Raw genomic sequence first — 72,089 nt, forward strand, 5'->3', positions numbered from 1 at the left:
AAGCTTGACTTTTGACCATACATCATGCCATTTCCGTCAGTGACCTATTTTTCCTCTCAGCAACACCATTTTGCTGAGGTGTATAAGGCACTGTACATTGGTGTTTTATCCCACGACTAGCCAAAAATGCATTAAATTCATGAGACATATAAGCACCCCCTCGATCGGAACGGAGGGTGCCCATAGTACATTTCGAGACATTTTCAGCCATAGCCAAAAATTGTTTGAAGCACATAAAAAACTTCGGACTTCTCTTTAAGCGGAAATACCCATGCATGCCTGGAGTAATCATCAATGAAAGTCACGAAGTACAGGTAATTGCCCAAGCACGGAGTTTGCATGGGCCCACAAACATCACTATGCACAAGCTACAACCTGCACGTGACCCGAACTGAACCATCCTTTGGAAATTTAGAACGCTGCATCTTACCCAAAATACAGCCTTCACAAACATGTTTGACAGGTGCTTCAAGAGGCGGCAAAGAAGCAACCATATCAGATTTCTGCAAATGAAGTAAACTGGAAAAATTCAGATGACCAAAACGTGCATGCCAAAGTTTTGCATCTGAAATAGCCCTTGAATCTGTAACAACATTTGCAAAATTTTGTCCACACTTGTCATACAAAGTGAGCTTATACAGCCCATGGCACAAAAGGCCAGATGCAACAATTTCATCACCAGAACTGAGATCATGAACTGTACATCTGTCATCCACAAATTTTACTACAAGTCCAAGTCTAGTAAGTGCGGATACAGACAAGAGATTTTTTTTGATCCCAGGTACATAAAGTGCATCAACAAGTGTGAAGGAGCTGCCATTAGCAGTAGTGAGCACAATCTTTCCAACTCCCTAAACTGGATAAGAGGCGTTGTTGGCACAAGTGACTGAATTTCCATGAGGGACAGACCCAAGAGAGGTAAACAATTCACGATGTGAGGTAATGTGCTTTGTAGCACCACTGTCAAAATACCACACATGTGAATCTGCAGCAACTCACAAGCATGCATCATGGACATCGGGATTGTAAGTGCACTCTGTGCTAAAAGCCCATTCTGCATCAACATCAGCAACACAGTCTCCTTTCACAGAAGACTCAACAATGGCTGCATTTGTAGTGGAACCAGCATTTGCAGTGGAACCACCCTCTTTCTTCTTAGCCTCTTTGGCCTTCAACTTAGGACACGACTTGATCAAGTGATCATTTGATTTACAATAATGGCAACGCATCTTCTTTTTGCCCTTATCACCAGAATTTCCAGACGAATTGCTACCAGCAGAAGAATTAGGAATATAATTTTTGCCACTCGCAGCAGAACCATAAGAAGTGGCTGAATTGCTGTTACCACCCTTTCTTTGAGAAGCAATAAAAGCCTGTTCACCTGCACGTTGCCTAGTCCTGTTTTTTTTGGAAAGTGACTTTTGCAACAGCAATGTGCATAATGCATCAAACTTGACAACTTCTGGATTTCCTTGGGTCATAAGTCTCCAAGTACTAGCAAAAGTCTGGTAAGAATATGGTAAGGCATCAAGAACAGTCTGCAGAAGGGAAATGTCTGAAATGACTTCACATGCAGAAATAAGCTGCTCATTGATATCCTTGACACTAGCAAGGAAAGTGTCCATATCATCTTCCTCATGCATAATCTTCGACTCCAGCTCTTTATGCAGCAAAGAAATTTTAGCCTCACTGCGACTTGCATAAAGAGCAGCCAATATATCCCAAGCCTGTTTTGCAGATTTTGTTGAACGGATGTGAGGAACAATGGTGCGCTTCACAGACAACACAATCAATGCATGAGCCTGCGCATTCTTTACGTCCCAACGAGCTTGTTCTGCCGTATGCAAAACAACTCTAACAACAACAATCCTTGCAGCAAGACCTGCACCATCGCCTACATCCTCAGAACCAGGACGTACATCAATGCCCTGCACAATGTTCCAGACACCCTTTGACACAAGAACATGTTGCATCATATAAGCCGACATAGGGTAGTTGTCCCCATCCAACCTGTCCTCAGCAGCAAACATCTTGAACACATCTGTGTTGTTGTTGTCAACCATGGTAAATGCTGCACCTGATGTGAAAACTGCCCGAAAATAGGAGAAACGGAGCAGGAACAACCTGTGCTATATAGCACAAACCGTAGAAGACTATAAGACACCTGTTATGCAGAAAACGGCATTGACAGAAATTTTGCACAAAATGACGAAATAGTCTGTGCAGTACTGCCTGTAGTGGAAACGGAGGCCGAAATGAGCCCAAATCAAAATTTTGAGCAGACGGAGCTCTACAAGATCTCACAAAATATTTGTCGACATGCGAACGCTCGCCAAAGCTCATTGAAATCGGAGAAAGTGAGCAGGCGTGTGCTGGAGTAGGTGGCGACTAAGCCTGGGAGGACGTGACCTGCTCTGATACCAATTGTTGGAATTAGGGTTGCAGAGAAACGCACACAGCTTGGAGAAGATGAAGGAAGCTCAAGGCACACAATAGAGAGTGTGTTACTTAGTATGCAATGGAAAGATAGATAGCCCTAGAGTGATGGACGTATATCCAATGCTCGGGGGAAAAAACCTCCTAAAGAGGGAAAAAATGCCCCGATGGTCCTAGTGTGTTCACACACATCACTACCACATGTATATGGTAACAATATAAATAATCGTGATTATTTACAACTGACAACTTTTTGCATCTTTTTGGTCAACTGAGCATGTACACATGTTTATCATCAATATAAGTCTATGAATCAATTTTCAACAAGTTTGGACAATTTTTTCCCAAATTTACACTCAAGATTCAAGAATTCAGTATAAACTTGAGTTTTTACCCAGTTTTTTGTCAGTTTGGTTATCCAAATCTTTTGGGCCTTTACAAAACTTGTTTGTACACATGCTGTGAGCCAATGGTATGAACCTTGGTCAAATCTGAGTTAAAAGTTAATAATCACGATTATTAACTTCAGGCTTGAAATTAACACTTTTTTGTAATTTTTTCAAAGACAATCTTTACATGAACTATTTTAAGCCTATGAATCAAGTCAAAACTTAATTTGGCCTAAAATATCAAGAAAAAGTAAATAATTTGAGTTTTGGCCAACTGTTGAAATTTTTACCTCGAAGTGTCCTTGAGCTTATCAATTGGTTCAGACAACTTTTAAGCTTACTCTCCAGTCAGATTGAGTGGTTTCGAGTTTTTTCGTGCTATTTCTAGACCTGAAATTTTGCAACTTCCAATAACAACTCACACTTGATTCTTTCAGAGAGAGCCATGTTCTGAAATCCACCTCGAATCCTACTTACCCTACTCCTAGATTCTCATGCAATGGGGTTGTGGAAAGTGTCCACAAACACTCGTTTTCTTGTCTTTTATTTTTTTCTAAGCATTGATCTTAAGACTTGTCTCGTCTACCAATCATCCTCAAAATACTAATCTATTTCTACAATCCCACAATCCTAAAGGCACTCAGCAAGTATGATTACTTCCAAGCTACCTCTACACAGTGAGGACGGTCCGGGGCGGGCAACAAGAAGAGTGGCCTCTAAGCACCCTTCTAGGCTCCCGTGCTGCTCAATTGGATTGGGGTTAGAAAAAACAACAAACACACACACAAACCCGCAACCTAACCCTACACAAATTTGGGGCACCGCCTAGTTTTGGATGCGAACTAGGACAGATAGAGAGAGAGAGAGAGAGAGAGAGAGAGAGAGAGAGAGAGAGAGAGAGAGAGCTTCTTTGAAATGTATCGGCCGTGATCAAGCAAACACAATTATATATGTAAAAAAGAGAGAGAAGGGGGAGGGGATGCTTGTTGCATTAATACCTTCTTACAAATCTGTCACGACCAATCAAAGTGAGATTAGTATTTGTTCAACATAGCTTGAGTAAATTACACCACAACACATCACAAGAAAAGCCACCCCAATCACTGTCTTAAGGCTAGGGGAGTCCTCTCCACCCTCTTGCCTTCTTACAGTATGTGGAATTTATGGCTGACTTGATGACAACACCCAGAGACAACCTATCAAGAACTTAAAAAACACCAAGACACTTACACATCATTATTGTCCATTACTTTACGTTGGAAGAGAAACAAAGTATCCAAGCTTAGTCCAAATCCACCCTCCTTGATTCAGCAAATGTTGGGCTTACACTAGTAGGAGAAATGATAGATTTCCTACTCTCAATTGAATGATCACTCTCTCTTACAATGGCATAGAGTTCCCTTGCTAATCACCCATAATACAACACATGCATATGCATAAGAGAATGAGCTTCCACTCAAGAGCTCCTTCTAGAGAGGTTGAGCTTGGCTTCTCAAGCTATAGCATAGTGCTCTTGCTTATGGCTCCCCCATTTTTGTGCTAGCTACACCCTCCTTTTATAGAAATTTTGAGGGCTAGGGTTACTCCTCTAACCATGGTTGGGTTAGATTTTCAGCACTTATCTAATTTCTTTTGCTTGGAATTATCAATAAGTTGGTGGGGATAGACGAAGAAGAGAGAGAGGAGAGAAGTGGAGGTGATAGGACTTTTCGTAGTAGGTTAGTGTTAGTAAACTAGTAGAGTTAGTATTTTTATTGATTTACAAATGGAATTGGATATTTACAATGGGAGTATCGAAGGAGGATACAAATAAGGAAGAAAAAACTCTTAATAGGTAAGAAATTATGGATTTCTTACAATGTTGATGCTCCAAGTGTCTTGAGTAGGGTCAATTTTGACGCTTGTTGACGGTCCACTAGCTTTGACGGTACGTTCTTTCTCCACTCTTGATCTTACTTGGGAGCCAAGGTGATTGAATATGAGTAATCAATCAACATGGTGCTGTCTTTCAAGAGAAGAGGCTGAATTTTGTGGTTTTCTTGATAGATATGGGTAATATGGATGAGGAAAATTGAGACTAAGTGGTCAATTTTGGAATGGAAGTGTGTGTAGGAGACATGAGTTCACCATGGTTTCTCTTATTCTTCAAGGTTGAGAAGAAGGTGAGTAGGGTGCACAGAGGAGTGGTGAGAGAGGTAGGGATGAGTAGTGGAGAAGTGTGTGTGAAAGAGGAAAATGATAAAGTGGAATAGGGAGTGTGGCTGCATAGCATGGGCAAACTGGGGTCCACCAATAAAATCATAGCTCAGAGCTCGTAGCTCAAAAAAATATGAAAAAATTTGAGGTAAAAGTTCAGCCCACGAGCTACAACTTTTGTTTGTATTACCTTTTCAAATTCGGGGAGCATGTGATGTTTAAAAATTCAGCAAAACCGACTATTTTTTCCACTGCACAAAGTCCTTGTGAGGTCCTTCTTTGGATGATTCTTTTGAGTACCTCCAAGAGTGAGCTCCCCATGGTGCATGCATGCATTCCACATACCATTGACCTTATTTGGTAGGTCTATCATTGAAGATATTGTTGAGATCATGATATAAGTGAATAGTACAACTAAGAAAATCAAATATTGAGGGGTCTAAAAAAATATGTATATGTCAAATATAAATGATATAGGTGGAAAAAATATAAAAGGGTCAAAATAAATCTCTCTCATTATAAGTCTACCATAAAAAGATGAATATTTTTGGTGGTCTAATTTATGAGAGTAATAGAGAATAGATGTAGGAAGGAAAAAATCACAATAGTGAAAAAATATACACATAAATAGAACTAGTTTTTTTGGATTTTTGTTGGGATGGAGTTACGCCAAAAATAAGAGAAGCTTGCATGAAATTATTTTTATATGGAATAAAGAGTATGCAAAATGGTAAGAAAAAATATGGTAATGGTGAGTCAATGTACATAGCATAAATAACACACCATAGGTAGAAATATTTAAATAAATACCAATATAATTATGAAAAATCCTTTTATTTAGGCCCTATATACAATGAAATATTTATACACAAATGGGCCATAATATTTTTTATTTTTTTAATTAATTTATTTTTTTGGCTCAACTAGCCCAGTGACTAGCTAGCTGAGGGTTTTAAGAAAATATGGACAAAGTTCCTAACTCACACACGCCTATGTACAATGAAATGGTAGGGATAACCAAAATGTTTGAGTGATTTGATAGGGTGACGTAGCCTACTATGGAAATTATGGAAAGCTAAAAAATGGCTATCATTAGCCCTCCCCCAGGATGATGGTATATTCATGTACCATCATAGAGCATTTTTTCCAAAGAGAGTGCTTCAGAGTCCTTGACGATATCTTCATTGTTTGGCCCCTCAGAATTTGGGCTGGAGTTACACTCATGCTTCATGTAACAATACTTACATGAGACAGCTGCCCTTTGACAGATCTTTGGTAGAAGGCGACTCAAATAGGGGTTCAAGCGATAACCATTTACCTTCCTAGAGTGCTCTTTTCCATTCAAGTCCACAAGTTGATAGTAACTTGAATTGAAAGACTTCTTAACTATGTATGGCCCCTGCCGTCTAGTTTCAAATTTGGCATCAAAACGATTATCGAGTAGATTGTCATACCTTAGCACAAGATCTTCTTCATTGATGCCTTTGTCCTTTAGTTTCTTGTCAAGCTTCTCCTTCGCCTGCGTAGCTTTCCTCTTGTAGCACTCGTATGCTGCTTCTCTTTTCCACTCAAGCTCAGCTAAGGTAAGAAGTCGATCCATCCATGCTTCTTGATCATCTTGTGCTGCTTTGCCATGAAGTCGCATTGTGGGAATGTTGAGCTCAATTGGTTGTAAAGCCTCTTGACCATAGACCAAGTGAAATGGTGTGAACTCCGTGGCTTCCCTATATGTGGTTCTATATGCCCACAAGGCACCATCCAAGAAGTCATCCCACAACTTTGTCTTATTTCTCACCATGTTTCTAATGATGCCTGCAATGACACCATTAGCTTTTTCTACCAAACCATTGGATTGGGGATAGTAGGGTGTACTATGACGATGTAGAATGTGAAGTTCTTCACAGACTTCTGTAAGCAAGCCCTTTCTAAACCCTGGACCATTATCAGAAACAATCTCCAAAGGTGTGATAAATCTACAACAAATGTGAGTGTAGACAAATTTGCTCACTGTCCTCTCATTTACCTTTGCCACACTTTGTGCTTCTACCCATCTTGTCATGTAGTCTATGGCCACCAAGATATACGATTTCCCATTTTTAGTCCTAGGCAATGGACCCATAGCATCAATGCCCCATTTTTCAAAGGGTCCATTTGCAAGCACGATTTGCCTTGGACCATAAACCAATCTTCTATTCCCATTTACCTGACAATTGTGACAACTTTTACACCAATGTTGGACATCCACATGCAGACTTGGCCAAACATACCCCGCAAGCAAAATCTTCTTCACAGTTAACTCTTGGGCAAAATGACCACCACATGCCTCTTCATGAAAACCTTTTAGAATGGCTGGAATTTCCTTGATAGTTGGTACTCTTCTGCACACTTGATCCTTCCCTCTTTGATAGTGGGATCCTTCTAGAAAGAGATACGCGCTTGCCTTTTTCATGAGTCTCCTCTTTTGAGCCTTCATGAAGTCTTGTGGAAACTCACCCTCCAAAATGTAGCTAATAATGGGAGTCAATGACTCCAATTCCTGGTATCTCGGTTGGTTGACAGTTGCTACCACCATGATGACCTGCACTTCTTTCTCAACACATGTAACTGCTTGTTGTGCAAGTAAATCGGCATCTTCATTCTGTTTCCTAGGAATATGATATAGTTGCACTTCTTCAAATTGATTAAACAACCTACGAATGGCATGAACTTTTGTCCTTAAGCTTTCATTCTTGCATGCCCAAATGCCTAAAATTTGCTTCACAATGAGAAGTGCATCCCCTTTTACCATGAGACATTGTATACCTTGGCCAATGCATATCTTTAAACCATGAAGTAGTGTGTCATATTCTGCTTCATTGTTGCTAGTTGAACCTGGTAGATTGACCTTCTCTTTCATGACCACCTCCCCACTTGGGTTGAGCAACACTATCCCTCCCCCTGCTTTTCCTGTGGCTCGTCGAAAAGCTCCATCAAAGAAAAAGGTAAAAGCATTAGGAATATTTTTTGGTGGTGGCAATGGTAGGGTCTTTACTTCAGGCACCTTAATCTCCTTCTCATGTACCCTATAAGTAAGGATTCCTGCCAATTGTGCACGCACACTATCTTCTACCTTGAAAGAGTATTGAAACTCTTACAACTCTATAATCCACTTCGAGATCCTAGTACTAAGATTCATTTGAGATGACACCCAAGGGAACAAATTTTCTGCAGTGAGAATTACAAAAGGTTTTGGTAGAAAGTAGGATCAAAACTTTCTCACTGCAAACATGAGAGAAAGAATCATGAGTTATGCCTCTGTGTAGCCTCTCTCCAAAGAATTCATGACCCTACTAGAAAAGTAGATGGGTCACATCCTGGTACTGTGGGGATCTTGTTGTAGTAAAACTGCACCAATTGTTTCCTTCCCAACACTAGAGCTAACAAAGAATGTGTACTCCCAACAAGGAGTCATGAGTATTGGTAGCTTTGACAAAATGACTTTAATGTTACAAAATTACTCTTCAAGCTCATAAGACCATGCAAATTCTACTTGTTGTGTCAACTTTTGCAAAGGATGAGGCAACTCCGAAGCTAAGTGAATAAAGCGTGACATATACTTCACCTTTTGAATGAATGAGATGACCTTTTTGAGATTCTTGGGCGATGGGAGCTCAATAAGAGCCATTGCCTTTGAAGGATCCACCTCAATGCCTTTATAGGAAACCTTGTGACCAAGCAAGATCACTTCATCCTCACCTATGTGACACTTGTCGGGGTTGAGTTGACCTCCCATGTCGTAGAGCTTCTTTAAACCTTCTTCTACCCTTTGTAGATGCAATGATTTTGAGCTATAAATGCAAAAATCATCAATAAAAACCCTAATGGACTTTCCAAACAATGCTTGAAACACCATGTTCATGAAGCGTTGGAAAGTTGCAGGAGCATTTTTCAGTCCAAATTGCATGACTCTAATAAAAGCATAACAACCCCAAGGAGTGATGAAGGTTGTTTTTAACTGATCTTCCAATGCGATACCTATTTGAAAGTAACCTGAGTAGCCATCACACACAGTGTACTTCTCATGACCAGCTACCTCATTTAGTATCTCATCCTGAAATGGGAGGGGAAAGTGATCTCTTTTTGTTGCCTCATTGAGTGGACGGTAATCCACACACACCCTCCACTTACCGTTTTTCTTAGGAGTGACAACAACGGGAGAGACCCACTCTGAATTCTCCACTGGATAAATGAAACCTGCTACTAGAAGCTTTCTTACCTCCTTGAGTAAAGATTGCTCCTTGATGACTCCTAGCCTTTGTAGCTTCCGAGCCTTAGGTGTGGTCTCTGGCTTCAACTCAATTTTGTGTTGAACAGCATCTACTCCACGCACATCGGTGTAGTCTTTAGCAAAAAGCCTAGGAAATTTCCTTAGCGCACACATTTGAACTCCTCTCTTTTGTCCTTTGTAAGTGTTGTAGACAACATACCTTCTAACATTCCTTCATCTTGCATATTTTGGTTCTCTTGGGAACCTACCTCTTCCAAACCTGGGCAAGAGGTCTCTTGGTTGTTTGGATTAAACCTTATCCCCATGACTTCGATGGAAGACTCCTCTTCAGTAATGATGCCGCTACTTTCTCGTTCTGAAGTGCTATCGGTCCAGCCTTCCTCCGTCTCACTTTGAGATGATTCTTCATGGGGCTCCTCTTGGCGTTGCTCCTTCATGTCAAAGACAACCTTCTTATGATTGTCATTCCTGCAAATTAGCTTTCCACTCTCCCAATTCTGCAAAGCTCACATTTTCATTAGCCATGGTCTTCCTAGGATAAATGGGTAACCATTTCCTTTGGTAGACATGACATAGAAATCCACTGCCTCCTTAATGCCAAAGGCCTCCACAAAGACATTTTTACAAATGCCTACACAGCTAGCCTTGCTATCGTTTGCCATTTTGACTTTAATTTCAGGTGTCTCATGGATGTGCATGCCTAGTATTTGCATGAGTCCTTGTGTCATGATGCAAATTTGTGCACCCCCATCCACTAGACCTTTCCTAACCAATCTTCCTTTGATGTAAAAATCTAGCACAGGTGTAATATCCTCATTCATTTCAGCATGTGCAATTTTTACAACAGGAACACTCTCTTTTATCTTTCTCCTAGTGCTAACTGCCTTCGTTAAATCCCTCCTAACTTGTGGGCACAATGCAAGAAACTGAGGCCATGAGATATCAGGACCCTTACCTCTCATGTCTTCCAATAGTTTGTATGGAGCCATACCATGTCCAAGAGGGAAGTCTTGGAGATTGATACGACGTCGAGTCCTCTTAGCTTCCTTGGTCTCCTTTGCCTTCTTGCCTCGTCCATGGTCACTCTATGATGTGACACCTTCTTTCTCTTTACCTTTTTCTCGGCCACGCTTAATTCCATTTGCTTCCATGTCAACCTCACTTGAGTTTGTCACCTCTACCACATGCACATTTGGATCTGGCAAAGGTGGAACTCCTTCTACCCCTTGTGGAGGTGGTCTTGGTACATTTGGTCTTTGTAGAAGCCTTGGTTGTTGACCAGTTCCTTCACCTGTATTCATCACTGTGTAATTCAAGTTAGGTCTCCCTGGCTCCCCACGGGGCCAAGGACAATTATACATCCCATGTCCAGACTCTCCGCAATTCCAACATTGCAAGACTCTCCTAGGTCGTGGATCTCGCTCTTCAAACTTCTTTGCTTGTCCCTTTGGACCTACAGCTTGTGCAAGGTGAATTGACAGGCTACTTAAAGATTCATTCAACTTCTCGATTACTTCAGCTGTTACCTCAGGAAGCTCCCTAGATGTCGATGCTTGTGACTTACCTTTGGGTCTAAAACCTTCTATTGGAACCTCTCCCCTTAGGCACTTGAGTTTCCTATACTTCTTGGAAGCTCTCATTTCAGCTGCATCATAGGTGGCAGGTGCATCCGCCTCCACCTTTACCTTAAGATCAGGAAAGAGTCCAGCTATGAATCACTCCTTCTTTCGAAATTCTGCACCATCACCAGGGTTAGCAACATTTCATATCCATAGAGCCCAAAGACGTAGAAACTCTTGCTTGTACAAGTAGTAGTCATCTAAATCTTTTTGCTTATGAGAAACAACGTCTTGCCATAGTTTTTGAGTGTTTTGGGGATCAAAGAAGTATATCTTCAAATGATTCAAAACTTCTGTGTAATTCCCCTTAACTTCCTCAGGCAAAGAGTCAAACCAAGTGCTAGAATCTTTCCTAAGGACCACCTCAAACATTTCTACGTGCTCTTGATCAGTTACTATCCTCTTGATACGACAAGACATCTTGAAATTTGCTAAAAATAATTCTGCATCCTCTCCAGGCTCTCCAAAGAAAAGAGGATATCCAGACATTTGGCGTTGGGTCTCCATTGAATCAGTTTTAAGGTGACAACACGTTTTTGTTTGTTAAAAAAAAAAAAAAGATTTACACAGTAATATTTTCTAAATTGCAATCTATTCTACAACAAAATAAAAATATTCACATCAAATGACCTATGATAATCAATAAGAGGCAGGATTACAGGGTTTGGTGATGCCAGAATTTCTCCTACTCTTTGGGCACCAAACATGAACACCATACGTTGTTGAAAGTGGATCTTCCTACTAATTGCAACGTTTATTCTAATGTGTGGAGTGAAATGGAAGGGGAAAACCTCTATTCCTAAGCCATTATCCATGGTCTATGCATGACCTAATGCTTCAAACAAAACAAAAATATAGACGTCCAAACTAAGGTCATACCTAATGAGAGGCAAAATAAAGAGATTTACTTATGCGTTTATCTCTGCCAACCTAAGGGGACCTAAAATTCTATGAATTACACGTTGAAATTGCAACTTAGTACTAACAATTATGTGTAACTTTTGCCTTGCAATCGGAATGAAAGAATCATACAAATTCTCGTGATTCATGCAAACTACTTGACTATTCTAAAGATTGATCCTACAAAAACATACACAAGTTGGTTCCTCCGTAGGGGCACCAATTTGAGGGCGGTCCGGGGCGGACAACAAGAAGAGTGGCCTCTAAGCACCCTTCTAGGCTCCCGTGCTGCTCAATTGGGTTGGGGTTGGAAAAAAAAACAAACACACACACAAACCCGCAACCTCACCCTACACAAATTTGGGGCACCACCTAGTTTTGGATGCGAACTAGGACGCAGAGAGAGAGAGAGAGAGAGAGAGAGAGAGAGAGAGAGAGAGAGAGAGAGAGAGAGAGAGAGAGAGAGAGAGAGAGCTTCTTTGAAATGTATCGGCCGTGATCAAGCAAACACAATTATATATGTAAAAAAGAGAGAGAAGGGGGAGGGGATGCTTGTTGCATTAATACCTTCTTACAAATCTGTCACGACCAATCAAAGTGAGATTAGTATTTGTTCAACATAGCTTGAGTAAATTACACCACAACACATCACAAGAAAAGCCACCCCAATCACTGTCTTAAGGCTAGGGGAGTCCTCTCCACCCTCTTGCCTTCTTACAGTATGTGGAATTTATGGCTGACTTGATGACAACACCCAGAGACAACCTATCAAGAACTTAAAAAACACCAAGACACTTACACATCATTGTTGTCCATTACTTTACGTTGGAAGAGAGACAAAGTATCCAAGCTTAGTCCAAATCCACCCTCCTTGATTCAGCAAATGTTGGGCTTACACTAGTAGGAGAAATGATAGATTTTCTACTCTCAATTGAATGATCACTCTCTCTTACAATGGCATAGAGTTCCCTTGCTAATCACCCATAATACAACATATGAATATGCATAAGACAATGAGCTTCCACTCAAGAGCTCCTTCTAGAGAGGTTGAGCTTTGCTTCTCAAACTATAGCATAGTGCTCTTGCTTATGGCTCCCCCATTTTTGTGCTAGCTACACCCTCCTTTTATAGCAATTTTGAGGGCTAGGGTTACTACTCTAACCATGGTTGGGTTAGATTTTCAGAACTTATCTAATTTCTTTTGCTTGGAATTATCAAGAAGTTGGTGGGGATAGAGGAAGAAGAGAGAGAGGAGAGAAGTGGAGGTGATAGGACTTTTCGTAGTAGGTTAGTGTTAGTAAACTAGTAGAGTTAGTATTTTTATTGATTTACAAATGGAATTGGATATTTACAATGGGAGTATCCAAGTAGGATACAAATAAGGAAGAAAAAACTCTTAATAGGTAAGGAATTATGGATATCTTACAATTTTGATGCTCCAAGTGTTTTGAGTAGGGTCAATTTTGACGCTTGTTGACGGTCCACTAGCTTTGATGGTACGTTTTTCTCCACTCTTGACCTTACTTGGGAGCCAAGGTGATTGAATATGAGTAATCAATCAACATGGTGCTGTCTTTCAAGAGAAGAGGCTGAATTTTGTGGTTTTCTTGATAGATATGGGTAATATGGATGAGGAAAATTGAGACTAAGTGGTCAATTTTGGAATGGAAGTGTGTGTAGGAGACATGAGTTCACCATGGTTTCTCTTATTCTTCAAGGTTGAGAAGAAGGTGAGTAGGGTGCAGAGAGGAGTGGTGAGAGAGGTAGGGATGATGAGTGGAGAAGTGTGTGTGAAAGAGGAAAATGATAAAGTGGAAGAGAGAGTGTGGCTGCATGGCATGGGCAAACTGGGGTCCACCAATAAAATCATAGCTCACAGCTCGTAGCTCAAAAAAATATGAAAAAAGTTGAGGTAAAAGTTCAGCCCACGAGCTACAACTTTTTTTTGTATTACCTTTTCAAATTCGGGGAGCATGTGATGTTGAAAAATTCAGCAAAACCGACTATTTTTTCCACTGCACAAAGTCCTTGTGAGGTCCTTCTTTGGATGATTCTTTTGAATACCTCCAAGAGTGAGCTCCCCATGGTGCATGCATGCATTCCACATACCATTGACCTTATTTGGTAGGTCTATCATTGAAGATATTGTTGAGATCATGATATAAGTGAATAGTACAACTAAGAAAATCAAATATTGAGGGGTCTAAAAAAATATGTATATGTCAAATATAAATGATATAGGTGGAAAAAATATAAAGGAGTCAAAATAAATCTCTCTCATTATAAGTCTTCCATAAAAAGATGAATATTTTTGGTGGTCTAATTTATGAGAGTAATAGAGAATAGATGTAGGAAGGAAAAAATCACAATAGTGAAAAAATATACACATAAATAGAACTAGTTTTTTTGGATTTTTGTTGGGATGGAGTTACACCAAAAATAAGAGAAGCTTGCATGAAATTATTTTTATATGGAATAAAGAGTATGCAAAATGGTAAGAGAAAATATGGTAATGGTGAGTCAATGTACATAACATAAATAACACACCGTAGGTAGAAATATTTAAATAAATACCAAAATAATTATGAAAAATCTTTTTATTTAGGCCCTAGATTTTTTATTTTTTTATTTTATTTATGTTTTTGGCTCAACTAGCCCTGCGACTAGCTAGCTGAGGGTTTTAAGAAAATATGGATAAAGTCCCTAACTCACACACGCCTATGTACAGTGAAATGGTAGGGATAACCAAAATGTTTGAGTGATTTGATAGGGTGAGGTAGCTTACTATGGCAATTATGGAAAGTCGAAAAACGGCTATCAACAGCAAAAGACGACAATCTTAAGCTATGTGATTTCTAAAAGAAAGTTTTGAGCTCTATGTGAACCTAGAGGAAGTTAAAGGACAACTTCACAAGACGCTTGTGTTTTTCCCGAGTTTAGGTCTCTTTGATCCCCGACAGCGATGCCAAATGTGGGACGCATGTCTAACCTCACCATCCTATCTTATTGCAGTATTAGCGAGAACCACGATTAAATTGTCAATCCATGGGACGAAGCTGACTCGACTAGTGCATAGAGGCTAGAAGAGGTTGTCAATCTCTCAGAAAACAACTAACAACTTGCATCTAACTCAAGCTACAGTTAAGTGAGTGAAATTACCAAAATCCAATCGCTCACATCGGCAAACAAATCACATCCGTTAGAGCATCAAATGACATCCAAACGTAACGAGACTTCTAGGACATGCTAAAAAGAACTAAGCACACATGCTTATGGTCTCAAACCCCACTTTAGGTCAAGTTCCAAAGTTGTGGATTTTTGACCTAGTCGTTTTGACCCAGAATGCATCTAAATGCTTAGCAATGATGCCCCAATACCCCGCCTATGCTTAGTTTTTGATTTGAAAGTGTAAATTCTTGATTATGATGAAATTAGGCCGCAGGTCGACGATAGCAAAAGCTACGAATTACTGTGAACTGCTTACGTTAATGCGTAGAGCTCTTACATGCGATTGCAATGCAACAAATGCGACTGCAATGTGACAATCGAGGAGGGAGTAGGAAGCACGAGAGGGAGAGGAGTGAGTGCCGTTAGCTCATGCTGTGTATTTCATTATCCAAAACTTGAGAATAACTTACAAAAAATGGCTTTTATACCTTAGTCAAGGTTTTTGGTGGTCAAAACTAACAATTGGGGAGTTCTACCAAAGATGGGTAATGACAGGTTGATACAATCTGAAAGCTTGTAGCCCTGGCTCATTAATTACAGAGTTTATATGAGAAAATAGGAGTTACAATATTCCCGATTTATCAAAATAATAAGTGTTTTACAATGAGAACTCCAAAAAATGGTATCTGTGGTATCCGTGTTAGCTTGCTGCTAACAGTACGTTTGGGCTTGAGAGGATCTTCTAAAATGTACAAACAAGAAATGAACTTTAAGTTGTGAGTTTTGACTTATATAGTACTTAAACTTGTAAAAAATTTTAAAAACTCAATAAAATTACTCAAAATTAAAAAAGACTCCAAAATAAATGAAACTTGATCCATGGGACTAATAATTGTCGCCTTTACAAATCACTATGCATGTTTATAATAGAAATGGTTAGTGTCAAAAGAAAATTAAATTTCCACCCAACGCCTGCCATCACACCGCCTTGTTTCCAACCAGCGTCAAAATCAATCTTTTGCACTCGAAGCATGATATGATTGTGATCGTCTCAAGCTAACCAACTTTTCTATTCTACATTTCAAACTTCTTTGTTCTCTTGTCTTCTTTCTCTCTTTCCTTGCTAAAACTCTGTAGAACCAATTGAACATCTCGTGAAGGGCATTGCTCTTTTTTGTTCCACCTCCATGTTGTGAAGGGCATTTCTCTTTTTTCTTCCACCTCCATGTCATGTACTTTTAAAATACACTACTTTTGCTTGATAGTGTGAGCACTCCATTCCTTGGCTACTCCAAATGCGTAATGAACCATAAGTGTTGAGAAAAAATGCACTATTTGCAAAAAGAATGTGTTGAAAAAAAACAAACTTTAGTTTTGCATACAAATGTATTTCGATTGAAAATATCAAATGTTCAACCCCGGGGGATTCACTGTGTTTTTCTGTACGGTACCACATGAGTGTACAATAGGGGGGTTTTTAGATTTTGTACATAAGCGTATACTATAGGGGTAGCCCCCCATTATTTCATATTCATACCGTACACATAAGGGAGGGGGGTGGGGGGGGGGGTGGAGGGTGGTTACATTGGGGCTACATTCAACTACCCTGAGCCACCTTAAATACATTAGTAAGCCTCTCTCTCTCTCTCTCTCTCTCTCTTAGCTATTGTCTACTGTCTTTTATCTTTGATATAATTTAATCAAGTGTCAATATATGGTTCTCTAAGAGGGGATAACAAATTTAATCTCTCTCTCTCTCTCTCTCTCTCTCTCTCTCTCTCTCTTATCGATGAATACTTTCATGGCGTGGTGAAAGTAAGGGCAAACTTGAAATTCTCTCGTTTTCTTGGTCAAAATTAGAAGCGTTTGTCGGTAATTACACTAAAACTTATGTAAATTTCCTCGTAGCCAAGCTCAAACCCCTCTAATTTGTCAAAATTCCCAAAATAGCCTTCAAATTTTTAAAATTCCCAAAGTACCCATGTATCTATTTTGATCAGATTGATCAAACTTTTCTAATTTTTATTTCTTTTTGACAATTGAGATGCATTTTGAGTGGTTAGCATGTAACTTGTCACATATTACCTCACAAAACAAGCGATTATGTCCACAAAGATAACACATAAGTGTAGTTATCAACAAAATGTCAATCATTGAAGAACAAGAATACATCCTAATTCCTCTCTGTCTTGCCACACATTGGCTAGAGAGAGAGAGAGAGAGAGAGAGAGAGAGAGAGAGAGAGAGAGAGAGAGGTATGGATAATGTTAAAGCTGGTATTTATTATGCTAGTTGAAATGTAGAAATGACAAAGTCTCGATGAGAGAGAGAGAGAGAGAGAGAGAGAGAGAGAGAGAGAGAGAGAGAGAGAGAGAGAGAAGAAGAAGAAGAAGAAGAAGAAGAAGAAGAAGAGTATTTTAACGTCGTAGGAAACTATCCCTAGAGATCTCAAAGTTCTATTTGACGAGGAGAGTTGAACTCAAGACCTTTTATTCAAGAGGAAAATGGTGTGAGAGAGAGGGAGAAATGCTTGCAGGTATGTTGCACACATTTTAAAAAAGAGTTATTTTGCCGAATCACGAAAGATGCAGTTGAATAGCAGGATGGACGCAGGTGGTTGCAAGAGCCAGGATGCGGCAGCAAAGGAGTGCACAGGCATGCGCAGGTGGCGAATGCAAGGCCAAGAGGAGAGGCGTGACAGTTGAGGAGTGCACATGCCTCTGTTGCGGACATGCCCTGCTCATTGTTTTTTTTAGTATTGATATGGTGTTCATTTCCGGAGGACAAGGCATTTTGGTGATTGTTGTGTGCCAATTCCTTCTTATGGTAGGACCTGAATATACAAGGTAGTGTGGTATCGAGACACTAGAGCCATTAGGAATCTTATTTCAGGGTGGCATAAACTATCCGGGGAGTTTCCTGTTTGATCCTTTGGGGTTAATTGAGGATCCACTTACCCTTGAATAATTTAAGGTGAAGAAGATAAAAAATGGGCGCTCTTGCCATGGTACCATGGTTGGGTTTCTATGTGCAAGCAACAGTTACAAAGAAGGGGCCTCAAGAGAACCTACTTGAACACATTTGAGTTCCTTTTCGCAAAACATTAGCGGCCAATATTTTCTCTACATTTTGAGAAACCCGTTTTTTTAATGGTTATTATGTTGCACACATGCCTAGCGGCGTAAAAGCTGCAACATATTGGGAAATAAGGTGACTTGGTCTCTGGTCTTTTCTATGCACTATGTGTACATATATTGGTTTCTTAGTACCAAAGAGAGAGAGAGAGAGAGAGAGTTCTCGTTCCATCGCCACATAGCTGGCTAGGATCCTCTACACATTTCCGGAGGGCCTGACTTGATGGTTAGAGCACGCATGTCCTCCCCCCACCCGGCCACCAGGGTTCAAACCCGCTTTTACTAACTTGAAGTGATTGAGTGGTAAATTTGTAAAGCTAGGTTTTTTTACGAGCAATCTGCATTTGGGCAATTCCGACTTCAACAGCTCAAGCATCTCCAGCTCCTCGCGTAAGTTCACGCTTCCTTGTGTGTGTGTTTTCCTTCCAAAGCCGATCATTGATTACCCTCTCAAAGCTTTACTCCCATTTTAAGCAGACTCGATACATTAGTTCCAGCGAGGCAGGGCTTTCGACATCTGCACGAGAAGAGCTCCCAACTGCAGTGCCATCTCAGCGGGGCAGTGTATCAAGCGGCATCTCTCCCCTCACAGCAGGTATTATCCACTGTGGTCTTTTCACTCATTATCGGCTGTAGATCTGCGCTTTTTTTAAAATTTATTTATGCACTATTGCAAAGGTTGTTCTTTGTCATTATGCATTATGAAAACACCCATACCAGAATACGAAGGGAAAACTAGAGTGCTTCATTGCCCATATTGGGATCTTGCGTATAGTCACAGGCCTTCAAGATGCATGCATATGTGATTGTAGCTGGAGAGAGGCCGTCGCTTGGAGTCCGCTGAAAACAGTCGAGAGCTTTCTGGCCCTGCTTCTGTTGTGTGTGAGGCACTCGCTTCGCATTTGCTGAAAACACCCTAGAGCTTTCAAGCCCAGCTTTCATTCCAAACACAAAGCTCCTGAAGCAATTTTTTTGCTTTCTCAAGTGCACAACATTAGGCATACATATCGACCAAGACAGTATCAAGCACGGCATATTTTTTGACAATGTAATTTTTGTGCCCATATCAGCATCTTGCGTAGAGCGACATGCCTTCAAGATGCTTGTGTAGGTAATTGGACATTGAGCCTTCTCTTGTTGCGCAATCCCGCAATTAGTGTAGTCCTTGGAGGAGGTGACATTCCAGATAGGAAGCTCCTTCTGCACTTTTTGTGCTTTCTCAAGCACACCACATTTGGCATACATATCAACCAAGACACTGCCAATCACAAAATATTTTTTCAACAGCCTCTGACTAACAATATATTCCCACAATTAGTGCCTTACAAGAGCCGACGTTCCGGACAGCAAGCTCCTCAGGCACTTTTTATGCTTTCTCAAGCGCACCATATTTGCCATGCATATCGAGCAAGATAGTGTTTCCTTGCCACACCATACCACTAAAACTGATGTGAATTTTTGTGTTTTTCCAAGCGCACCATATTTGGCATGCATATCGAGCAAGATATAAGTGCCAAGCACGACCACTTTTTTCAACAGTCTCTGACTTACTGTGAAGTTTTGTGCCCATATCAGCGTCTGTGTGCAGCCACATGCCTTCAAGATGCACGCATAGGTGATTGTATCTAGACAGAGGTCCTCGCTTTGCATCCGTTGAAAACAGACTAGAGCTTTCTTTCCCTGCTATTGTTGTGTGTGTCCCGCAATCAGTTTTCACGCGGTTCCAAGTAGTAAGCTCCTTGAGCACCTGTCGAAAACAGCCCAGAGCTTCCTTGCTGGGCATATCCTACAATTCATGCATTCCAAAAGATGACATCCCGCACCACATTTGGCATACATATCAACCTAAGCATTGCCAAACACGGAATTTTTTGCAACATCCCCTTACTAACAATATCAAAGTGAAATTTTAAGCCCATATTAGAATCTTGCATAGAGACACATGCCTTCAAGATGCACGTGTAGGTGATTGCATCTGGACAGAGGCTCTCGCTTTGCATCCGCTGAAAATAGCCTAGAGGTTTCTATCCCTACTCCTATTGTGCATATCCCACAATCAGATAATGTCGTTTCGAATAGTAAGCTCCTCAAGCACCTGTTGAAAACAGCCCAAAGCTTCGTGGCCTGGCCCTTGTCGGGCATATCGTGCAATCAGTGCGTTCCAAAAGATGACATCCTGCAGCACATTTGTCATACATATCGACCAAGGCATTGCGAATTTTTTTTGCAACAGTCCCTGACTAACAATTTCATAGTTAATTTTTAAGCCCATATCAGCATCTTGCGTGTAGCAACATGCATTAAAGATGCACGCTTATGTGATTGCATCTTGAGAGAGGCCCTCGCTTTGCATCTAGTGAAGACAGCCAAGAGCTTTCTGTCCCTGCTCTTCTTGCGCACATCCCGCAATCAATGCTGACATTCCAGATAGGAAGCGCCTGAAGCAATTTTTGTGCTCTCTCGAGCGCACCACATTTGGCATACATATCGACCAAGAGAGTGCGCACATAGCTGACAAACGTTAAAAAAGAGGACAGTCACATGGACGCTCGCCCATCTCTTGTTGTGCACATTCCGGAATCATTGCATTCATTGGAAGTGGTGGCATTCCGGACAGGGAGCTCCTCAAGCACTGTTTGTGCTTTCTCAAGCGCATCACATTTGACATACATATTGACCAAGGTAGTAGGTGATTGAATCTGGAGAGAGCCCTTCGCTTTGCTATGTGCCGCTGCTCTAAAATCACTGCGTGAAAGCGAGGCGTTGATAAAAAAGATGAGAAAAGTAACCATCATGTGTCACATGACATGCGTAGAGCCACATGCCTTCAACATCGTGCATAGGTGATTGCATTTGGAGAGAGACCCTCGCTTTGCATCTGCTGAGTGGTACACATATCGACAAAGACAAAGCCAAGCACTTTCAATAGCCTTTGAGTAACAATATAATTGTGAGTTTCTGTGTCAATATCAGCACCTTGCGTAGAACCATATGCCTTCAAGATGCATGTGTAGAGCCACATGCCTTCACCATGCTGCATAGGTGATTGTAGTTGGAGTACAGCTTTCTGCCTTGCTGCAATCAGTGCATTCCAAGAGTCCACGCTGCTCTGAACTCACTGTGTGAAAAGCAAGGCGTCGATAAAAAAAGATGCATGTGTAGGTGATTGCATCTGGAGAGAGCCCTTCGCTTCGCTATGTGCTGCTGCTCTAAACTTACTGCGTGAAAGGGAGGCGTCGATAAAAAAGATGAGCAAATGAACGGTCATGTGCCACATGGGAGGACGAGAAGCCAGATTTTTGAATGGGACTGCTACGCTTTCCCCCCTTGAAGCTATCGCCAACAACTTGAAGATTCAGCGTTTTTCCATCAAGTTACTAACGCCAGACAGTTCCTCAGTAGACTCAGCGTTTTGGCTATCCCTTGGCAGCAGTACCCAACAACTACTAACGCTAGCAATCAGTGGCAGATCTGCAGCAATTCAGCATTACAAACGCAAGGAAAACCCTTAGTAGTAGTAGCGCTTTCACCATCACTTGCAGCAGACGATCCACAGCCGGTAAGGGTAAATTGATACTTGCAAAATAGTTCAATTTCAGCAAGAAAGGCTCTGTTGTGGCAGCGTTTTCTCAGCCAAGATTCTCCCCCAAAAACGCACCCTAAGGATACAGGGAACCTAGCGTTTCTTCAACAGTCATTTGCAGCCATTACACCTGCAAGAAACAACCCATTTCCAGCCCCGAAATAGTCCAATTTCAGCCCGAAACAGTCCAAGAAATTCAGCGTATCGAAGACCCACAGTTTCAGCCCAAGTCGTCGCCGTCATCATCGTCATCGTCATCGGCATAGTCCCATTGCATCAATCCATTGTATATGCATTGTACAACCTTTGTGCAATCAAGTAGACCACTCTCGCCGACGAGAGTGGGGCCTTCGGAGGAGGGTTTTACAACCTCTCGGTGTCGTATCTCTTCTCTCTCCTTCTCTCAGTCTCATTCACTTGCACGCACAAGATCCACTCACTTTGTTTGTGATCACAACACTCTCTATAAGACGGAAAGCTCTCTCTTTCCCTAAGAACTAAAAGGAACCTTGAGCAGTAAAGATCACTAATCTTGAGAAATACAACATTCTTTCCGCTGCACCTTACAAGCCGCTACATGTTGATCCTGATGCACACTCCTTAGACTTGGACTCCGAGAGAAATTTGGATGGTGATATCGATGTCGATATTTTGTGTGATCACATTGAGATTTTGGACGAGATAATGGCCCTATCTAATGAGATTTTGCAAACATTGATTGATCATCCAGATACACTGTTGCCGAGCCTAGTTGTGTCCCTATATGATGAGCTTTCGGGCATGTTGATGGATCAGCCGCCGTCACCATTGATGATATTTATGCTACACTTATGGTTCAGTCGAATGCACCTTCTTGGGGCTTTAGGCCCTTTTGCACCACACGATGACTTAGTAGAGCCCACTTTGACATTGGAACACGGGCTTGAGCAGAGCCCTAAGGGTCATTTTCCCAGTCAGCCAAGGTATGCTTCTTTAGAGAATATTTCAGATCACCTACGGGGGCTTTGTGTGTCTCTTGACTGCGGCCCGGATTATTGGATGCCTTTACTAGACACTTGTGACAATGGAGCCATTCACACATGTGGCACATGACTGTTCAAACTTCGATGATTCAGACTTTTGATGCTAGTGAGATGTACATTTGGGGGTTGTTTTACCCTTATTTAGAGCTTTCAAGACTTTGAGCGATCATGCATGAACTTTGAGGACTTTGAGACAACCATTGTGCCCTTGCTTATGGGCTGATTTGCACTCGGTTTATGCCTTCATTGTGGGCTGCTTTGCTCTTGTTTATGGCCAGCCTTTTACGCTCAGTTATGGGACCTTCTACACTCAAGTTATGTGCTTTGTGCATATGCATTAATGCTCACTTTATCGCTGATTTTGCATTTAGTTTTTGCCACACTTGGGGGTTGATTTGATGATGCACATTTGATTGGTTGTAGGAGCTTCATGCTCTCATATGGTTGATGTTTTCTCATAGAATTGAGCCTCTGATGCTTATGCTTATGGTCATTTCGGATATGTTAGAGTTCACCAATCTGCTGCATCAATTGTATATTAATTAATGTATTTTTTAACTATTCGCAAGAAGCAGGCGACAAACGGGGAGGCAAGGCGAGGCACCCTCACGCGAGGTGGGGCATGAGGAGGCGCAAGCTTCAGACAATTGTCAAGGAGGGACGCCATGCACACAATTCTATAGTCTCAATTTGTCACATGGTCATATGGCTTGACCGGGTGTGCCATCTTGAGCTATCGATTTTTACCTTCAGTTCTTCTAGCTATCCATATGTCTTGACCGGGTCTCTTGAGCTATCCATTCTTACCAAATGTGTAGTTGTACCTGTTTTTACTATAAAGAGTGTTAAAGATTTTAAAATTGTTAGTTTCCTTTTACATGTAGTTACAAATTCTATAGTCTCAATTTCCCACATGGTCATATGGCTTGACCGGGTGTATTATCTTGAGCTATAGTTTCATGCCAAGACACGTTTAGCATACCTTGGGTCTATGTGTCACACATACACAATGTCTTCATTTTGTATATAGTTAGAAATATAGTCTGAATTTGTCACATGGTCATATGGCTTGACCGGGTGTGCCATCTTGAGCTATCGATTTTTACCTTCAGTTCTTCTAGCTATCTATATGTCTTGACCGGGTCTCTTGAGCTATCCATTCTTACCAAATGTGTAGTTGTACCTATTTTTACTATAAAGAGCATTAAAGATTTTAAAATCGTTAGTTTCCTTTTACATGTAGTTACAAATTCTATAGTCTCAATTTCCCACATGGTCATATGGCTTGACCGGGTGTGTTATCTTGAGCTATAGTTTCTTGCCAAGACACGTTTAGCATACCTTGGGTCTATGTGTCACACATACACAATGTATTCATTTTGTATATAGTTAGAAATATAGTCTGAATTTGTCACTTGGTCATATGGCTTGACCGGGTGTGCCATCTTGAGCTATCGATTTTTACCTTCAGTTCTTCTAGTTATCCATATGTCTTGACCGGGTCTCTTGAGCTATCCATTCTTACCAAATGTGTATTTGTTCCTGTTTTTACTATAAAGAGCGTTAAAGATTTTAAAATCGTTAGTTTCCTTTTACATAGTTACAAATTCTATAGTCTCAATTTCCCACATGGTCATATGGCTTGACCGGGTGTGTTATCTTGAGCTATAGTTTTTTGCCAAGACACGTTTAGCATACCTTGGGTCTATGCGTTACACATACACAATGTCTTCATTTTGTATATAGTTAGAAATATAGTCTGAATTTGTCACATGGTCATATGGCTTGATCGGGTGTGCCATCTTGAGCTATCGATTTTTACCTTCAGTTCTTCTAGCTATCCATATGTCTTGACCGGGTCTCTTGAGCTATCTATTCTTACCAAATGTGTAGTTGTACCTGTTTTTACTATAAAGAGCATTAAAGATTTTAAAATCGTTAGTTTCCTTTTACATGTAGTTACAAATTCTATAGTCTCAATTTCCCACATGGTCATATGGCTTGACCGGGTGTGTTATCTTGAGCTATAGTTTCTTGCTAAGACACGTTTAGCATACCTTGGGTCTATGTGTCACACATACTCAATGTCTTCATTTTGTATATAGTTAGAAATATAGTCTCAATTTGTCACATGGTCATATGGCTTGACCGGGTGTGCCATCTTGAGCTATCGATTTTTACCTTCAGTTCTTCTAGCTATCCATATGTCTTGACCGGGTCTCTTGAGCTATCCATTCTTACCAAATGTGTAGTTGTACCTGTTTTTACTATAAAGAGCGTTACAGATTTTAAAATAGTTAGTTTCCTTTTACATGTAGTTACAAATTATAGTCTCAATTTCTCACATGGTCATATGGCTTGACCGGGTGTGTTATCTTGAGCTATAGTTTCTTGCCAAGACACGTTTAGCATACCTTGAGTCTATGTGTCACTCATACACAATGTCTTCATTTTGTATATAGTTAGAAATCTAGTCTCAATTTGTCACATGGTCGTATGGCTTGACCGGGTGTGCCATCTTGAGCTTTCAATTTTTACCTTCAGTTCTTCTAGCTTTCAAAGTGAAATATGGTATATCAATGTGTCACATTCGGATAATGCAGAAGCCTTGATGTAATAGTTTGAAATAGAATCGAAAATATATATATATATATGTAGGTTGACTTGAATGCTTTTTTTTTTAATAGGATATCATTATAGTCATTATGGCAGAGGGTAAGAAGAAGACATTTCTTCAGTCTCTAAGGTCAACTCTCTACAAGGTGATTAGTGAATTACCAGAGAAGCAGGTGCAAAGTATTGTGCAAAATGAGACACTCATAGACAAAATGCTTGAAAAAGCAATCGTAAGTGCGGTCTCCAAGGAAACCTTTTTTATAAGCAAAGACAAAGCTCACCAGTCTGCTTATAGTATCATTGGTAACATGGAAAAGTGCGCTCATGATTTATATGAAGCTCTTCCTGAAGGTGTTCAATTGATAAAGCTCAAGGCTTGGGATTTGTCTTAGCGTGCAGAAAGAGAGAAGAGTAAGTGTGCCAAAGACATAGATACACAATTTGTGTTATCTAAAAAGCAACGAAAGGAGCAAGTCGACCATGCCCAAGAGAAGACGGTGTCAGAGATAGAATTCCATGGACATCCAATTGTAAACTCTCTGCAGAGGTCTACGAGAAACTCGGAGTGTACTTTGACACTTGGCATACCACATGATACTATCACTTACTTACAGAACTTGGGTGTCGGATCCTTTGGTACATGCTTCCAAGTAAGAATTGATGGTATTTCGTATCTTCCAAGCGAAAATACGTATGCAGCGAAGCAGTATCGAGGAATGCCTGGATAAAAATTAAAGTCTTTCAAGGATGAGGTCAGCTTTGATCTTCGACACAGGGGGATTGTGCGTAGTATTGCACATACATGCAATGAGCCTTTGATAGCCATTTTTCCTTACTTCAATGGAGGAAGCATTGGAAAAATGATGCACAGTTTACCTTTTGAGAAAGGTACCTTTAGCCGAATTGTGAAGAAGGAAGAGAAAGCTGGCACAAGTTCAAGTAAAGGTAAGATGACTAAGCTAAATCAAGGAGAATTAACTCGAGTCATGGCCTTTGCGAACAATCTACCAAATATCATAGCTGCCTTGACACACACAATGGCCTATACCCACCAATTGGGCGTTGTTCATTGTGACCTGCATCCTTTCAATGTTATGCTGGATTTTACTAGGGATTCAGATCCTCGAGTTGGCATCATTGATTGGGGATCAGCAATGAGGCCTGCATTAGAGAGACTACAATCACTCAATTGTTGTCAAAGCAAAGCCCATAAGCATAAACTTTGGATTGCTCCAGAGCTATTGAAGGACACACATAATGACCATGTGTATACCAAAGAGGTTGATGTCTATGCATTAGCATGGCTTATTGATCAAATGATCAAGTTTTGTAGAGAGTTGTCTATGAATACAATACCGATTGGCTAGCATCTCGTTCAGCAAGTGACGCATATCATATTCAAGAGATTGTAAAAGCTGGGTATCTTCTACAAGAAAAGAATAGAAAATCATTTGAAGAATTGTGTGCAGACTTAACCCACATGCACTTGGATGGGAATAAATGTCTGCGGCCATTGGTAGAGATGATGCCAGCCTTTTATTGAGTTAAACTCTTTTGCCTTGTAGCAAGATGTTAGCCATCAAAAGTGTACCTTTCTTTTGGTTGGTCATAAAAAATGTACTTCTTTTGTCGGTAATTACAATAATCTTTGTTGATTCTTTTTCAAGGCAAGCTTGAAATCTAGCTAAGATTCTGTAGAAAGTTGGAAAACGCCCTCTATTGGAGCTTGTAAACCCTTTGTTTTATATGCTTAAAGTGTTTTATATGCTCGAGTATCAAAGAGTTTTATATGCTTCAATCCTTTTTTTTGGGTTATACTCAAAATTTTGAGTGGTAGTGTTGTATCAACTCAATAACGAATCTACATTAAGTCTTAAGCCGTAGGTTGTCTTTGAACGACTCAAAGATTCCTTTCTTTTCAAGTTTGTTTGAAGTAGCAAAGATGGACATTGTGAGTGCAGATGTAGTTACAAATTATGTAGTTGTTTGCAAGTATTCTTGTTTATGAATGGGGCTTGTCTTTACTGATAAGCAAACTTGGGTATGGCCATCAAAGAGATTGTGATTAACCTCAATGAAGGGACATGCCAAACAAACACACTTGGTTTTGTTATGGGGAGAGAGGGAGCTACATATAGGGAGATTAGAGAAGAGATTGACTCTGGTGGTTTAGCTTCAAATGACTATAGATTTCTGGGAGGCTCACGTATGTTACCAATAAGTGAAAAACAAGAGGAGATATGGAAGGTGACCAGTGATGAGGTGACAATAGAGTACAAAATTGGTGTTGCATCACGTGCAAAGCGTCCTAGGGTAGATTCTAGTGGTGCATCCAATGAGGTGGATGGGAGATCCTCAACGTATCAGGAAGCAACAAGTGAGACATGTCCCTTTAGTTCCTCGCTCAATGCTTCTGTGGAAGAGAGAGAAGGAGAAGTTCGTATGAAGAGAATTCTTGCTACATGCTCCCAAGTCAAGAAGTGGGAACGAGATGTGAAGGCTGCCAAAGAGAAGTTGCGATTCAAAGGGCACTCTGATAGGTTTACTCTAATGTCAAAGGATAAAGATGGGAGGGATTTGTTTCAAATCTGGTGCAAAGAATGCGAGATCGCATATGGACTGGGAGGTCCAGATACCATATACAATTTAATGAATTCACACTTAAAGACCATAAGTCACATGCGATCCATGGGTCTCCATGAAGCAAAAAGGTCGGACTCCCACACTACAAGCCTAGAGGATCAGATTATTACTAGAAACAAAGAGAAGGTGGTTGAGGCAATGGAAGAGGTCAATGCATTTGCAGAAGAGAGGAAATCAGAATTTGAATTGGTGCTTGAGACAATTGATGACTATAAGTCTACCTCTAAAGTCTTTATAAAGTGCAATGTTGATGGAAAATGGATCCCCCTATTTCCAAAGACAGGGTCTATCAAACAATGCATGATAGATCACACAAAGTCAAAGGTGCATATTCAGGCTAGTGCTCCAAGTTCGCACGAAGGGACAAAGAAGGTTGGTCATCCAAGTAAGTTCCCGGTACCTGATGACCATCAGAAGGAGTTGACTGGATTTTTCAAACCAATCTCAGGTAAATTGCATTATTGACATTTTTATTAGTATCGTAGATCTTTTGTTGACAAGCTTGATGAATGTGTGTTGTCCTTGCTAGTATGTTCCGGGAAGTCATCGAGTGCACCAGAAAGAAATGAAGGTGAAGGTATGCCATTCTAAGTACCTCTCTGTCTTTTTCTTGTACCACTTTTGAAGCAGTTTCTGATAAAAAAGACTTTTGTTGTTCTTTGTTTTCCTTTTTTTCAAAATAGAAGAAAATATATATTCAACACTATGTTGGGGATTTTGGCAAAAATCATTCACATTTGGAGGAAACACAATTGACCTAAAACCATTTTTAGATGATAGTAGAGGGGGGGCAAATTGGTTTTGTGAACCAAACACCATAGTAACGTTTTATAAGGATCAATGCGTCATTGACATATCTGGAACTTTTCGTCACAAAAATTGCAGTAGAGTAAGCATACTGGGAATGCCATTTGATGGGCTAATGTGTTCAAACTGTGCCTCCATTCCCAAGGAACGATATTTTCGGATGAGAGTCTATCGCCAATCCCAGGCAACACATAGTCGAGGGCTTAGAGATACAGGTTTCGGCAGAAGACTCGATTACATGACTAACTCAGAGATTCTTGGCATAGCACGATCTAGGTGTATCCTAGTTCGAAGACTTAAGAAGCAACTTTGGTTCACAAAAACCAAAGTTGCAGCATTAAGTGTAAGAGTCAGGAACCTTCATGATACTGTCTCTAAAGCTTTGGGAAGAGAAGATGTGAAAAAGTTTTGCATGGATATAATCAATGCGCACAACCTTGGTTTGTTTGAGGGAAAGCAAGCATTGTGGAGATTTCTCATGGATATCTCGCAAACATTGGAAGAGATCCTCGAGGCAAGAGATACTCTGACACAACAAAGAGTCTCTTTGAAGCTGTTAAATTGTGGGGAGGTACAAGAATGCACAACTTTCTCTCTTTGAACCTTGGGGGACCTCATATTTCAACCACTATGAGGGCAACAAGGAAGTCCATATGTTATAAAACAACGGTAAGGGAGGATATATTTCAACATGTGGCTGAGGTTTATAAGCATCAAATGGGTAGAAACAACATCCCGATGGGTATCGTTCCTGTTATTATTGCCGAAGATGAGACTGTTATAAAGAGGATGGTCAGGTGGAATGCAAGGGATGACGAACTTGTCGGCTTTTGTGGAAGGAAACAAGAACACAATTGTGTACCAGATTTTGTGGTGGTCGTTGGTTCTGGTGAAGCCGGGTACAACAACGTTGTTGAGGCGTTCCACGCTAATATTATTGCTCACTATACATGGGTTCTTATTGCAAATCCACTTATTCATTGTTTACCAAAGCTTGTCATGGTGGTCCAGCTGACATGTAATTGATTTAATTTGAATTTCATCAAAGCGCAGTGGGATGCAGTAGCATTGCTTTGGAATCGTCATCTTAAAAACATTTTAGGTCCTTTGATTGGTCATGCTTCTGATGGGGATGCTCGAAGAAGGAAACTCATGAGAGATGACTACACTTCTCAAGTGGGTATTCGATTTTCTATTCCTTGGAAGGGGTGGCCATTAACAGCGAGCATAGATTATGATGGAAGTATCTTGGGATTGGATGACTCGGACTTCATTCATAATGGGAAAAAGTTGGTTAACCCTTTAGATAATTCTTCTAGAAGACTTGTCCTTGGCAAGGATATCGCTACATTGAATCATGTTGCTCTTGTATATCAACATTTTAAGGTTGATGAGCATCGATTGCAAGAGGGTGATGTGGAGAGAAAGGATAGGCAAAACTGGAGATCAACCCAAAGATTGGTAGGACGTAAGGTGCAAGTGCGTCTGAAGGATTTGCGCATTGGAAGTCAATTTCAACAGGAAATAACACTTGGAACAGAAATGTACCTTTCAATAGTAGCTTCATATATTGATATTTTTCTGTCTCCAACTCTCTCATTATTTGAGAGAGTGAAAGCTTCCGGCAAGGTTTCCTTCTTTTTCATGTACTCAGTGTTTAGACAAAGTGTCATTCTTTATGTTTGCCATTAAAATAAGACAATAGTTATTCATTTTGTAAGAAATATCTAACGTTGTTTTTTCAGGATGTGGCGCACTTGGATCATGAAACAAGCGATATACACTCTCAAGGAGAATTTCATTAGCAAAGAAACATTCCTTGATATTCAGCTCTCTTGCCACTTTATAGTTCTTCTAATCAAGCTATTCAGAGAACAGTATACACATCTAGAAGTTCCTTTGTCTGCAACAGGGTCAGACACTTGTGAAAATTTCTATAGCAAAGTTGGCGGTATGGTTAGAAATGAGAGGAGTTATGATGGAGTTGATTTGTTAAGTAGTGCTGGTGTGCTAAACAGGATCGCCGAGATTCAATCAAGCTCCATGCTTGTTTTTCCAGCAGCACACTCTAAGCAAGAAAGCATATGGACTGTAATGAATCATGTACCTGGCGTTCCATTTGCCAATCTCGATGACTACATGTCCGTATCTTGTGATGGGGACATAGTACGAGCTTTAAGAGAGGGCTTTTGTGAAGCGAAGGATGTGTGCAAATTACTAGGGATTCACGATATCGCTTGGTGCCATGACACATGTCAAGAGAGAGATCTTGAAGATATAATGGTTGCCAATGCAGATGACCAAATTTTGGATTATGGAGTTGTTGATGACCTTCCTCTTGAGATAGACGAAGGTTCAAATGAGTTGAGCACATGTGCCAAAGATGACGTGATAGTCGCAGAATGTGAGTTACTCCATGTGTTTGATGAGATAGTTGATGAAGAGGAGAAAGTTCAGAGCCAGTTCTGTTCTTTTGTAGAGATAGATGGCAAGAAAATATGTAAGAGTACTCTTGTGAGTCAGCTAAATGGAAATCCAACTCTGTCTAAGGACAGTCTAACAAGGGTGAAAAGTGGGATTTATTCTTCAATGGATAAGAAGATCAGGTTTCAAATAGGAACTTCTCTTGTAGTAGGCTCAAATTGTGCTATTGTATTTGAGGGTTTGTCTTCCAAAGATGACACAAGGTGCAAGAGGAAAGGAAAGATCTGTAGCACTAGCAAAGGTGCAGATAAAGGTGTATGGTATCTTGGAAGAGTTGTGTGTATGAGAAGAAAAGTGGGAGCTGCTATGAAAGAGACCAGAGGTCCTTTTGATCTTCTGGACCGACCGACAAATGTAGAGATACATCTTGCATGGTATCAAAAAGCTAAGGGTGCAAGGAGCTATACATACGATCTTTTGGACAATCAATGTGTATCCTTGGAGTCTATAATTTCACTTGCAAACTTGACGTATGATTTGGAGACTAAGAAATACCTGCTTGATGCTAAGGACTACAAGGTCTTCAATGAGTATGTGAAAGGTAAATTGACTTCATTTGTAAATTAGGTTCAAGAATGTGCAAGAGAAAAGTTCATAGAATTGGTTTGTACAATAAAGAGCTATGTTTATTTGCTAATTCTAAGTGTAACTATTTTGAATCTTACAGGTTGATACTTATGCTAGATGCAAGTGGCAAAGATGAGGGATGACTATGCTTTGAAAATATCGACTTAGATTTGTGCTCAGTACTTAGATAGGAGTATTTTCATAAAAAGACGATGTACCGTATGAAAGATGTTTGTCCAACATGGCAGTAGACTAGTGAAATGTTGATTAAGGGGTGCGCATTTGGTTTAGGAAACTCTCTTCAAATATTTCATTTTGATGTTTTGATTTATGTATTTTATGTAAACGGCCACCATATGACATGGACATGCCATTTTGTTGATTGTGTAGTATGAGAAGCATGACATACTAGCACTTGGAATGTACTTTAGTTTTGAGGGTTCTTAAGTAGATTTGGTAAGCTACTTTTATGTTTTCATTTTGTGTTTGTTTTGTACATGATCGCGTATTGATGTGGACATGGCTTTTTGGTAATCGTGTGATTAAACTATGTGATTGGAGGTTCCTATGTACTATTATATGCAGGTCATATAACCACTTTGAAGTTAGATTACTTTGACTCTATTGAAAATGTGTTTGATTTTAATATGTAAGATAATCCTTAAATCCCACGTGGGAGCCCAAGATGAGGTGGACAGTTTTTTTGGAAAAAATAAATTATGTGATGAAAATCCCATGTGGGAGCCCAAGAAAAGGGTATACTGGTTTTTTTTATAGAAAGAGGTCTCCGTACAAAGGAGACTCTGGCGAAATTTTTAAGATTTCTATTTTATGTACAAACTCAAAATTAAATACAGATGGTTCTTTTTTAAAAGTTGCATTTGCTTAAGCATAAACGTGCATTCATATCACATATAATTGTTTTTGTTCAAAAAGATTAATCTTTCAATGGGTTATTTTGTAATGTGTTTTGATTTGATGAGTGAAGTTTTTCATAGTTGTTTAAGAGTATGCATTATTTGTTATTTAGAGAACAATCCATTTTATATGTGTGTCTTAAATCCCATGTGGGAAGCTTACTAAGTAGGTGGGTAGTATCATATGTTTTGAAATTGAGATTTGAATCAGTTTACAAGGTAAATGCTATTTGTTTTTTGACAAATTATATTGAAACGATTGGTTTATTTTAATTTAGTTTTCATTATATTTGTTGCTTTTCATGGTTTGTTCTTTTAACATCTATTGCAAATGAAAACACACTACAATGTACACTTTTGTTCATTTGCAGTTCAATATGTATTTTTTGCAAAAGCATGTGCTTCTAAAATTGTTATGTTATTAGTATACATAAAATAGTGGGTCATTACATTCCGTATAAAATCTGTATGAGGGGGGATGGCTCATTACGAGAACGTCCGTATCTTGTCCGTATGTAGGGGGATAGGTTAGCAAGTAAGATATCATAGATAGGGGGGTTTCTCTAATTTTGATGCACGCAGGTGACATCCCCCCATTACTAATAGTGAATCCCCCGGGTGTTCAACACACCATGTAATGTGTTATGTGTGTCTCCCTCCAAGCATCCACCATTTTTGCTGTAAAACTATTGATTAAAAACTTTGGGGTGGATATCTCATCATCGGTTAGCTTTGCCTTTTTGAGAAGACAAAAAATATCATCAGTAGACTGCCACACATGAGCACGCTTAATTCCTAGGGCTGCTTCATTACCTTTGTAGGTGGTAATGTCACACACCTTTTTTCACAACTAAAACTCATTGGGACTTTAGGAGTCTGAATAGTTTGAAAGCAAATGTCTAGCTTTAGCTTTACTACCACCCATACATACTTTATTAAAGTGATCTTGTGTCTAGACGCCTTCTTGTCCTTTGATAGCTCAAATGCACCCCCATGTAGACCAACACTCGTTAGAATAGATTCAAGCTCTCGTATACACTCTTCTCTTCTCTTTGCAGGCTCCATATTCCAAGCGTAATTAATATGGAGCATAAGCAACTTGTCAAGAATTCATAGACGGGCATGAAGGGTGCATACATGCACATTTATCAGTGGTAATGGAAGAATAGGATCCCAATTTGGATCATCCATGTTTCGATTAGGGGTTACTTGTTGGTCACAACTGAGGATACCTTGAAACCATTGTTGTAGTGCTTTACCCACTGCTTGTGTAGTGGGAACACCTTTTGCAGAGTTGACTATAACTTTGCCTCCCTTACCCTTACCACCTTTCGACTCGCTGGCCCTTGCACCCTTGCCCTCAGTTCCCATTGAGACTTTACTGTGGCAGCAATAAATGCATGGAAAGAGGTTCATTGCACCTTGCTTGCACCCTAACATACACTTGAGTGTTTTCAAGTCTCCTGCCAAATGCTACTTAACTTGGAAGGTTCCAAGACCTGAAACATGTAATCGCTGTCCTTCTTGTTGTTGTCGAATGACATCAACAATTGCTCTGTGATTGAAATACCATTTTAGAGTTGCATGTGTCTCATGTGGGAGATAAAAATCTACCAGCCACTAAATATTTTTCTCTGATTGAACACCTAAACAAGTGTTTCCCTTCTCATTGGCATTTAGCTCCACATCGCCGCCCACCAAGGCCTTGCTCATCAATGTAACACTTACCCTTTTGAGCCGTTGACCTTTAACAACTTGGCACTCATCAAGATTCATAACAAATATCACTTTCCCATCACACTCTTCTGTGTTAACCCATAAAATTTTATCATTGACTCTTGGAGCTTCAACAAGTCAACATACACATTGTTGAACTCGATGTAGCGGAAGAATTTTTTGTCTTCTAAAGGCATGTCATCCTCCACATACTGAAATCCACCCAACAAGCTTGCAACATCATTATTGGTGCACTTTTTTGCAACATTGACACTGTAAGGCATTGGCAAAAACCAAAACAAACCTTTTGTTTGATGACTGAGTGTGACACTTCTATACAAAGATTCATAGGCCTTGAAACTTATTCCTGCGCTGTCACATACCTCCATCATCTCTTGAGGCGACACAATGCTCTTTAGCTCACTGAAATACTTTTGCCGCAAAACATTAGCAATGCTAGCATTGCATGGATCATCTAGTAGCTCAACCAACTCCTTTAGCTTGATGATATGTTGCAGCAGAGCACGTTTGATTGTTTGAGCATCAGGATCAATTCCCATCATCATTCAAGCCAAGTTTTTGCATATTGAATTACCGTTACACCAACCTGCAGAACATATAGGAAATCAGAATCTTGCATCAAAATTCTTACCGAGTTTGACGGCCACATTTCTTTTGAGCTCCACCACTTCAGGATAGCAAGGACATCGCTTGTCTCTTGCGCTTACGAATGTGGTAGCTGAGGGGAATGTGTGTAAGATGATCAATTCACCGACGCATATTTTGTGAAGTGTGTTGTAGTTGAACATAATTGTCTTGTCAACGCTCCTACTCTTTTTTTTGTTGCTGTACTTTTTCATCGAGATTCGCCATCTCATCATTCAATTGCTTCATCTTCTTGTTGGCTTCCTCTCTAACTTGTTGTAGATCTTTCACAGACTTCTCTTGCACTGATGGATAGGCAGCCAAGAGAGGTTTACTTGCTTCCCTTTCATTGATAAAAGCTGAATACAATCTCCAGTAGTAGCCAAACAGTCCGTCTCTTCTATCTCCAATAAAATGCAGAACCTCAGTGACATTACGAAAGGGTAGTGGTGCATTAGTCATTGGATCACCTGGGTAAATGTGGCCATCAACCCATAAGTTGATTGCCTTGCACCCAATGCTTCATAGCTGATCTGTATCATTGGGATTCAATGTGCCAAGTCGCACAGTAGCGTACTCCTGCTCCAAATCAATGTTTAATCGATACCGTTTTGGCCTATTAGTAATGTCTTGCAATGGAGGGCGATTGAATGACATGTTTGATAGCTAATCAAGCAAAATAGAGAGAGAATGTGTAATGGTGACTAGCAGGGAAAGCTGGCTATGGACGAAAAAAGTAGAAAGTACTCTGAGATAGTAGAAAACGACTATGTTGTGGAGGGAAGAAAGAGAGGGAGTGTAGCTCAATCTCCTTTGGATTCAAAATGTTGATCATGAGAGCTTTAGAGAGAGAAATGCAGCTGCACATAGAGGTAATGGAGTTCTCCATTGCTCTCACCTAAAGCTGGAGTGGGAGAAGCATGAGTGAGTGAGTGAGAGAGAGAGAGAGAGAGAGAGAGAGAGAGAGAGAGGGAGGGAGAGGGAGGGAGGGAGTGGGAGAGAGAGAGAGAAAGACATAAAGAAAGATATTGGGAGAGTGAGTACATCTGAAGCCTTGGAGGATCTACACTTTCTATCAGATGTAGGCAGCATAGAATTTCCTCTTGATGATTGGGAGGTGGAAATGACAAGAGAGAAAAGGGGGGGGGGAAAGAGAAAGAGTTAGCTAATGTTTTAGAGAGAAAATGCAGTGAGAGAATATGCAAAATCTACTTTTTTGGCAGGGGGATGAAAAGTGCTTCTTTTAATGAGAACTAAGTGAGAGAGAGTGTTTTATATGCTAGAGAGAGAGGAGAGAGATGGGGAAAAGACATTTTAAAATTCAGTTACCCACCTCTCTTTTGTGTTAAAATAGCCTATTTTCAAAAGACAAAATATACAAATGATATTTTTAAAAATCTCAGCACAGGCCTTTTGCCCTCTCTTTTATGCTTGGTCAAACTTGGCTTTAAGCATTTCCTTAAACTGCCAAATAAACAGGCCCTCCTATACCCCATTCCCTTCCTAATGCAGGGCAGGGAAGAGGAAGAAGCAGTATTCCATTGGACAAAGAAATAGTTCCTCACTTATCATCACTCTTCTTGCTTAGCATACATAAAAGCATAGTAATGAAGATGGAAAGCTTAATCATTGAAGCATAGCTCTTAGTTGGATTTGCATTCCATAGCCAAGAGTATTGGTGACGGCTCTCAACTTCTCAAGGAGCTTGGAGAAGGAGATGGAGCTCTTGCACTTTGCATAACACACAATGAGTGTGTGTATGAGTGTGTATAGGTGAGTATACCCTGCAAGCAAGGCCTCTTCTTGCTTTGGATCACCCCCTCTTCTAGCTCATGCTTGAAGCTCATTGGCTCATGTCAAGCCTAGCCAATCACAAGGTTGGGCCATTTCTAGCAATAGGGGTAGTCTTGGGACAAGTGTCCCCCTTTACCCTTTGAGAGAGAGGACTTGATAAATGCAAAAACAATTAGTTAATTCAAGTAATTTATCATTGGACCCCTTATAAGCCCGGCCAATAGGATTCAAGCACCTCATGAAGGTAACATGGGTAGGAGCTTGACATGTGTCCTTGCTACCTCTTAAGGCTTGGGGTTACCTTGAGTGTGTGTGTGTGTGTATTCTCTCACTAGCCCCTACAATATGGCTCGTGCCCTCTTATGTAGGGATCACGTTGACTTTTGGTGCTCAAGCACCTTACTCATCAAGCATGACAAAGCACTTCTAGCTTGGGGGTGTTCCCACAAGCATCTCAAGCAAGCACAAAAAAGAACTTCAAGCACCTTAGTCATCCAGTAGGACAAGCACCTCAAGCACCTCTCTCTCTCTCTCTCTCTCTCTCTCTCTCTCTCTCTCTCTCTCTCTCTCTCTCTCTCTCTCTCTCCAATAAAAATAGGTGCCTTCGATGCAAATTTCGATGCGAGCCATCGAAAACTGCGTGAAAATCTTCATCCCTCTGATATCGTTGAAATATGCATCGATATCTGCGTCGAAAGGTACCTATTTTCAACGTGTATTTCGATGCTTGTATCAACGCGTATTTCGACGACCATATCAGAATTTTTTTTTCTTGGGTAGAGGACAGGCAGCCTGGCCTGTGCCCAGTGAAAAGATGGACACAGCCACAGCCAAACTACCTGTCCTCTGCCCAAGAAAGCGAGCAGCACCAAAATCAACCTCTCCCGTAGAAATTTTGATAGAGTTTTCTTCGTTTTAACATAAACTTTAAAAAAAAAAACCATATGTATACGCCTCCTACATGATATCCATGTAGGATCTCACATGAGATTTAAGGCACAACTTGATGGAAGAAATGAAACGAACTTTGTGCAAAACCATAACCAAATTAAAACCATAACCATAACCCTATTGATCAAAACCATAACGACAACCATAACCATAAACAAAACAATAACCATAAACATAACCATAAAGTTAAACATAACCATAAACAAAACAATAACCATAACCATAACGTCCATAAACAATATACAATAACCATAACCATGTTTATACAAGAAAGAAACTAAGAGATGTGTCTGTGTTTCACAAAACATATATAGAAATCCACTGATGATTTGCGCATCACAACCTGCACATAAGGGGACAAGTTACAAAATTAGTATGATATTACTTCACATATACTTAATTAATTAAGTCAACTCACACATATTATTTGTCTCAATCAAATGTCTCACCTCAATCAATCAGCGAGACTCTAAGGCCTCCTAGTCTATAGGCTCTCCTGTGGTGGCAGCAAGATCATTTAATACTTCATAAATGCCTCTTCAATATCCATTTGTCTCCTCCTAGCGTGTCGGGGCTCGATGCATTGCAAGATTCTACGTTTATACAAAAACCAAAGTAATTAAGAATACATGATTCATCACTTAAAAAAAAAAAAGCCATAGCTAGGATTGGATTGGAAACTCACAAACTCATAGCGAAAGGTGTCTAAGCCTCCGCTGCCAAGATGAGATGTGCCCCTGGTCATCCTACGTACCTCCGCGGCCTGACACTGCTGTCTGAACCTTGTGTCCACTGTTTGCTTATCCTCCCTGATCTCCTACCACAACTTGTGTGAGATGCCGAAGGCTTCGACGAGCCCTGCCTGAAAGCCCGACGAGCTGCATCTTGACGATGTTTCACGGTGTCTCGTTCAACATTCGTGATCCACCTCCTCAAAAGCTCCTCTGAAGCTAGAGCAGGCTGATACTCTCTCATGATGGTCTCCACTATATAATTGATTTTGCTGCAATCCTGATCAGGCTAAGACGTCTGGTGGTAGAAAACTACAGCTCTGCGAGCTAGCAAACCTGCTGTCTCATCTCAGTCCCGAATCTATCTATTTCAACCTGTCCATCTGCCCGTACAGTATAGACCTTGGAGGCACTAGGATTGTGTGCCCCCCACAGTGTCCGAGGTGTGCTAAGAGGAGTGTCGAGAGGTATGCCTGGTAGGACGGGGGTCGTGAGCGAGGAGGGGTCGAAGCATCTGTGGACCCTCCTCCACAGAAACCACCACCTCCACCTGACGATCGCCGAGATCGGCGAGTGCACCTGTGGTGCGGAGATGCTAACGTACCCGCCTCTACCATATCCCTAGGTGTCGAAGCGGCTGTGATGGGAGACCTCGTAGGCATCGTACCCATAGGCGTCCCCCCCATAGGCGTCAGACCCTCGGGTGTGAAGCCCGGAGGCATGGTACCGGTACCTCTCGCTATCCAATACTGTGATGTATCTGCCATCTGAGTGGGCATCATCCGTGTGATGAAGCCCATGAATGCATCCGCACTCATAGAAGCGGGAGCTGGCGACTGGTTTGCCATACTAAAGTCCTACACAAAGAAAGTAAAAGAAAGCGTCAAAACACCTTTGTTTAAATTAAGAAAGATCTTAATTTTAAATCAACGTCTTCACACAAACACTTACAGACCTCGACTAGTGAGGCATCATCAATAAGATCTTGCATCGTATCATCGTCTATCTTTAACTGCAAACATAACTCTGTCCCAACTCGTTCTAGCGGATTGTCTTCATCCATTGAATCTTCATCTACAAGTGTCATATCTGCCTCATGTGCGTTATCCATCGTATATCTATCAGCTTCCTCTGCCAAAACTTTAACCATCTCATCTAATGTCAAGTAGTATCTTCGTCGTCTGGTCGAATTTCTTCCAGGAGCTCTTGCCCTTCAAATACTTGTTTATTTCTTGGAGCAACCTAAACCACAAACCACCATTGTTGCTCTCGAGGGTCCGGTACAAAGACCACTTGCTCGCAATGTTCTGGGAGAGAAAACATGTTGCTCGCATTTGTCCAAACCTTTGTAGAATCTATCTGCACAAGCTTGTTTCCATCTCTGCGTACCGTTGCATTGCGACCAGAAGTAATCACCTTAAACCACTTCACATCCAACAAAAAGATCTTGCATCGTATCATCGTCTATCTTTAACTGCAAACATAACTCTGTCCCAACTCGTTCTAGCGGATTGTCTTCATCCATTGAATCTTCATCTACAAGTGTCATATCTGCCTCATGTGCGTTATCCCTCGTATATCTATCAGCTTCCTCTGCCAAAACTTTAACCATCTCATCTAATGTCAAGTAGTATCTTCGTCGTCTGGTCGACTTTCCTCCAGGAGCTCTTGCCCTTCAAATACTTGTTTATTTCTTGGAGTAACCTAAACCACAAACCACCATTGTTGCTCTCGAGGGTCCGGTACAAAGACCACTTGCTCGCAATGTTCTGGGAGAGAAAACATGTTGCTCGCATTTGTCCAAACCTTTGTAGAATCTATCTGCACAAGCTTGTTTCCATCTCTGCGTACCGTTGCATTGCGACCAGAAGTAATCACCTTAAACCACTTCACATCAAACAAAAACATCTCAAACTGTCTGAAGCTGACTTTCAAGATATCTGACACCAGACCACAGTAATCCAGGTTGCTAGTGCTCTCATTCATGTCTCTGGCACTGGCCCTACTCTTTTGCATGAAACTAACCATTACTCCACTGTCAAAGATGTTTCTTCTGCTATCAATTTGTTGTGTTCTGAAATGCTTTCCATGTGACCACAGTGCCATGTATGTATGATACCTCCAGTCACATCCAATAGCTAGCTCTTCCTCTTTTGGAGATATGGGTTCTCCGATCTGTCGAGCTGCTCTCACTGTCTTGTCCAACCATGCCATTGTAGGGAATTTACGTAGAGGAGCGAGACAGCCTGGCAAGGGTAAGCCTCTAGTCATTTGGCTTCGCCTGAAATCGTGTCACTCCTTATTGCGTCTCTCTTTCTCTTCTTCATACCTTTCAAGCCATTTTTGCATCAGCTCTAAATTTAGTATACAGAACCTCATGATCTTTTCTCGCACGGCGTTGTCCATTTTCTTCGGCACCCCTTGCCCCTGCGGCTCCTCTCCCACCAATCTTGCATCCTCCTCATCGCTCCATAGTTAAGGCATTTCAGGGTCTGAAACGGATAGAAATTTGATCGTCAAAACAAGAGACTCTTGCACCAACCATTCTTCTGCCATGCTCCCCTCTGGATGCGCTTTTTGGCGAACAAAACCCTTAAGTGTTTTCATGAACCGCTCTAGAAAGAACAACGGCTGTGGACTGTACCGCCACCTCAACCTCATCTACTACATGGATGAGCAAGTACATTTGGATAGTTAGGCAGCTTGTGGGTAGATACTTCTCAATCATGCAAACTGCCTCAATGGAGTTAGCCCTTGCGATTGCAATGGATTCCTCTCGTATCTCCTTGGAAGAGATCCACCACACTAGCTCTGAAATCTTGTATATGCAGGACCAGACTTCCTCTGTTAAACACCCCTTAATCGCAATTGGAAGAATAAATTGCAAGAACTTATGCTAGTCGTGCGATTTCAGTCCTGACAGTTGATCGTCATGGGTGAATGCTGTCTTGAGACATCGCATGCATCCTGTTGGCGTCCTGAACTCTGAAATCACCCTTTCGACTTGTCGTTCCTTGCTTTTTAGCAATACCCATGGCGCTCTTGGAAGCTTTGTTTGGCCCACTACATTGGTGAAAGGCCACAGCTCTGGCATCTTTCCAACTGACTGCAAATCATCTCGTGAAGCTCAATTGTCTTTCATTCCCATGATTGTCTTCCAGAGGAGCTCTCCCACATTCTTGAATATATGCATTGGATCCAGCAAATGGTTAATTAGTAGATCACCCCAGTACGGCAACGTATGGAGAATGGACAAACGTTTCACTCCTGGAACAGGTTGCCCCTCATGTTGCTCCCATCGACGACGTCACTCTTGTACATGCATAGGACGACATTCGATGCGACCAAGCTGACCTTCGTGCAAGTGATGGCCATCTGGAAGATAACGATGGTGGCCTTGATAAATTGTCTTTCTTAGCGAGGTAGAATAGTGCACATCCAAAGACGGCCTGCAAATTGGACATGCATTGTATCCCGAAGTTGTAAGCCCTGTATATATTAAAGCATGATTCAGTACTACACAAAGTGCTTACGAATAGCTTGAATTTTGTAAATCATCCACCATTACCACAAGCTTCACCGTATCCTGGCCAATCATGCATAGTCCACATAAGAAGTGATCCATGGATCCTTGCATGATGTTGTCTTGTTGGTTCAACCGCATCTGCTATGGCGATCCCATGCCATAACTCCTAGAGCTCGTCAGCTAGTTGTGCTAGATAAACATCCATGTTTTTTGCCTTGAACTTACCAGGCACAATCAAGCCTAATATCAAATGACCCTTCTTGATGGCAAGCCATGGCGGGAGGTTGTAATTGACAAGGGAATGGATCTATTCATAGAATTCCACCGCATCAACTTTGCAATGGAACCACAACGAAACATGCTTTTTATCCTCAGAATAATAGGGAAATGCCGTAACACTTTAGCTGGCACTGACTCACCAACTGCATTTTGTTTGTAGCGCATTGCTCCGCACTTAGAACACGACAGACAATCTGCGAATTCATTGTGAAAAAGAATGCAATCATTTGGACATGCATGAATCTTGTTGTAGTCCAAGCCAACTGAGGTCAATAGTCGCTTTGCGTCTGGCCTAGAGGGGGGCATTTCATTGTCAGTCGGGAGTAGTTTCTCCCGCAACAACCTGTATAAGCCACATTAAATTAAAATCTCCCCAAGCAAGTCACCGTTGCAATCGGAAAATCTCTTTTGTAAGTTACATACCTAAACAAAGCAGTGATGCTTGCATCTGACCACCCGTACATTGACTGTAGATTCAAAAATGACAGACAAGTACGAAGCACATACATTTTGGCGCCTTCATAGATTGGTCAACGTGCCAACTTTCTCAACATGTCTTTTGGAGATAGGCGCACGTCTTTTGGTGCTGCTTCTTTAGCGTTCTCCTTGCTTGTCTGGAAGAAGGTATCCAACATCTCCTCCATGTCGTCGTCTTCTGTCTGTAAGCCGTTCTCTGGTTCCATCCTTGGCTCTAGATTGGTCGGACCTTCACGCATAATCCTTTCTCTCTCTCTCTCTCTCTCTCTCTCTCTCTCTCTCTCTCTCTCTCTCTCTCTCTCTCAGATATAGGTGTTATGTCGCAAAAATCAATGCCCGTTCCGTAGGAGTCGTATCGTAGATTCTGTACTGTTTCTTTAGCAAACTCTTTGTACTTGTGCACATGCTCATTACATATCCTACGCTTGCGGAGGATTTGATACTTTTCGAGCATGCATGAGCATGCAATCTTTTCCTCCATGTTAGTTGATGACGTTGCCATCTACAATGATTATGAATGTTGTTTCAATATATATACTCCTCACAATGTAAACTACCTCGCATTATCTAGCCTTGCCCGATCTCCACACACCTCGGTCCAGAGGTGTACGGAGATCAGGACCACCGAGTCAAAATCTCGTCTTTATTGGTCAAATCCTATAAAGGTAGACACATACGTGCTCTCCCAGGTGTGCATGACAATGCATGTAGCGTGCAAAACCCCTTTGCCTCTTTTAGTTCCATAGTTTCTTCTAGAGGGAGAGAGAGAGATAGAGAGAGTTTCTGTCCTTTTCACACAGTTGGTCAGCCAAGCTAACTCTTTCGCGCCAACTTTCTCTATCTACTACTATCTCTCTCTCTCTCTATCCATCTCCGTAGCTATCTCTAGTTAATTCTCTCTCTTTCTCTACTTGTATCTCTGGCTCTCTCTCTCTCTCTCTCTCTCTCTCTATTTCTCTCTCTCTCTCGCTCGCTCACACGCTATCTCTCTCTCTCTCTATTTTGCTATCTCTTTCTCTCTCTCTCTCTCTCTCTCTCTCTCTCTATATATATATATATATATATATATATATATCACTCTCTATTTATCTCTCTCTCTCTCTCTCTCTCTCTCTCTCTCTCTCTCTCTCTCTCTCTCTCTAGAAGGTCCCCAACCCGCCAATACCAAGATCGGGATGGGATCCTTGACAGGTCTCTAGGTCTGATAAAAATCAGAGTCTCTAAACAAGAAAAATCCAAGGAATAGACCTTTACCATTGACAATGGCTTGGATCTATAACCTTCAAAGAAGACTTAGTCCTGTCTTGCAGCGAAAACGGGACAACGTATTAAAAGTCCAAAAAAATTATTTCGGCCCTATAACTGCCACAATTGGGCTAAGGTATCCTCAACCGACGCTTTTTTTTCCCCTAATAGATGTGAGAGCACAGTGGCTGGTGGACTCCTCTTCCAACTGAAGAAGTTTTCTAAACGTTTTAGTGTGCAGGGATGGATAGTTACCTTACTAATCAGGTCCACCCGTCCATGATTGACAACCTTAGTCAATCCCCACTTACCACCTCGCACTCACACATGATTCTTTTGTTATTTAATTAACACCACGTTCTTATCACAATTAAAATAATGATTCCTTTTATCCTTTCTAACAAGATTTCATAAAAATAGCCCTTAAAATAGTATTGAAAACATTCTTTTAGCAAACAGACATCTTTAAACTTAAGACAGGGTACTGTCAATCAAAACATTGTCCATAATAACCATGACCAGTACTCTTCTTGTCTCAAGACCACCTAAGGGTGAAAAAAACGACACCCATTCCTTATTCATAAGCCGGAGTGAATAAACCCCCACCCAAGGTTCCGGGAGCCCATACACCAAACCAGTTGCCCATACAACCGGGCAGCTTCCCTAGGATAAAAAATGGTATCCTAACTTATGTAAAAACTTTAAGACATGACACGGAGTAGAAACTCATCGTTCTTGGGGGTAACCGACTTATCCGTGTGTAGAAAGCCAATCATTATCAGCAAAATGTACCAAGGAGTCAGAGGTGTCTTGAGACAAGCTGTCTTAAGAATGATCAATCATATCTTTCCTAATTCAACCAATTTTAACCCAAACAATTCTTTCCTATATTATAAACAAATGCACGTTAGAATTTACCTTCCGTGTTTGATCAATTATTCCTTTCCTAATTCTTTCTCACTCCTTACGTATGCAATGCTAACTTATAAAAAAACTTAAACTATTTAAAAACTTAATTGAATAATGCAAAACCCACTTGGGATTGATCGGCCATCTGCTGCTGCGTTGGCGCGTGAAGACTCTCCTTCGTAGGCCTACTACTAGGCCCGGCTTTGTCGTCATGCGACGCTTTGATTCTTTTTAGAGCTACGTCCTCATCATCAGATGTAGGATTTGCTCGTGTCCTTTTAGGTGCCATAACTTCTTATCCTTATAAAAAGACTTAATCGATTAGAGGTTTAATTGAATAATCTCTTTTCTTCCTTTTTACCCAAATATAAGGATTTTTGGAGTAAGTAGGTATCCTTGATAGTTAATTGGATGAGATATTTCTCTTGTAACCTCCTGGTACTATTAGTAATTTCCCATAAGTACCATTTAATTAGGGAAGCCATTTAACTAGGTTTATCCTTAGTCTATATTCCATGAATACTTTTTATTTAACCTTAGTAAATTATAATTCCTATCGGCTAATGGATTACTCGACCTAAATTTTAATTTGATATTTTCTATCTTTAGGAATTTTCATCAATTTATTTTTTAACCTTTCCCTCTTATACTTATGGTCTAATTTAGGAAATTTTTTTTTGATAGTAATTTGTTATACTAACCATTGATGCTGAGGTAATTTTCCCAACCTTCAACAGTGATTTTGAACCTCAGGTATTTATTTGGTAATTAGATAAATTCATTTACTAATTTCCTTTCTCTATTTTATACGCAAAATCGATTACTTTTATTAAAGATAATTACTTAAACAATTTATCTGAGGTTGGGATATTTATCATAGATTCCTCAATCTGTGTTCTATCTTTGATATTTATATCAAAGGTTTTTGGATTTATTTAGTATTTTCTCCCTTTTATTTTTCTCTAAAAATAATGTAATTTTACTAGAATAATTAGGTAAACTAATTATCTAAAAGTAACATAATTATCAAAAATTTTCTAAGGTGTAATTAACCTCTAATAAATAACTCAAGGCATTTTGAAACTATTTTCTAATTTCCCTCTTTTAATTTGTCCTAAATATAGAGTAATTCTGCTAAAGTAGTTAGGTAGATTAGTTATCTGAGCTTGAAATAATGATCACGGGCTTCTTAACATATAATTAACCTTTGATAAATAACTAAAAGCAATTTGAATCAATTTACTAATTTTCCCCTTTCAATTTGTCCTAAAAATAGAGTATTTCTGCTAAAGTAGTTAGGTAAAATTAATTATCTGAGCTTGACATAATTTTCATGGGTTTTGTAACATATAATTAACCTTTGATAAATAACTCAAAGAAATTTAAATCAGTTTACTAATTTCCCATTTTTAATTTGTCTTAAAGACATTGTATTTCTACTAAAGTAATTAGGTAAATTAATTATTTGAGCTTGACATAATTATCACGGGTTTTGTAACATATAATTAACCTCTGATAAATAACTCAAAGCAATTTGAATCAGTTTATTAATTTCTCCCTTTTAATTTGTCCTAAAAATAGAGTATTTTTGCTAAAGTAATTAGGTAAATTAATTATCTGATCTTGACATAATTATCACGAGTTCCTAACATATAATTAACCTCTGATAAATAACTCAAAGCAATTTGAATCAATCTGATTATTTTCCCCTTTATTTTTCACTAAAAAATAGTGTAATTCTGCTTAATTAATTATGAAAACTACTCAAAAAATCATAAGATAATTTTTCTAGCTTAATGATAGTCTAATGCAGCTGTGATAATTATCTCAACTTAATCTAAACTTGATGAATATATTTCCCATTAATTTATGATTAATATGGATAATTTCAGTCCTATTATGATATAATAACCGATTAGCTTAATATCCCTAAGCTTAATTACAAAAATTAGTAGAGAATATTTAATTAAGAGAGGATTTTTGAGTATACATAGGATTGATCTTTAATTTATTAAGAAAATAGGTTAATCTAACTTTGCTAATTAAGAAGGATTAGGCTAATTATCGTTTAATTTAATCAACTAGAGCTTAATCTCTAGTGATTTCTGTGTAGCGGTCTCTCTATATGAGAGAGAGTGTGTCAAGGCTCCGAGTCTGTCAATTTGTGAAGCAAGGGGTCCTATTTATAGTTTTCTGGCACTCACAATCTCTTCACAGGCTAGAAAAAGCAGTTGCTTGCAGCTCAAGTAGCCCTACAGCTCCTGATGGCATCCCTTCCTGCTAAATGAGTCCCTGGCAGGTCAGTGATGACCCTCCCATTACCTGCCAGCTTTTAAAACATCAATTCTGCTATATTTTGACCTATTTTTACTTAATTGGTAAATATCTTGTAAATATCTAGGAGGCCTTTAATAAAGTCTATGCTTAAATGATTACTGTAACCCTTCAATTTTTCTTAATAATTTAATTTACATTGAATCTTCCGGAAGGACTAGCGGGGTCAGTTTTTGTCCGAATTTAAATCTGAAAATTTCTAGCCCGGGGTTTGCTGTGCTTAAGATTCCAAAAATACCAATATTTGCCACGGTCGGACAATTCTATATTGCTTTTTCAATAATCATATTAGTTTGATTAAGCTTTATACAATCTTTAAGGTTTCAGAAGCTGAAAACCTTACACTTTCTCTCTCTCTCTCTCTCTCTCTCTCTCTTTATTTCCTTATCTCTCTCTCTCTCTCTTTCTCTATTTCCCTCTCTCTCTTTCTCTCTCCCATTCTCTCTCTCTCTCTCTCTCTCTCTCTCTCTCTCTAATTTCCTACACACACACACACACACACATCTCTCTCTCTCTCTCTCTCTGTCTCTTTCTCTCTCTCTTTTTAATTTCTTACACACACACACACACACACACACATTTCTCTCTCTCTTTCTCTTTAATTTCCTACACACACACACACACACACATTTCTCTCTCTCTCTCTCTCTCTCTCTCTCTCTCTATCTCTCTCTCTTTCCTACACACACACACACACACCTCTCTCTCTCTCTCTCTCTCTCTCTCTCTCTCCTAAACACACACACACACACACACACACACACACACACGATGTAGCTTGAGAGAGAGAGAGAGAGAGAGAGAGAGAGAGAGAGAGAGGGGGGGGGGGGTGGGGAGATCAATAATACTTGCACTACAGGTTTCCAAAAGCTAGATTTGTGTGCACGCTCGCAGGCGAAAATGACCGCTTGCACGCGGATTTGGTTTTTTTTCCCAAATTTTTTCCGTCGATATACGCGTCGATATACACGTGGAAATACGTGTGGAAATATGCGTGGAAATATTAACCTTTCGACACGCATTGCCACGTGTATTACCATGCTTGTATCGACGCTTATATCGACGAGTGATATGCTTGTCGAAATGCGTGTGGAAAGGTACGGTGCGTCGAAAAACGCGTAACATGTTGTAGTCTCTCTCTCTCTCTCTCTTTGTATATTGAGGTGCAAATGCACAACCCTAATGATGTAGGATTAGGTTGCACTAGGTTTTCAAGCATACACACATAACATAGAGGTGAGGCATGTGTTTGCGCAGGGAGAGATCTCATGTTTGAAATGCATGTCCTAAGAATGAGTTAATTTTTTGGTTAGCAGCTGCCTAAAGGCTATGTACAATTGACTTGCAACTGGCTCGGGCTAGTTTTCCCCGTAGACAAGCTAGTCCAAATAAAAAAAAACCAAGATGACCTTAACTCTAGCAGCAAGATTTATGAGAAATTTAACTAGGATATTGAGTTGGATAAGATTGTATGAAGTTTTGGTCTTGAATATAGGACCAAGCCTACGATGAAGATGTGCTAGATGATGGATTTGTACGGTTGTCATACACATCAAAGGATAGTGCTTTTACATGAGAGAAGAGAAAAGGCACAACCATGAAGCCCTATGATGTGGTCATGCATGCAGATGCCATTCACAGAGGTGGTGGATACTCTATTTGCATGGCAAGAGGTGCCTAGTTCCCTACAATGCCCAAAATTACAACAACTAATCTTGTTTTTTCTTCACATACTAGAGTGCTAGCGGATCACCACGACGGACGCATGTAGCATAGCTATCTGGCACTAACATAATGTCAATACTTAGGGAAACGAATTGGATAGGGCATGAAGACTCTTTGAGGTTGTCAATATCAAGAAGTGAACCTACGAAACGAAGCTATCTCTAGCACTAACAAATCTATCACTCCTGAACTTAGCAAACTATCTATGTCCTATGTCACAACTCTCAATCGTCACGCTATTTTGGCACTCAAACGAAGTCCAAATACAACAAAAACTTTAGGAGGAGGTCTAAGACACTTTGGGCCACTATCTTACCAAGTTTGGTCTTAGTCCGACAAGGTACCAAAATCACAATCCATCATGATGAAGGTCCTAAAAACTACAATAGAGCATACCAAAAAGGTCGCCCTATGGTCTAGGAACACTATCCTATGGTTGAAATGTAAAAAAGAAACCATTAACGCACTCAAAACAATCGACCTATCTCACTAACATGTAGTCACAAACCACAACAGAATTGACAATGATTACATTTAAATCGAAGAGTAGTAGACAAGGAACACAATGCAAGGTTTGGAATCAAAATTGGATTACCAGAGTTTAAGAAAAAATGATTACAAAGCACGAGAGAATAGTCGCTCTTAGTCGTACACTCCAAAACTCATAAAACCTTTTGGGCTCTCTAGAAGTACGTACCCCTGTGGTAATCTAAAAAATGTGTCCATGTGTAAGCATCTAGACCCCTTGATCAATTCTCTTTGCTAGTGCAAAGTCCACAACTCTGTGGAAAATATGGTTGATCATCTTGACCTTTGTGCCATCCGCTGCTTTAAATCTTCCAATAAAGATATTGGTAGGGATCTTTGCTACCTCCTCCTCCAAGATGTGAGCCTTCGCGTTGGATGAGATCTCCACCACTTGGTAGGGGGGAGCCTCCCACTGCTTTCTTGGTCATCTCGGGGAATTCTGTCATCAAAAAATCAATTAGCTCCTAAAGTTGGCCAAAAAGTTGTCAAGAAAGTTAAAAAAATACAAACTTGACCATAAAATAAAAAATGAGCATAACTTGATTAAAAAAAGTCCAAACTTGACTAAACTTCAATAGTGCATCTAGGACAACTATAAACACTAGGTCATAATGTTACATGTCAGATTTGGCTCAGGGGGTCATGAATCGCAATCCATGTTGCGCTTATCTGGGAATTCTGGTGATACCATCGGATAAAGCATGCTTTGGGGATGCTATGGCTCACTTCTTTTTGAATTTGGATCATTGGTTGAGAATTTAAGCCGCTTTTTGGAAAAAATTTCAAACTTAGGGGATTTTGGTCATTTGATTAGGGTTTTGAAGTTCAAAGGTTTCGAGCTATTGCTTTATTTAAGGTACTTCTTTTGTTTTGTTAGCACAAAACAAAACTGTCATGGAACCTGTGTTTGATTTTGTGGATATGGAGCTACCTGAGAATCATCTTTTTGATTTTGAACTTTCTTGAAGGGAATCTACTCTTCCTCCCTAGAGTGTTCTTGAAATTCTAGAGGATACTAGCAATTTACCCGAAGCAAAGGAGTATGTCATGTGACATAACCTCCAAAATTTTGATGATCAATTTTGAAAATTGGAAGTTCAAGTCCAATTGCTTGCTATGCAAGAGCAACTTACAGAGTTGATCACATTGTTCATCTTGTAGGATGCATCTGTGATGTTTTGGAAATGTAAAACTTCATGAAGTATTTAAGGTGAAGCACGACTTCAAATTCTGATATCTTTCATAGAAGCTTCCAAAATTTAGAATATGCTATTATCATATGAACTTTGGGAAGCTTTGCAACATGCTTGCATACTTTCTTACTCATGGTTGGTACAAACCATGCCATGAGCGTATGCATGACTCACACGATAGCTCTCTACTTCTCTATATACATGGCTATGAGTTGGATTCAAGAACTTCTCCATCCTCAAGCAAGGGTTTATTTTTTTAATTTCAAGACAACTTAGTACCACAATTGAGAAACCAGTGCTCTACAGATACCCCAATTTATAGGGTTCATGATTGTTTTGTGTCTAATTACACATTATCAGATAAAATGTTTGATATCTATAGGAAAACGCTAGGCCATATTCAAAGAAAGGATTCTAACCCCATACCGAGGTACTGATCATTGTTGTGGGAACAAGAGTACTCATAGATAGGGTGGTTGGGGCATTGGCAATAAGAGGATATAAGCTCATATTTTACATTGTGTAATGTTAAAATATGATGTATCCATGCCAATACAAATTGTGCAAGGCACTTAGGTCATCAATTCATGTGGTTGCGATTGTCCTTGAAGCCAATCATCATCACAGTCGATTCCACTAGCAATAATTTCAACATGCACAAGGATCACATGCTTTTTATGACAAGGTAAGATCTCATTTGTCTTGGATGATTTTTTCTCAAAACTTTTTCTATTAGTGTTTTGCAGGGGTTACCTATAGCTGTAACCTTCTCCTTGGTACCAATTGACACTAGTATATTTGCTTGTGATTGTTGTACATGTTCACAATAGTGTGAAATTTATATTATTGGACACATACACAAGTTGCAACGAATACAGATGATGCTATCGATGGGTAGCAAGTAGGCATGGCCTCACTATCCAACAACTAATTCATGGGCTGACATGCATACACTAGGAAAGCCTCAATCAAGCTATCTCTTATTAGAAAACCCAAGCCTAATCTAGTACGGATACCTTCTTTGGGGTATTGGGAAGCTTTCTCTTCGTCTCTTCAAGATCCAGTTGTGAATAAGATTCCAACTTGGCAGTATATGTTGTTTACTTCATAGCATTGATTGCGCCTATAGGAGTGGCATTTCCACGGGTATGATCCAGATAATGCCAAATCGCTCCATGAGTATTGATGGTCATTGATTGATCTCTTTACAGTTCTACTTTCTGAGAAAGCAGTCCTTGATCTGTTAGGGGTAGTGGACAAGTCCTCAATCTACCAAGAGGTAGTGGAAAAGTGAAACTTCACAAGTTGAATATAATCATTATTGCATACGATACACTATGTTGGCTATCATTAACTATTAGTTTAAGCAGTTTATATATAGAATCTAACCAAGGGGTGAGCAATTGCAGCATCTTCCCAACGGGTTTGGATTTCCACGACAACACCCAAGTTTGCAAGTTAAATATTTTTTAGTTTCCACTAATCCTTCATTTAGTGTTTAATAGGTCGAAGACATCCTATGTTTTTTCTAGCTGGATTTTTTGGTATTGTACCTTCTAGGTGTACCATTCAAGTTTGAATAGTGTACTTGACTACTGGTAAGTGGATGCCATGTTCAACCTCCATGTATTGCATATGATTTTCTTTCAATTCATTATGAGTATGCTTTGGTTGAGTTTTCCAAATAGGATGTATATGCTAGAATGCTTTCATCCATTTTTCTCTTCAAACACATGACAAGGTCATGTAGAAGCACAAAATTTTGGGCCGTAGTGTTCCAAATACATTTTTGCATTATGTAGTTATGGACCTACATAGTAGGGTTTTGTTTGAAGCATGTTGTCACAAGAGGAACAACATGGTCTAGTAACTCATGGAGTTTTGTTTAGCCAAGTGTAGAGCAAGGTTTATGAGGGTCCCTCTCAATCATGTTAGTAAGTATTTATAGTTACCTATACATTTTGTACTTGTTGGATGTCATTTTTTGGGACATGCTTATATGAGACATATTCCATATGTGGAGAATATGAGTATTTGAGACTGACACTAGCGTCCATTATTTGCCACAAGAGAGTCCCTAGGTGATGTTGGATCCATTTGTTAGACATTCTAAGCACATCGTAATTAGGAACAATTTAGCGGCCAAAAATTGTTGGATACCTAGTAAGACTTGTTAAGGTTACAATTATTGTTAAATAGCTCTAACTTTATGGTCGTTTACATATGTGGAAAATTTATGGTCTACTCATGATCATGTATTGTTGGCACCTAGATGTGATTAATTTTCACATTCTATTATGGTCCAACTTAGCTAGCGTGGTTGTCACGTAATTGGAGGTGAAAGTATTCAGTTCTTTTTGTGGGTTGTGAGCATCACATTAGCCATAATCATTGGTAAGTATGTTCATGGATATGCAGGTTCTGATCCATTTCTGCTAAATGCATGCAAATAGGTGATATGGGCCCTAGTGTTTAGCAAAGGCTGATTGGAGTAGCATGCACATTCATGACATTAATAGATTCTAAATCATTTTAACCTATCCATGCAATACCTCTATGAAATTAATTGTGGGTTTACTAATCACCAATAGTGGTCATTGATTGATTTGGGTAGTGATAGATAAATTGACTAAACTTTGTACAATCTATTTAATCCACCTTTCCAATCCCTCAAGCTACCCAAGTTGGTTGTTTACAACATTGTTGCTTACTCAACACTATGTGAGTAGAATCTAGTCACTTTTCTCGTGCTGTGTAGACACATGGCTCACTGCAAGGGAGGATTTTAGGACACACTTAGATTCTCACTCGTGTCGTGCAATAGTTTATCTCTTACCACAGAGCTGAGTTAGAATTTAGTGGCCAAATCGTGGAGTGTCGTAGGCATGATACTACACCTCTCACTTCAGAGTGACCTATAGGTTTCTCAATTTTAGATCATGACACATCATCGTTTGTACCACATAGAAACACAAGAGTATTACTCGTCAAATAGAGAGTGGACATATGCATACTTTATTCCCTCTTCATCTCTGTTTGATGCACTATTTATCCTTGTGCTTTGGACTCCAAAGACATGCCAATGTTCATCACTATGACTTGATGTTGTCTTGGATGTAGATACATACAATATTTGGCCTGAATATGAAATTGTTAAGTTGGTTGCTGTTGTGGCACTAAAGGAACAATAGAGCTGTTCTAAAATAACATTTTGCAGACAATTAACGCTCTTCTTTAGAACCTAAAGTATCTACATGTGCACGACTATCTCCACAATAACCTCCACTCCCGCATTGTGATGCTTCATCTTGGATAGAAGGGGGTCTATGTAGGCATTGTGGATTGGGGCCATACAAAGACCAAAACAACGGCCCAATTTCCTTCTCTCCGCAACTTGAAAATAGAAACTAGAAAGCAAAAAGAGAGAGATTTTCCATGGGCCGCCCTGGAATGCGTATATACTAATACCCCCCCTTGAAATAAAGCCATGGACATCTTCGTCATGTGTCATACTTGTAAATGGTTCTTAAAGTACATGTCGGTGCGTCAAGAGAAAAACAAAAGGGATTTTAAAAACAATGTACTTATCCACCTTGAGAGTGGCAAGCAAAACAATCCTTCAACCCAACCTGACTCTTTTGATCTTTCTCTCTATCTAAATGGGGCCCATAGAGTGGGATATGACATTGTAATGACTTCTGGTCTACGACTAGTTGATGACTAAAGTGATGATTTCATGTTGTCCAATGTATTTTTTGGTTGTCACAATGAAGCACAAACCCTTTTTTGGTTGTTCTCATTAGAATATCTTCAAATATGGGGTTGTGCGTAGCATTGAATGGTGTACTACATGCCACAAACGCTTGCATCCATTTTAAGTTCAACTCAAGAAACCATTGCTTATCTAACGCTTCATATAACATATGTCCCTTGGATGATACTTTATTAACTTTAGTTGTGCTAGGATCTGCTGTTGCTGACGTTAGAGCATACCCATGAAGAGGATTTGGTTGGGGAGTATGATCATTTTCTTGCGTAGGCACATGCTTTGTCTCCTCATTGTTGGCACCAAAATTTTTAACATTGGCTGCATCTTGTTTAGCAGCATCACTTTTCTTTTTAGCTACAAGAATTTGCTCTGCTATGCAAGCGTACTTCGGAAATCTAGCATGAATATCTCTTGGAAGAGTCGTACACTACAACACACTTCCAGGGACTTTAAACAAATGCTCTTTGATTTCGATTGCATCACCACTGAACTCGTGACCACAGTTCTTGCATTTCAATCAAGATGTATTCTTCCCAGCACGCAGCTCATGGATATAGCTCCACTTGTGTCCTTTCACCATACTGAACAAGGATAATCTACCAATTTGATGAATTTAATCTTCTAGCAACAATAAATTCAACTATCACTTTTGAGATTAAAAAAATTCAAAGCAACAAACTACACAAGCAGTTCTCTATCAATCAGTCTAGTGATCAAAATCTATCCACATTATCAATTAAACTCATGCTACATTATCAATCAACAATTAGCAATGATAGTTTATCATTCTCCATATATAAACTCATGTGATCAAATTATAATTCCAAACGCAAAATAACTTCATCACTTAAAATAAATTTTTTTAATCACAAAGCTCACATTGCACTCCATGGATTTATCTAAAGTTCAAGCTTTTGGCTTTCACACATTGCGATAATTGATAATCTTAATCACTTATTAGAAACAATATAAATAAATCCCATCATTTCATATTGCACTATATCAATTTATCTAAAGTTCAAGATCAAAGCTTTCACACATTACGATGATCGATAATAATAATCAAATCTTACAATTGATCCTCATTGTAGCATGATAGTTAATTATAGACATTGACAATTGCCATATCTATTTGAAGTGCGAACATGAAGTTCTCACACTCCACCATATATCTTTGAGCACTTATCTCTTTGCAGCTGCTGCATGTGTACGATCACACAATTGATAGACGTAGCAATCCAAAGAAAGATAATTAAATATGAAAGTATTTGGGCATGAGACTCCTAAATTTTAACTCTAGTGCTCAAAGCATAGTGTGATGGCTCTACATAGGACAAAAAAAATTCTACTTATGCTCACTTTGAAGTGAGAAAATATTTGCATGCCAAAATTGAGCACTGACCTAAATAAAACTGGCCTCCATTCCATTATATTTTGCAAACTAATTACGTCATGTGGGAGTACACTCTGCACACAATGGCAACCTCTAAATTATATCACTAATTCACTTTCACATGTCAGTAAATTGAGCACATAGCACGTGACTCTATTAAATAAACACCTTGTATGAGTGAGAGTCCGAGCTCTACAAAACATACAAAGCTTACACCTGAAAAAAATAATAATCAAATTTTAATAAAAATTTAAACTGATTAAAAAAATATAATTTTAAAATATTCACTAGATTTTAAACGATTTCAGAATCATAAAAAAAGTTCATTTTTTTCAGTCTCTCAATGGATTACCTTTTGTGATGCATAATGGCCTCAACAAGGCGTGCTAATGCTATATTTTTTTTTTCAGTCCGTGTATTTTTTGATTGAAAAATTCTTTGTACAAATTCTTTTTGGATCAAAAATCTAGGAAAATATAAGGGATGTTGATTTTGCTAACGTGACACCGTATAAAACGATCGTATAATTTGGGTCAACAAATAATACACCCATTTTTGGCATATTATACGTCTCCCAAATAATGAATAATTCTACCCAGGTTTACAACCTAGATCACTAGTTATGATGAGGTTGGAAACTCAAAAGTCTTGGCATGTTAATGAATTCTTCCAAGGCCACAAGAATATGTTGACCCTTGCTCAACAAGCATGGGATCCATGTAAAAGTATCCTGATGAGAAATGTCGGCAAGTTACCTTCATGGAAGGGGATGAGATATATTTATGTGTGAAAACTAAGTCAACACCTAAAATATCTCCGAGATTTTGTAGGCCCTTAAAATACTCTAGTGAGTGGAAAAATTGCTTACAAACTATCATTATTTGTGCAATTTTGCATTTATCGATATTTCATCAATGCCATCAACTAGTAGATTTGGGTTGGACCTCCAACCCACTTGCACGAACATGAGCGTATTCTCGACTATCTTGATCTACGTCTATGTTATCGTGTGAGTTGACCAACATAAGTCAAGTGGAAAGACAGCCCGAAGAAGGTGCCACTTAGGAAACGAATAGTATTTTTGCAAAGCAATCTCCCACTTTTGTTTTTGAGGACAAAAACACTCTTTAAGTGATAAGTAATGTTAGGCCAAGGGCCAAAGTCAAAGAGGGCTAGTATGAATGGCTTGAGGGTTCTTATATAAAGGCATTGCATGGACAGAGAGTGTAGGTTCAGACTTCACCTGGTCTCATATCTAAGTGTTAAAAGAATATGGAAGATATTAGAATATAAAGAATCATGTGTGAGTGTGGGGTGATAAGTGGGGACCGACTAAGGCTGTCAATCATGGACAAGTGGACCAAATCAACAAATTTCTTCAATGAAAGAGGAGTCTACCAATGCTTGTGCCCTCACTCATGCAAAGGGAAAAAGGTGTTGGAAGAGGATTCCTTAGCCCATTTGCAAAAGTTATAGGGCCAAAAAAGTTCTAAGACTTTTAGGTTTTTCCTTGTCTCACATTGAAGGGAGTGGGAGCTAAGCCAAATGGCTGTGCTAGTGCATATCGTTGACAAGAAGAGGATATGCTCAACCATAAAAGGGTGAGTACAATTTTCTTTTTTCCTCGTCTCACATTGAAGGGAGTGGGAGCTAAGCCAAATGACTGTGCTAGTGCATATCGTTGACAAGAAGAGGATATGCTCAACCATATAAGGGCGAGTACAATTTCCTTTTTTAACAAAGAGTATGGTTTTGTAGGTGGGGGTAATATGGGTGGTATAATTTATGATTCGTAATCCATTGGATTCCTCCAAAGCCCCAATACATTGGTGTATTTTGTGTGTATGTAGGTCTAATTCATGGTTGAATGTGGGAGGGAGGCAAGTTCAGATGTGAGCAAACATTGAGCACTCTAGTAGTGTGTGGTTTTCATAATCTCGAGTTTGCAATGAGCATAATGTTCATAGTTAACGTGAATCTTCTCCATTGACCCAATGTCCTATCTTGCATTGAAGGGAGTGATAGCTAAGCCGAATGACTTTAATAGTACATAGCACCAACAAGGGATATGCTCAAGCATAGACAATAAGTATGGTTTGTTTTTTTGGCAAAGAATATAGTTTTATAATTGGGGACAATATGGACATTGTAATGTATGAAGCGTGACCCATTGGATTTCTCCGAAGATGGAATACATAGGTGTGTGTGTGTGTGAGAGAGAGAGACAGAAAGAGAGGGAGAGAGATTTCAAAGGAAATTGAATGCTCACTTTCCTTCTAGCATTAAGGAAACTTTTACTTCCATTTCAACTTTTGAAAAAAACCAAAGAGATTTTGAGCATACCATTAGGGCTAGATCTTTCATTTTTGGCTTTCTAAAAGAAGCCTTAGTGTTGTGTTGGGTTAAGCAAACTTTCACTTTTTTTCCATTGCCATGATGGAAACTTATCTTAAATGCTATTTCTATTTTAAAATATTAAACAAATATTCCTTTTTGAACTTTCATTTTACATCCTTACACGGCTTGACTTCACATACTTGCATTCTATTATTTTAGAATGCTAAAGTGAAGCTTCACCTTGCATAATTCTAATAAATTCTATACATATACACATATATATATTTATTTATTTTACACACACACACACATACTCTAAATGAATTCGATCATTATTTTCGGTTTTCTTCTTTGCAAAGAGGAAACTTAGTTCTTTAATAAAAGAGATATTCTTGAACAATGCTTTACTTTATATAACTCTACTTAAAAACAACCTAATGATTCAAAAATATGTGAGAACTTAATTTTAAAAATTTTACAAATTCAAAAATTCGATCATTATTTCTCGTTTTCTTCTTTGCAAAGAGGAAACTTAGTTCCTTAATAAAAGAGATATTCTTGAACAATGCTTTACCTCATATAACTATGATTCCTACAAAAAGAAATGCCAAAATCGTTTGAGGCACATACTGATTTTATTATTTTCTTGTTATTTTAGAAAGCCACCCTGACCCTTTCACTTGTTTTCAAAGTTTTAGGAAAGTAAAGGCTCACTTTCCTTTTAACAATAAGGAAAGTGAGCCTCACTTTCCTTTTCACAGAATGTATTTAAAAACCTTTTCCCATTTGTTTTAAAGGGAATCAAAAGAGATGCTCTTTGAGTTGAGAGAAAAAAGGTGAATACCTTATACTTTTGCTAATGGCCAAAGGGCACTCAGAGGAGAAAGAGAACTAAAGAGAGATAGAGAGAGAGGGAGACTTTTATGGATTTAGACCCAAATACCCCTAAATTTTCAAAACTTTCCAAGATTTTTTTGACGTTTATTCCTTTTTTACAATTGACATCTGTTTTTGAGTGCTTGATTATGCCTAGAATTAATGAAGCAATCCATGGTAATATCAGCTGGGGTATTTTGGGTATTGTAGAAAATTTGTAGGGCATTTTGGGAATTTATTTATGAGAAAATCTGGACTTCTATCACCCTTTCAAAGAAAATGAGATAGATAGAGAGAGATAGAGAGAGAGAGAGAGAGAGAGAGAAACAGCGAAGCTGCAAAGAAAATGAGGTAAAGAGAGAGACTGACATATGTCATCTCTCAGCACAAAGGCGGAGGGGGAGGAGAGTTTTTGCTATTTACAGCTACACAAGTCCAATAGGAGGAGTGGCTGACGCAAGCGTAATAACTCCCACCTCTCTATCTCTCTCTCTCTCTCTCTCTCTCTCTCTCTCTCTCTCATCTGCAGGCGTCTGGACGCAAGCGCCATTCATGGTAGTGGACAGGGGGAAGGGACTCAAAATTTTTGTGTCTCTCTCTTCAGAAGCATGGCAAGAAAAATCTCTCTCCTCTGCCACATTCAACGGAGAGGAGGACGAGGACCAAGATGCAAGGGGGGAGTACAATCTTGTTGCGTTCCTCTTTCTCGGCTGCATCTTTGCATGCATCCAAGCAGACCACTGTCACATTGGGGTTGAGTGTTTGGACAGGTCGCAAGAGTGTAGAGCGGGGCGGGGAAACATGTGATGAGAGTGGGGGAGGGGGGGAGACGCAGAGCGTGTGAATCGCCTCGAGTTGATCACTAGTTTTAAAACTTAGGATGTTGTGGAATCTTGCTGACAAATTTTTTAATGGATATACGAATAGATCCAATATGTATTAAGGAAAATGAACTTTTTCTTCCATTTCAAATTTAAACAAGTGAGAGGGTTATGATGGCTTTCTAAAACAATAAGAAATTGATAAAATCACTAGGTAGAGTTTAACTAGAATTATATAAGGTGAAGCAGTATTTGGGAATGTCTCTTTTATTAAGCAATCGAGTGTCCTCCTCGCAAAGAAGCAAACCAAAAATATTAACATTTTTTTGAATTTTGTAAGATTTTTGAAGTAAGTTTTGACATCATTGCACCGGTTTTTTTTCTCTTTACCATGGTTTGCTCATTAATATATATGTATGTATGCATATATACATAAATAAATAAATTCACATTTATAATAAAAAAACTCATTAATATATATTATATATTTACTTATTTATATTGTGTATGTGTATATATATATATATATATATATATATATATATATATAAGTTACTAGAATTATGTAAGGTGAAGCTTAACTTTATCATTCTAAAAGAATATAATACAAGAGAAGTCAAGCAATGTGAGGACTCGAAATGAAAGGTGAAATAAACATATCCATTTGATACTTTAAAACCAAAATAGAATTTAAAGTAAGCCTCAATCATCACTAAAACATTGAAAGTATGCCTAACCGCAACACTTCTCTAAGGCTTCTTTTAGAGAGCGAAATTTTGGTTTTTGTTTTTTTTTGCAAAATTCACAATTGTGAGTGAATTATATTGATTATCTCAAAAAAATTACAAGAACTTGTCATGCTCGTGCCGAGCCATGACACCATCCAGAGACCAAACTTACATCAGCTATCTGGGGAGCCACCCCTAATGACTTGTCCCCATGCCCTTGATACACCAGGTTCATTATCATGTTCTTCACTAATCTTTTGGTTTCATGATTTTCCCCTTACCTAAGCATTCCGCTGACAACAAGGCGCTAGTAACCCTAGAGCAATAATCTGAGTTTTGCTTGCGTCCGAGTGACCATATTAGCTCTCTGCTTTCTTGTATAATTTCTGCGAAGCTTGCCACCTCACGAACTCCTTCGAACACACTGCGGTTCCTTGTTTGCCATACATTATGTAAAAAGCAAAACCTGATAATTTGAGTGCAGATGAGGATGGCAGGGCTACCCAAGTTCTTACCTCCAAGGAGTAAATCAGTCTTGAAAAAACCAATTTTCCATGTTCTTTGGACCCACTTGCAAATTTTTCTTGTAAGGCCTCTGATAGCTGGGAATTCCATAAAAAGGTGGATCAGATTCGCACTAGCCACCCTGCACCCCAGGCATCGATCTGTCCCTATCCCTCTCTCTTGAAAGAAACCCTTAGTGTTGTGTTGGGTTAGGGAGACTCCTTTCATTTCACATCCCGACATGATGGAGACTTACCTTTCATTTCACATAACCTTAATGTGAAAGGGAGGCTTATCTTTAGGGAAGAAGGGAGTTCTGTTGTACGTTGTACACGTAATCTCAAGCTACACTTTAATTTTCTTGAATTCTATTGTTTTAGAATGCTAAAGTGAAGCTTCACCTTCCATAAATTTTAGTAAATTTTACATATACACACAACACACAGGTGTTTTTTTTGCCTTCTATTGTTTTAGAATGCTAAAGTGAAGCTTCACTTTGCATAATTCTAATAAATTCTATACACACACATATATATTAATTAGTTCTTTTTATTTCACCTTTCATTTCATAACTTTACATGGATTTACACATCTTGCATTTTATAGCTTGATTCCGGTCAGTGTTAACGTTCGAGAAAGTCTCTTTTATTAAGCGGCTGCTGATCGAGTTTCTTCCTCACAAAGAAGAAAATCAAAAATACTAGCAAAAATTTTGAGATTTGCAAAATTTTTGGACGACTTTCTCACATATTTCATCGGTTTTTCTTTCATTTACCATGGTTTGCAGTTAGCTAGTCTCGATTTTCAATCGGCTCAAGACTAAGTTGAGGCAATCCTTTCCCAAACATTGATACCAGTTTAATTCAACCTAACAATTTTATCACTTTCTTATTGTTTTTGAAAGCCGTCACGACCCTTTCACTTGTTTTTCCAAGATTTTGAGCATTCCATTAGACGAATATATCCTTGCAATCTTTTTGGCTTTCTAAAAGAAACCCTTAGTGTTGTGTTGGGTTAGGGAGACTTTTATTGTTTTTAGTGCATGATGGAGACTTACCTTCCACTTCGCAGTCCTACATGTCTTTACTTTTCTTGCGTTCTATTGTTTTAAAATGCTAAAGTAAAGCTTCACCTTGCATAATTTTAGTAAATTTTACACACACACACCTATACTTTTTTTTTTTGCATTCTATTGTTTTAGAATGCTAAAGTAAAGCTTCACCTTGCATAATTCTAATAAATTCTAGGAAAATTACCAAAATACCCCTCTAATTTGAGAAAATTCCCAAAATACCCTTGTATCTACTTTGGTTGGATTGTTCAAGATTTTCTAATCGTCATTCGTTTTTGACAATTGAGATCCATTTTTGAGTGCTCAGCATGTAATTTGTCACCAATTACCATTCCAAAAAAGGCAATTATGTCTAAAAATAATGAAGCAATTCATCTCCAACGCCTACATAACCAGCTCAAATTGTAGTTTTAGCATCTTGTACGATAGACAATCACGCTTCTTGTGAAGACCTACAAAAAAAATTATTTTTGGAGAAATTTACTCACAACCAAGGGTATTTTAGGAAGTTTGTAAAATTTGAAGGGCATTTTGGGAATTTATGACAAAATATAGGGGGTATTTTGGGAAATTATAAAATTTGAGGGATATTTTGGAAATTTCCTCAAATTAAAGGTGTATTTGGTAATTTTGTTTAAATTCTATACACACACACATACACACTCACACACACATATATTAATTAGCTCTCTTTTTTTTCACCTTTCATTTGACTTCACATGGATTTATATTTCTTACATTTTATAGCTTGATTCCAGTCAGTGTTAACGTTCGAGAAAGTCTCTTTTATTAAGCGGCTGCTGAACGAGTTTCCTCCTCATAGAGAATAAAACCATAAATACTAGTAGAAATTTTGAGATTTGCAAAATTTTTGGATGACTTTCTCACTTATTTCATCGGTTTTTCTTCCGTTTAACATAGTTTGCAGCTAGCTAGTCTCCATTTTCAATTGGCTCAAGACTAAGCTTAGGCAATCCTCTCCCAAACACTGATACCATTTTAATTCAACGTAGTAATTTCATCACTTTTTTATTGTTTTTGAAAGCCATCATGACCCTTTCACTTGTTTCCATTATTTTAAAAGGAATCAAAGGAGATACCCTCTGGGTTAAAAGAAAAAAAACAAGCTGAGGACTCACGATGGCCTATTGAAGGTAAGGGAGGAGGAAAGATTTATTGAAAGCAGGTCTTAATCAGTGTTGCAATTGTATTGTTTTAATATAAAATTATATTGTCCATATACAGGTGAAATAAAAAGATCCATTTAATATTATAAAATTAAATAACATTTAAGGTAAGTCTCAATCAGGCCATTTTTTATTTTCTTCTAGTCAGTACCCGCTGCTCGCAAATGGCTTATATATTATGAAGAGGCCCCAATAATAAGGTAAATGGTGCACATTGCACATCAATATTTTGAAACAAAGTAAAGCAAAAAAGAATTAAAATAAAAAGACACATTAAAAATCAAAACAAAAGAATATTTTAATGCTTTCCAATAATCATAGAAAATAATTAAACAATTTAGTGAAGTGATTTTTTTAAAATATCCTCAAATGAGAGAATCGTTTATCAGTACCTCAATGTTTGAGAAAGGTGTGTCTGAGCTTAGGTTCAAGCCGATTGAAAATCGAGATTAGTCGGTTGCAAAGGATGGCAAAGGAGAAAAAAAATGATAAAATATACTAGAAAATAGTTCGAATATTTTACAAATTTGAATTTTTTTAATACATTTTAGATGGATAGAGGAACAAGCTTATGAAGTTGCTTTACTCCCTCACTTGCATATGAAAATTTTCTTTTATGTGAGCTTACTAAAAGGATACGTCAAAGATCCTCTTCATGACTTGAGTGATGATGATACTATCCTTGTCACATAGAAAGAATTCTAGATAGAACTAGAGAAAATTTTATACATGAAGGAGCAGAAGCTACAATACAATATAGTTCAAGAGGTTTGGTATAGTGGATGTTGTTTCCCACTAAAGATGCATCATGGGAGGAATAGAATGCATTATTTCTTAATCTACTCACCTTTTGTAATGTATTTTTCCTCCTTTTGATTAATGTTGTTGATCTTCCCTAGCCCATGTAATCAATGAATACAAGTCAACCTTGTTAAATTTTCTGTCTCTCAAGATGTGTAACTATTTTTGTAATACAATTATTCTTGATGAATGATATCAAGATATGTGTTAACCTTTTGATCTTGTAACTCTTTCTCAAAAAAGAAGAAGTTTTTGTACGAAATTATAGGATAAAATATTAAAAAATTAGTTAAGACCGAAATTCTCTCAAGGGCTTTTACGAAGTACAAGAAGTAAGGAACTAAGCAAGAATCTAATTAACTATATCTATCAAGTGGAGTCTCTAAGAAAGAAATACTCAAGATAGGGACCAAGATCTTAGCATTTAATATACAATGATATTGTCAACGAGATACAAAAAAGATAGAAATCTATTTTTTTTATAACTCAATAAGCGCATCCATCACATGATCTATACCAAGATCTTAATAGTTAATATTATACAATGATATTGTCAACAAGATACAATGAGATATAATAAACATAGAAATCTATCTGTTTCATAACTCAATAAGCTTGTCCATCATATGATCGAAAAAGTCATAGCACCCACCCCAGTGGCATGAGGTGATCTATCAAAAGGACTTCTAAGAGGAAAGCCAAAAATGGGATAAAGGCATACCTTTTGGTGAGGAAGAAACTTTGAAAGTAAGAAGATCCACTCAAAGAACCCACAAAACATTCACCTCTACATGCAATAATATTGAGGGCCTGTTGCGGGAGCGAATCACACCACCCATAAAGTGCATGCAACACAACTTAGATCAAAATAATGTCAATTGAGGACACATATGACACGATAGGCATACAGAGGAAATCTCTTTAGCTTGTCAGTCTGAGACCATCCTACACATACAACACTCTAGAAGGCCAACTAAACCATAATCTAGAATCTCACTACTCTCAACTATACCACCTACCCCCATACACACGAAAGGAAACTCACTAAACCATGCCAGAATCGTACAAAACTTAAGGAACACCATCCCCTCACTAGGATACACCTGTCCCAAAGCCTCTACACCCAAAACCCTTGCTCTAAACCCATATGTGGAAAACGCGCATAAAGACAGGGCCAAATTTTGAAAGTGCTCGAAAATGAAATCTATGAGTACCTGTGCAAAGCTTATGTCACTAGGATTCTAATGACTACTTGCAGGAAAAAAATAGACATTGTTTGATATACTTACAGCCACAAATAGCTCGTAGATGTGCAAGCACATATGCTCCGTTCCGCGAGGAATGCTTAGCATTGTCGCGTAGCTCTCCTCAAGCCTACAACAATGGTGCACTTAGATCTCCAATGTGATGAACGAGTGGGGAGTAGCACGAGGATGAATCTCATGCTCTCTCTCTTCCTCTCTCACACATAGTCAACGACATCTTGAAACTTATGATTATGATAAAAGTTGTTTTTACAAAAGTGACCTAGGTACCTTATATACTAAGGCTACCTTAGGTTAACCAAAAATAGAGTTTGAGGGGTCAAATGGCTTGGTATTTACAATCTGGAAGTGCCATTGCACCCTGGCTTCTGCAACTAGACTACCTACTTATTAAAAATTATGGTTATAACCATAATGCTCATTATTCCATAACTCTTAGAAATTAAGGCTTAACTGAGTTATGTCGTGTTGTTGACCCAGCCATCAACAGGGCCCAAACCCATTGCTTTGGACCATAGCCAAGTTGCAAAAGTGATATTGACTGTAGACTGTCATCCTTTTTATGGGAATAACCTCTTCCGGATCCACTTAAGAAAAATGCTTTCTTTAGCCAAAACCGGATCCACAAGTGTTAGTAGGAATACCTACCTAAAGTCCTTGTATCCCCGATAGTGGCGGCAATGTTGCGGAAGCAAATCACACCACCCATAAAGTGCATGCAACCTGACCTAGATCAACATAATTTCAATCAAGGACACAGATGACAAGATAGACACACAGAGGAAATCTCTTTAGCTTGTCAGGATGAGACCATCCTACACATACAACACTCTAGAAGGCCAACTAAACCACAATCTAGAATCTCACTACTCTCAACTACACCACCTACCCACATACACAGAAACGGAAGGAAACTCACTAAACCATGCCAGAATTGTACAAAATTAAAAAAACACCATCCCCTCACTAGGATAAACCTGTCCCAAAGCCTCTACACCCAAAACCCTTTCTCTAAACCCATCTATAGAAAATATGATAAAGACAAAGCCAAATTCTGAAAGTTCTCAAAATTGAAATCTATGAGTACCTATACGTAGCTCATGTTTCTACAATTCTAATGAGTACTTGCAGGTAGAAAAAAAACATCGTTTGATATACTTACAACCACAAATAGCTCGTAGATGCGCGAGCACGTATGCTCCGTTTCACGAGGAATGCTTGGCATTGTCGCGTAGCTCTCCTCAAGCCTACATCAATGGTACAATCGGATCTCCAATGTGATGAACAAGTGGGGAGTAGTGCTAAAATGAATCTCATGCTCTCTCTCTTCCTCTCTCACACACAGTCAAAGGAATCTTGAAACGTATGATTATGATAAAATTTGTCTTTACAAAAGTGACCTAGGTAACTTATATACTAAGGCTACCTTAAAAAATGGCTTGGTATTTACAATCTAGAAGTTCCATTTCACCTCGGCTTCTGCAACTAGACTACCTACTTATTACAAATGATGTTCATAACCATAATTCTCATCATTCTATAACTCTCAGAAAATAATGCTTTGTTGAGTTATGTCGTGATGTTGACCCAGCCGTTCAATAGGGCCCAAACCCATTCCTTCGATGACCATAGAAAAGTATAGGGTTTGGTGCAAAGGGAAGGTGAGCCAGTAGATGCGTACATACGGAAGTTTTCAATGGCATGGGAGTGGATGTTCAAAGCCTTAGCACCACAGGTACCCCACCTGACATGTTGAAGAAGGAAAGGTTCTTGGCTAGTCTTTGGGAGAATATACGTTGGAGAGTGGAGCTAAAGAAGCCTAGGACATATGAAGATGCACTAGATGTAACAAGGAACAAAGAGTGAAAGCTAAGAAGAATGAGCCAGCTAGGAGTAGAGTCTTTGCCCAAGAGGTCTGAATTTCAGCCTATGGATTCTTTACAAGGTCGCATGCCATGGGTTCATCATGAACTAGTGGTTTTTGTTACTCCTCAGGTTATGCCAGCAGTGGTCACTACAGTAGTGCAAGATGATGGGCTAAGGCAAGGCATGCGACAAGTGGTAGAATTAACGAAGAATCTTAGCCTAAACATGCTAGGTACTATGGAAAATAATTGAGGTTGGGAGAGGTTTTAGGAGGTGAAGAAAGACCCATGAACGGTGTTGGACAAAGCAATGGTAGAGTCTGGAGGCAAATGTCCACGTGTTATAATTGCGGAGAGTTGGGCCACATCAGCCCTCAATGTGATAAGCCGCCAAGAATGGGGGGAGACATGTATCCATTGCCAAGAAAGGTGCTAACTAGGTCAAATGATTATGGCATTGAAATTAAGGGAGAATAAGGAACAAGTGGATTGAACCAAGAGGAAAAAAGAAAGACAAAAGTGATAAGTGTGGTCACCTTGGAGAAGGAAGCAAAGCTGGAGGATACATTAGTGATGCCTACTGGGAAGAGGAACACACATGATAAGGAAGGAAGAAGTGCCCCAGGTCCTAGTAAGAATAAGGGAAAGAGCCATGAAGATGAGGATGTCAAGGCCAAGAAGGAAAGAAGGGCTCATCGCAAGTTTCATGTTTCAGATTTTCCACTAGGGGATGGGCAATTAAGCTATGACTTGAAGGAGGATCTGACAAGTAGGAAAGCAGATGTTACTTTTGGGCAGCTTATAGAGATAGTGCCTAAGCTAAAGCGACAATGCAAGAGGACGGTTAACCCAATGGAGAATGAACCAGAGAGAGGTTCAATTAAGGTGTTGGCGATGGATGAGCTACCAGACATTTGCCTAGTAGTAGATGTGTGGCACAAAAGAAAAAATTTGGGACAAGGTTATGTTGATGGTGGAGTCCAAATATGTGTCATAACACACTCATGCATGGAAAAGATGGGTCTTAGAATGACTGGGGTGTCAGGATTTCAGATCAGATTGGAAAACCATCAGAAAGTAAAATGTTTGGGTGTTGTAAAGAGCTTAGAAGTGGAGGCATATGATGCAAAGGTGGTGGTTGATTTTCATGTGATGCTGATCCGAGCCTATCACAAATTTTTGTTTAGTATATTTTGTTGGTTTTCCTTGCTTCTAGAGGTTTACAATAAAAGAAAGAGTGAGAACAACCTCTTGGAAAAATTAAAAACAAATGATTTGATAGGAATTTTTTCTTGACTAGTTCACCGGAGGTGAAAGGTAGAGGGAGAACCTAGTGGTAAAGGGAAGGGAAAATATGTAAATGTGAAAAGAAAAGATATGATGTGGTTGTGGAGCCATGCACCCATGATTCAAGGGTCATGAGTGGCTCATATCATCATGGCTTTGAAGCCATATGATGATTCAAACAAATGGGACCCAAGTGGAAGACTTGGTAAAGGAAGGAACCAGACACATGATTTTGCTGAATTTTTAAAAAATAATTCCACTCCGATCGAAGAAAAGTTGTCTTCATCAAAGTTGTAGTTGATGAGCTGGAGATTCTAGCCATATTTTTTAAATAATTTTTGCATCTACGGTCTAGGAGATATGGCCAAAATGGCGGACGCCAGGTTTTTCAACTGTGGTGGAGACCACCCCCTCTACCTTTACACGCACACACCCTTCCTTTTCCACATTGAGACCTTCTCTAAAAATCAGCCATTAGTCTTCTCACCCTCCTCTCCTTCCTCCTCTCTCTCAAGCTCAAAAACCCATCAAAATTCCTCTTCCAATCACCTCTCAAGTCATGCTTAATCTTGTTGTAATTCATAAGTTCTCATTCAACCCCTTTCTATTCTTACTAGATATGTATTGATTTTATGTAGATTCTTTACATTTTAAAATAAGGAAGCTCTTGGACTCAAGCTATGGAGGAAGGAGTGAAAACAACACAAGTGATGATGGAGCTAATTGGTCAACAAATCACTTGGAAGGAGCTTCTTCATTGGTTGAATGTCCCTAATCAAGCTTCATTTGTACAAATTACACTTGGATCTTAACCTCACTCCTAATCACTCTCTTTCCTATATAAAGAGGCCTTCCCCTTTGTAATTTCAAGCCTCCCTCAGCCCCATTGAGTCTTTGTATCACTCACCATGAGCCCAGAAGCTCATTCATTCACTCTATTCTTGCACATTCTAGAGTGCAAATTGTTTCATGCTAGTAACCTCTCCTTCTCTTACTTATGTTAATTAAGAGAAATCTTTTATATATGTGTGACAGTGCTTGATGTGATCTTGGCTAATCCTTGAGTGGTTGTTTGGTAATCTACATGCTATTTGTGTTGGGAGTGTTTGAAGTCATCCATTCCTTGTACACACACTAAGGTTAATGCTTCATTCATAGTGATCTCTCTCTCTCTCTCTCTCTCTCTCTCTCTCTCTCTCTCTCTCTTTGTGTAGCGGTCCTAGCCCACGCTTCCAAGACTAGGTGGTGCCCTTATCTCATTTCCCTTGTGGCGCAATGGAGTTTGTTTTGGTGTAGAGGCTGCCATTCCAAATTTCCTTTGTCATAAATTGGTGCCTCCACGGAGGAGTTCTCAAGCAGCGCTCTGTCAATCCTATGAAGGAAGATCCATCAAATTCTCCGAGACTTCCACTATGGTCTCCCCAAGAAGCTCGAGAAAAGAAGCGTCTTTATCGACAAACGGCACGTATGCGGGTAAAGAGAGTTAACTACACACACCCTTCTTTGCTTCAAGGAAAATCTTGTAGTCATCAAGTCCCTAGGTCAAAAAATTGTGTTGAGTGCTTTGTGGCTAGTGTGAAGACACTTCCTTTGAAGCCTCAACTTCAGGTGGTGAAAGCACTCTCAAACTCGGGTATTAACAAGTTTTTGGAGGGGGAGCTACACATCAATGGGGTGCGGTATTGGCAAGAGGCTACATATGGTGATGCACTCCAACTACTACTAGCAAGAAGGCTCAAGGTGGTTGAGAGGGTAGCCATCGAACCCTATGAACTCTACAAAGCTGAAGATGGTCACACCAAAGCTAGGCTAATCACTGGTGAGCAAATTCTTCGCATCTCTCAAATGGTGGGATCCAAGAGAGCTCAACTTCAATGAAGTGCTTCATGGAAGTTTGTATTTAATGCACCAATGAATAATCCCATTTTCTACAACTTTCAATCAGTTCAGAATGTTAGGGTGAATGTGCGCATTGATAGAAAGATTTTTTTCCAACAAAGATTGGTCTTCTATTTTGGAGCTGAGAGGTTGAGAGAGATATTGTTGTCCCCTGACCCTATAATATTTCCTATTTTGGAGTATAATGTATCTTTTGATGTTCACATCTTCATCTTGCTTTAAGCATACTCCATGAATCATAGGGATTTATATGGACCTTTCCAACCTCTTGCTAGACAAACTGTGCATATAATAGCTAGCACAAAGCTTAGGTTCCAAAACATCATAAGGAACTTACTAGGCCCTCGTCGTCTAGCTGAGATTAATGCATCTATCAATCCATTTATTCTACCCTTAATAAGATATGATTTGGGCCTAGAAGTTTTCATCTTTGTGCTGTATTGAGAGGAAGGCAACCCATTTTTATGATGGCTTTCCCAAATTGTTTTGGGCGTAGTGGGGAAAATGCTGGGGATTTTTTGGATAACTTGGAGATGGCTTTCCTTGTCTCTGGGAGGGATGATGAAGCATTGAAATTGAGAGCTTTTCCTTTGGTGCTCAAAGAAGAAGCTAGGGTATGGTTCCAGGCTCTAGATCCAACCCAAAGAATTGATTGGGAGGGATTGAAGGCGGCTTTCCTATGAAGATTTCAACGAGCCAATTCGGCAGAAGAACTATGGCCACGGCTTCTGGCCCTTCATCAAGTTGACCCTCATGGTTATGCAACCTATGAGGAAGGTTTTTTGAAACTTTGGGGGCAATGGTCAGACTCACTAAACCCTGGTGAGCGAGCTCCCAATTGCCTCCAAAAGGATCGATTTATCTCAGGTTTGTACCCCTTGCTAAGGGAGAAGGTAAAGAGCAAATTTCCAAATGCTTTTGAAGATGCCTTAAGAATTGCTAGGGAAAAGAATAGAAAGATTCTCTATCAAGCCCAAGCTGGCCAGCTAGCTTTGGGAGGCAGTATCACAACTATGGAAGCTTCTCACATACCTCCAAATGTGCCTAATGCACCAGACCTCAATAGAGGTCAACAAGAAGATATGCTCCAACAAATAAACAATCTCACAAACCAGCTAGAGGGGTTGAGACTAAATCTTGTGCAGGGTGCAAGAAGGCCTATTGAGGGAAATGGTGGGAATCGGCCACCAATGCGACGTCAAGCAAGGGAAATGTTGTGTTACAATTGTGGGGAAAATGGCCACGGCATGTATAGTTGCCCTCATCCCAGAAGATATGACTACCCTGTCAGAGGTCCTCGACAACAAGTAAGTCCTCCCCGTGCTAGAGCTCAAGCACAAGAGCAACCGCAACCTCAAATTTTGGAGCCACCTCGTGCTCAAGCTCAAGCCCCTGCTACTCAACCAAATGTGAGCATCATAAGGATGGAGGAGGTCCTCAAGGGCAGAAGCAACCAGGAAGAAATAGCTAAAGGGAAGATGAAG

The 72,089-nt window shown here is 39.4% G+C and overlaps 1 protein-coding gene across 4 annotated transcripts; it reads left to right on the plus strand.

The window, feature by feature from the left end:
• The first annotated feature begins 17,578 nt into the window (after nucleotides 1–17,578).
• Nucleotides 17,579–32,295, plus strand: LOC147432146 (uncharacterized). Of its 4 annotated transcripts, XM_086492137.1 has the most exons (6): nucleotides 17,579–17,640; nucleotides 17,732–17,801; nucleotides 18,431–18,499; nucleotides 18,587–18,704; nucleotides 28,503–28,550; nucleotides 31,932–32,295. In XM_086492137.1, the coding sequence occupies exons 1-6, from the start codon at nucleotides 17,579–17,581 to the stop codon at nucleotides 31,934–31,936; spliced, it is 372 nt and encodes a 123-aa protein (XP_086348263.1). In that variant the 3' UTR covers nucleotides 31,937–32,295. The 4 variants fall into 4 exon arrangements, 3 of the variants coding, with proteins under 3 accessions (XP_086348263.1, XP_086348261.1, XP_086348262.1); XM_086492135.1 differs by lacking the exons at nucleotides 17,579–17,640; nucleotides 17,732–17,801; nucleotides 28,503–28,550; nucleotides 31,932–32,295 and adding an exon at nucleotides 30,526–31,924 and having other exon boundaries at nucleotides 18,277–18,499; XR_015185523.1 differs by lacking the exons at nucleotides 17,579–17,640; nucleotides 17,732–17,801; nucleotides 28,503–28,550 and having other exon boundaries at nucleotides 18,341–18,499.
• Nucleotides 32,296–72,089: the final 39,794 nt, after the last annotated feature.

The sequence above is a fragment of the Adiantum capillus-veneris genome, chromosome 20 (assembly GCF_014529385.1).
Source record: "Adiantum capillus-veneris isolate H3 chromosome 20, ASM1452938v2, whole genome shotgun sequence".
In the NCBI taxonomy this organism is placed as follows: Eukaryota; Viridiplantae; Streptophyta; class Polypodiopsida; order Polypodiales; family Pteridaceae; genus Adiantum; species Adiantum capillus-veneris.

Coding starts and splice junctions, on each gene's coding strand:
- LOC147432146 (XM_086492135.1), top strand. CDS start 30,527: ATGTGGCGCACTTGGATCATGAAACAAGCGATATACACTCTCAAGGAG.